The sequence below is a fragment of the Siniperca chuatsi genome, linkage group LG9 (genome assembly GCF_020085105.1).
Source record: "Siniperca chuatsi isolate FFG_IHB_CAS linkage group LG9, ASM2008510v1, whole genome shotgun sequence".
In the NCBI taxonomy this organism is placed as follows: domain Eukaryota; kingdom Metazoa; phylum Chordata; class Actinopteri; order Centrarchiformes; family Sinipercidae; genus Siniperca; species Siniperca chuatsi.
The window spans coordinates 31,361,822-31,433,910 of record NC_058050.1 but is presented as its reverse complement, the minus strand read 5'-3'; the positions used below and the strand labels follow the sequence as shown (position 1 = coordinate 31,433,910).

At 41.9% G+C, this 72,089-nt stretch overlaps 1 protein-coding gene and 2 long non-coding RNA genes across 5 annotated transcripts; 1 reads left to right on the top strand and 2 right to left on the bottom strand.

Annotated features, from left to right (window-relative positions):
• Positions 1 to 22,196: 22,196 nt before the first annotated feature.
• Positions 22,197 to 25,196, bottom strand: LOC122881652. Of its 3 annotated transcripts, XR_006379200.1 has the most exons (3): positions 24,843 to 25,196; positions 22,513 to 24,666; positions 22,197 to 22,391 (listed from the first exon to the last, which is right to left on the bottom strand). It is a non-coding gene; the product is annotated as an uncharacterized LOC122881652 (long non-coding RNA). The 3 variants fall into 3 exon arrangements; XR_006379199.1 differs by having other exon boundaries at positions 22,197 to 22,394; positions 22,513 to 25,196; XR_006379198.1 differs by having other exon boundaries at positions 22,513 to 25,196.
• Positions 25,197 to 27,397: 2,201 nt separating this feature from the next.
• LOC122881651 lies at positions 27,398 to 33,129 on the top strand. Its single transcript, XR_006379197.1, has 2 exons — positions 27,398 to 27,905; positions 28,214 to 33,129. It is a non-coding gene; the product is annotated as an uncharacterized LOC122881651 (long non-coding RNA).
• Positions 33,130 to 34,111: 982 nt separating this feature from the next.
• On the bottom strand, positions 34,112 to 50,673 carry LOC122881650 (alpha-N-acetylgalactosaminidase-like). Its single transcript, XM_044208111.1, has 9 exons — positions 50,518 to 50,673; positions 44,984 to 45,140; positions 40,996 to 41,136; positions 39,752 to 39,963; positions 39,531 to 39,625; positions 38,199 to 38,360; positions 37,016 to 37,213; positions 36,723 to 36,863; positions 34,112 to 34,397 (listed from the first exon to the last, which is right to left on the bottom strand). Exons 2-9 carry the CDS (start codon positions 45,136 to 45,138, stop codon positions 34,191 to 34,193), a joined length of 1,311 nt encoding a protein of 436 aa, XP_044064046.1. The 5' UTR covers positions 45,139 to 45,140; positions 50,518 to 50,673; the 3' UTR covers positions 34,112 to 34,190.
• Between the last annotated feature and the right edge of the window lie 21,416 nt (positions 50,674 to 72,089).

Genomic DNA, 72,089 nt, shown 5'->3' with positions numbered 1-72,089 from the left:
GCCTTGTCTGTCTTCCCCAGGCTGGCAGCAGCTGATCCACCTGCATTGCTGGGTGAGACAGGTGTTACAGTGTGGTGGGCAGTGATGACATGCAGGTGATGCAGGTCCGAGCTGGATGCTTGTGACCTCCTCAAGTCATTCAACTGCAGTGGATGAGGAGGATATCTGGTACTCTTACTGGTAGGGACTGGTCAGAGAAGGTTCTTCACCTCAGAACAACCCAGATATCATCCACACAAAGGTTGGTCCTCATGGTCTCCACGGCTCTCTAAGCCCCTGCTGGCCTGCTGATCCAGAGTTAGGCTGTGGATGGAAAATACATTGCAATAGTGACTGATGTATCCTGATGTAGGGTTTTGACAAAAAGTAAAAGATGGAAAACCCTGACTAGTTTGCTAGCTATGTTAATATGACTACAGTAATCTCATGTTTCAGAAATACTGAATAGAATTATATTGCCTACAGGCAACCAACAGGCTGCTATAGTGCCTTCTGATAATCAGAGAAAAGAAAATAGCACACACTTGTATGGTATTGTGTGGGTGTAGCATGGTCCCAGCTGTCAGAAGAATACATTTCTCTGACAGGAGGGTGGTGAAAACGTGCCAGATTTAGATGAAATTAAGGCTCACATTAATTTCCATCTGCTGTTCCTGGAATGAACATGTTAATATAATACACTAACACAATAGTAGTAGCTTTTTATTATGGTAAATGAAACCCAATTTTGTATTCCACTGTCACTGTTAATGTTTAATGCACCAAGTTAATATTAAGTTAGCTAACGTGAATAGTGTGAATTCACAACACCAAATTTCACTGTATCAACACCAGTCCAAACTGAAGACCTGCTTTGATGAGAGGACTGACCTATTGCATTTCCATTTTAATTTTGACAACAAAAGAGCATGGGGACAAGTAAATGTAAATGCAATAGACTGAGGACGCTGTTTCACTGACACATCGAATTGCCATTTGCAAAATTCCTTGCCATTTGAATAAAGAGACAAAAAATCACCCATGGCAATATAAAATGCAATTAACTTTCATTCTAATTTTTAATCAAAATAATTCCAATTGAAATGAAGATTGCATTGCCACTTTGCATATTAAATTGCCGATTACAAAATGCATGATCAAATCAGTTCAATCCCGGCTTCCCCCAGCCCAAATGTCGAAGTGTCCTTGGGCAAGACACTGAACAGAGGGCTGTGCCTTCGGTGTGTGAGTGCGTGTGAATGATTAGTTACTTTGGACTGATGAGCAGTTAGCATGTCATGAATGATTAGTTACTTTGGACTGATGAGCAGTTAGCATGCCATCAGTGTATGAATGGGGTGAATGTGATATGTAGTGTGTGAAGTGCTTTGAGTGGTTGGAAGACTAAAAAGGCGCTATACAAGTACAGTCCATTTACCATTTGAGATCCTGCCATTCTCAGCAATAACAGACACAGGACCATTGGTGTTTTACATATCATCCAGTAGCGAAGAACACATTTTTATATTTACATGTTAAAATCACCAATCCGGATGGAACCAGTTTGGGTAGGTCTGATCAGCTAGCCTGGTTGCACACTTTTTTCACAAGTTGATATAACCTTGGGAGACAGACTGATCTCCCAATCTTCAAACACTACCCATACAGGGGAGTGATAGAATGCCTACTAAACTATGGAAAGGACACACTAGACTCACAGTTTGCTTGTGGACTATTTATCAAGGATATAACTGGTTATATGGATAGACATATGCCTTGATGACAACCAAGGAGTGACACAGAGGGCACAATATGATAATAATAATCCAACAATCTCAAAGTCGAATTGTGGAATTGATCGCTCCTGTTCACGAAGATCTATTTTTTTTAACTACAAATTAATTATGTAGAGCTTAAAATTAAATTAATCCAAGCAAAAGATTAATTTTTTCTTATGGCTCTAGAAAATCTGTATTATCGTGTCAACATACTATCTGCCAGTATTTATGTTAAAAAGGTTTGTGTTGCCCCCTGGTATCAATCGCTTTGACCAATGCTAATGTAAAATACCCAATTGATTGTGTGTGTCTAAAAAAAATTTCCATTCCTACTGGTACCAGAATCTGTAATCAAGACAATTTAGTTTTGGGGCAGATTCCAAAGTTTATTGTCATGAGTTTTGTTGATAATGAGGCTTTTACTGGTTACTATGCCCGTAATCCATTTAGATTCCGTCACTATGACACTGGGTTTTAAGTTATATATGGGTATACATATCCCAGCCAGATTTTCAAAATGGAATGAATACTTCCATTTGATTCAAGCAACAGGGTGGCAGTTAACAGATCGTGGTCTGGCAATTAACCAAAATGATTTTGGAGATGGGTATACTTTATTATATTTCTCCTTGTTATATATTATCTTGAGGCGGACAAGGGGTGTGGACAGCACGTCTTGCAAATTAGTTATCAAGATATCCAACCATTGCCAGGTGCTTCTCAATCACTATTAAGCTAAATGAATACCATATAGTTAATTTCAGTTATTAACATCATGTCCAAAGAAGCTTTTTTTCTGGGTTTATTTGCGTGTGATCAGCTCCCCAAACATGTTCAGGAATTACCCTCTATGATTGTAGTCAACACGGCTCCTTCTCATTTGGGAGTCTTCCACTGGTTGGCGATGTATATTACAAAACACAAAGATGTATTTTTTTTACTCTTTTGCAAATGACCCATGGCACACTGATTTCCCTGATAGCATATCTACTTTTCTTGAGCTTAACTGTGAAATGTGTTTTATTCTGCAAGGCAAATTTACAACCACTTGTGACCAACACTGTCTTTTTTATTTAATATCCAAAAGGGCTGTCTTACCACTGTGTATCAAAGAAGTATATTAATAATCGTGTTTGTAATGATTTAATGGTCTGCAAGTTTGTCAATCAAATTAAACCTGATTTATATCATTGTTTTGATATTACCTGTGTGGATTAATGACTACCAGTGTGTCTTAATGCATCCAACTGATGCTGTGGAACCAAATACATTTTCTGTCTAACAAACAATCAAAATCAAGCAAACAAATTAAAACATTTAGCCTAATTAGAATAAGAATAAAAGTATGGCAACTCCTAGTAGTGGAAGAAAATTGTAAAAAAAACCCAAAACAATATACAATATACAAACAATCACAAAATCAAAGAAATAAACTAAACCATTTAACTTTGTGAGAAAAGACTGTTAATAAAAGGTATGGCAGCTCCTTTATGGCAACATCTGTTGACCTAATTCAGATGGTTCTGCTGGCCTTACCCTGAATGAGGTTTCTATGGTGGACATATTTGGTAAAAACATTCTGAACTTCTAAATTGCAATTCGCATCATTCATCAGATCACCAGTGACAAGTAGGTTGACTTTATGTGGGGGGAGAAGAGTCTTAGAGACAAGATGTTAGTTCTTCCACAAAATTGATATGCCTTAATTTTAACAAGTCATTGTATAAAGGCTGCTAACATGAGTAAATATATACAATGTTATCAATTTTTTCAGAAATCAGTTTCTCTGCATTTTCAATCATGGTCTTCACAAAACATGTTTTACCATTATTTGACGGACCTGCCACTAAATGGGTGTTGGAGCCTGGTGTCAAAAAGCTTAATATGCACAAGGTATTGTTTTGATATCAGGAAAAAATTTAATAAAATCCCTCTGCTCTGTCCCACACAGTTCTCCATCATTGAGCTCATACAGCATGAGTCTGGCATATGTAGTTGTCATGGCACCCACGTAAACATTCACGTCTCTAGCCCTACAAGCCTGTACATTCTTGTGACGCCACTGTAGCAACATCATCAGAGATTAAGCAAAACCGTTGTTTGGATTTACAATGGTTAAAGGGGCACCAAAGGGGCAAATTCAAAATGGTGGCAAGGCCATGCATGTTCAAGAGTGTGGCTCTGTTAAAGGGACAAATTGAAGTCTACGTGTAAACTGTGTAAACGGTGTCAGGTTAGAAAAGAGGATAGTTGGATGCAAGACCCTGTGTCTGTTTGAAAAATCACTAACATCAACTTAGCATGTGGCTACCAAAATAACCTAACAGTGAAAACACATCACAACAATAAACTCCATGAACCAAATCAAGACATATTCATTCACAAAAGTAACACAGTCCTGTGCTTAGTTGTGTACTCTGCTATGCTATGTTATGCCCAGTTATATGTTCAGTGGTTACGTTACCAGTCTGTAAAGGAAGAAAGGTTGCTTTGAAGTCCTGCTGTTAGCTGGCCATGTGGATGAGCCAGGCAGGGAAGAATTTTGGTTCTGATTGGAGAAAAGTCCTTGCTGTGCAGTCCGTTTGTGCAGATGGAGGAACCGGTTGCTCCATCTGTTGTTCTCCTCAAAGTTAGTTCTTAAAGCTGGCAGACTTTGTGTAGTAGCTGTTGGCACTAACTAAGTGTCTTTGCAGAAATCTTATGCAACTGTAGGCAACTGTGGCTTAGTGGTAGAGGGGGTCGTCCACCAATCGGAATCGGCTGTTCGATCCCGGCTTCCCCCAGTCCACGTGACGAAGTGTCCAAGAACCCCAAATTGCTCCCGAGGGCTGTGCCTTCGGTGTGTGAATGTGTGTGAATGATTAGTTACTTTGATGATACACATTGGTATGTGAATGTGTTATGTTGTGATAAGTTGCAGGGCTTTGAGTAGTCAGAAAGACTAAAAATGCGCTATATAAGTACAGTCCATTTACCATTTATGCAGGCCCTTGCGTCGCTGCTGTAAGAGAGAGTTTGGTTCTGCTGTGTGATGCTGTAAATGAAGCCAGGAGGAAAAAAGAGAGAACAATGGCCAAGCTGGGGTTTTGTTGACGGGTCACAGGTCAGACCCCCTCAGGGTCCATGAGGGTAGTTCACACCTACATGTGAATACCTGGAGGATTGTGGGAGACTGAGTTAAATGGCTCTCCTTTGTTTACAGAACAACAGAGCATGCGGTCCTCTAATAAAAGTTCAGTTAAATTACTACAAATTAATTAATTAATTTAAATGGTCACGTCATAATCATCACTAAACATCAGATTTGTGAATTTCTCAGGGTAAGATACCAGGGCTGCTTTGTTGACACATATGTTTTAGGGGTTCAATCTTATACCTTCTCTAGCATAATAATTCTTAATGTATTCATGCTGTGCATCCTCACCAGTCACATGGCTTGGGTAGCCTGATGCCTCCTGCTTACACTTCAAAAAGGTTTTGACATAGTCCTGAAATAGTGTGTCTGACTGCTCAGGGAAATGCCAAGCTTCATCTATTTGGGCTATCTGGTATCCTTTTGCAAGTGCATTTTGTAGCTCAAACGAAACCAAAACACCCGATAGCGCTCTTTCTTCACTACTGTGTTGACAACCACTAGTCCGATTTAAACTCTCTGCACAAGTCCTGCACAGTCGAAACATGCATTTACCATTACATCTATATGGTAGAACAGGGTGATACAAACCCTTAGGAGGTAGAACTACGAACTTGACAAATCCAACGTAGTTGTCAATCGAATTGAAATCTTCAAATATGAGGTGGGGTGACATACAGGGTATGCATTGCAAGACTGTACAGTTTGGTAGAGAGATATAAAATCTTAGTATTTTCATTGTGGTGGAGAGGAATTAGCAGTGAGACACAAATTCTTCAATAACAGACTTTTATTAAAAAAAGAAGAAACAAAAGCCGAGTCTGTCATAGTCTCACTTCACCAATGTCCAGCTGCCATTGTTCACTGTCTATCTACCTGACACAAGTCTTGCCAACATGACATTAATTTGCTATAGAAAGCTCAATCAAGAGGCAATTGGCAATGAACCTGAGCATTGGTCCTAACCAATAACCCTTCAACCTGTTCCTGCTAAGTGGACTCCCATAGTATTCTGATCTGTCTGCCAGTCAATGAAGAAATTACACAAGTTAAGCCTCCAGTTTGTGGCCCAATGTTGGCGGTATCTGCCACAACAGGAACCCCAGTACCAACACCCCCAGCCACACTGTCACAGCCTGTCATGGCCTCACCAGCCTGTACATAAGCACACCACTCACATTCAGTGTCCGACCTCAGTCATAACTATATGCAATATGTTGGGGTTTTCAGTTTTATCTAATTTTGTCATGGTACAGCTGTAACATTCCTAGTGTCTCTGTCTGTTTGTCCCCTGTTGGTTCCCCTTCCGTGTTTGTCTGCATTTGTGTGTGCTGTGGGGCGCAGCCTCCGATGAACTTCCAATCAGAGACTAACACACCTGCTACTCATCTGCTGCTGCTCACTTGCTCTCCATCAACCAATCAACACCTGGCAGTATATCTACCCGGCTCTTCTCACCAGTCTTCGCCAGATCATTCGTTTACACAAGTGGTATTTGCCTCAGCCTCTGGCTTACCTCTCTGAAACAATTTCCTTCATGTTATCTGAAACCCTGACTGACTCTCTGTGTTCAAGTTTGTTCCTCTCACCTGCTTCCAAGTTATTCACTGGCTTTCCAGGAAGACCTCACCTCGGATCTTCGGCTGCTCCACCTCAGCCCGCTGTCCCAGATCTTTTCACTTTTGAGCAGCATTCTTCATACATTGGTGCTACATTTCATTAAACTTTTCGTGCTTCGAATCTTGTAGCATGGATCACGGGTCTTAACAAAATTTATAAAACCCTCATCTTCAACCAGAGAGAGGTTGAAGGTCCTTTATAGTATTATTATTATTATTATTATTATTAATAATAATAATAATAATAATAATAATAATACATTTATTTATTTATAATTCCTGCAAGGCTTCTTGTACTATCCAGAGCTCTTGTTATACTAAATATAACACTATAAATACTAAAATAATTAGGTCTATAGCCTGATAAACTACATATAGCCTAAAATATAAGAATCCTATACCTTTTCATAGTTACACAAAAAGGTTATTATAGTGTTAAAAAGTGTTGTGATTTATCCACCCAACCAACCGCCTCCACCTCCTCCCTATGTCTTCTGTGCTGTTTAAGGATTCACATCATCTGGGTTGGAAAAAAACATTGCCAGTGAGGATTATCCACGCATTATTTTTTCGTCTAAAATGCATTCAGCAAAGCAAATTCGTAGTATGTAAAAGGTATTTTTTAGGTGACGGGCTTGCTCTTTAGGCTGTCACACATGCATAATAATAATAATAATAATAATAATAATAATAAACTTTATTTATAGCGCACTTAGAAAAAAAAAACAGTTCAGGTAAAATCAGGATATGCTTTCAGATTAAAAAGGTGTTTTGAGACGAGACTTGAACAAAGACACTGACTCAGACAACCTAATTTCTTCAGGCAAGTTGTTCCAGAGCCTCGGGGCCCTGATAGCAAAAGCTCTGTTCCCCTTAGTTTTCATCCTGGACTCAGGAACAGACAGGAGACCCTTGCCCGAAGATCTCAAACTACGTGAAGGTTCATAAGGGATTACAAGGTCTAAAATATTATCTGGGGCCAGGCCATGAAGATCCTTAAAAGTAATCAACAAGATCTTAAAATCAATCCTAAAACCAACAGGGAGCCAATGTAAAGAGGCTAAAACAGGTGTTATGTGGTCGTACTTCTTGCTCCTGGTTAACAGCATCCAGGATGTCAAACCTGTTGGTCAGCGGGAGGTCCCGATGTGAATGTGGAGGAGTCAGGCGCTTTGCACCATGTCTGTCCTTACAGGCTACGGTCCAGTGCTCCGGTTGGCGTGGAGTCGAACTCACCGGGGCCTTCTCACCACCCCGCCGGCGAGTGACTGTGCATCCACTGGGGCTCGGCACGGAGTAGAAACGGCCATGGCTTTGGGCTTTGCACCCATGAGGAGCCACGGATCGTCAGGCTTAGCTGAAACGGCTTCATGCTCCGGGGCACCAGTGATGATCGAGCCGAGCCACGGAAGAGTGGGATTATTGTCCAGTGCTGGAGTGGAGCAGTCTGGGGAGTGAGATGGGATGGTCGCATTCCGGCTTGCGCAGCCAGAGGAGCTGAGGACTGCAAGGTGTTTTGCCTGGGCCGAGGCGACAGTGGAGAACTCCAGGATGAGCTTGTCTTTTTCTCTGAGCTCGGCTTCCAGACAGGCGATACTTGTCCTCAGCTTTGAGACGGTAAGGTGACAAGATCCACACTCAGCCATCAGGCTATCATTTAGTCCGTGAAAGTGATTCGAAGCTTAAAATCCACAGTTAAATCCATAAAAGTGCTACAAGCTTAAAATCCTTGGTAAAAGCAACCGGCTAGCCTAGCTGCCGGGCTAAAAACAAACTTAGCTAAGCTAGCAGCAGTGGAGGCAGTCCGGTAAACCATGTTGAGTTGCAGCCAGCTTAAAATCACTTAAGATCCACACGTCCAATGACTGAAAACTTTTTCCAAGTTAAAACATATAGGTAAAGCAGTGGCCAGGAAAGCAGTGTAGCGTAGAAAACTTGGCTTAAAAACTCAATAAAATATCAATTTATGATGGTTTAAGACGAAGTTTCTAGCAACGCTTCTGCTGGGTACACAAAAACGCCTACCCATATATGCACATGTTCTAAAAATTATCCTTACATAGAGCAGCACCACTATCTACTGAGTCCAGGTAAACTGAAAGTTTACCCAGAAACAGCTAGAGCCTATTTGTGTAACAGTCTCCTGGTTTATTTAAACAGATGATTTTCCTTCAGGGGCTCTAAATCAACACAGTGCAGTACAGAGTACTGAGGTACCACATCTGTGGGCAGCTCGTACATTCTACTGTATGTCTTCTGACAGCAGTTGGAAGGCTGCCGATTCTTCTACACTGGTATTAGGTAAGCATGGACAAAGGGCAGGTTTTTTAAAGTCACATTGAAATCAAAACTAATTCATGCTGAGAAATCAAAATTTCCCTGGTGTTTCTTTTGACTTGCATATTTATTTGATCAAAATTGTAATAAGCCAAATAGAAGAAATTAGAATTTCCTACAGTGAGTGCGTCCTATATTGGTGTTCTCTTATGGAGGTCCATTTTTGGTACTGGTTGACAATGTTGATACTGTGAATTGATTGGTGCAATATCTGTGTAGGTGGCCACTAAAAATAGCCTGTTTAGAGCACACTACTGTAGGTCTGAACCTGCTGGGGGGCCGACGTTATCTGTTGCTTATCCCCATCAGTAACCTCAGCACTCCAGATGAAACGTACATGGTAAGTTTACAGACAGTAGTCAAGTTTCCATCCGAATTTTCCAGAAAATGGTCAAAAGAAAATGTGAATTTATTTTATTGTATTTCCATCCACTCCTTTTATGTGAATATTAGTAGTAGTATATCATTGGCTGATGGAGGTAAACAGCTGGTGGAGCTGATTCTCCAGCCGCTGCCATTAAAGCATCGCAGAGAAGAGGACACAGCGAGACAACGTCATTAAAAGAGCTCCAGTGGAAGCGCAGACTGCGGGAAACCATGTGGGAAACATGACCTTTGTTAGTTTCATGTGTTCATGTGAGGAAGGTTACAGCCTCCTCATTGCTCCACACACATCTGATGCTTTCGTCTCCTCGGGGGAAGCTTGAGTAACGCCTTAAGTCACATGCTTCATGTACCTCATAATTTATTCACCAAGTCTGTTTCCATTGCACATTTTGTTTTTAAACGATACACCAGCTTTTCCACCTCAGCCAAGTGTAAAAACTTTTTTAGGGATATTTCAACTTTTTTTTTCTCTCTGGAGTTTCTACTAGTTTTGTGCACAAGATACAGGTGGATGGAGAAACACTTAGTGTTGCCAGATAATGTCATGATAATTCAGCCCTTCAAATATAAAAAAAAATAAACTCTTAATGTTTGGTAATTTCAATATATTATAGTTTAGTTTTTTCATAATAGCTGAGCTGATTTGGAATCAGCCTATAATGCCAAAGAGAGGCTCAAGGATTAGACACACATATTCCAAAAACAGTTTTATCCTCTTTCGAAAAGGAAAAATATCCACAACAGCTGTAGTATCGGTTACTTTTATTTACTTGCACAAAAATGATGAGAATTCAATTTCAACCAATAGGGTCGAGTGACAGAGGCAGAAGCTCACTGAGAGAGATTCACTGCTCTCCCAGTAAATACGCGATAAGTCATGAATGCATTACTCCATCCCCCTATGTGGCTGCCTCACGTTTCTCCTGTAAGTCTCTCCTTGTCATATGTAGTGCTACAAGGGCCAAGTGGTAGACCTCGGGTGGGCTGGACAGGTGTAGAGCTGAGGACCTTGGGCGGATGGCCCAGGGCTGGACAGGTGCTGAGCTGATCTCATGAGATCTGTGACGAAGATCAACACCATCTGGAGGCCTGGCCGATGGCACAGGAGGAAGGTCACAGGAGGCCGGCGGCGAAGACAGAGTGGCAGATCAGGGCCCGGCAACAGGACAGCAGGACAGGGAGCCGGTGACGGGACAACAGGACAGGAAGCCGGCGATGGAGAGACTGGTAGAGGAGATGGCAGAACCAGTGATGTCCGGGAACCCAGAGCCTGCCACTCCTGCAGAGAAGAAGGGTACTGCTGTGATCCAGCAGAGAATTCAGTGGCGTGCTGCGACCCAGAAGACGGTTCTGTGGTGTACTGTGATCCAACAGGGGCAGGAGACGGCTGCGATCCAGCGGCGCCGAGGGATTGGTGCTGCTGCGATCCAGCCGGGAAAGGAGGTGACTGCGATCCAGCAGGGAGTGCTGGCCGTGGCGCTGGGACTGGAGGCTGAGGCGGCGGCGCTGGGACTGGAGGCGGCAGCAACTGTGGGAGCCACGCTTCCTCCTGGAGCGTTTCCCGGAAGGCACCAAGAAAGCAACAGACTGAGGTGCCCCCTGGCTTGCAGGCTGAGATGCTGACTGGAGACTAGCACGTAGGAGGTAAGTATGTAGGGATATGAACTGGGGGCCAGCAGGCCGGGGTGCAGTCAGATGGCTGCGATGACAACCGAGAGCCAGGCGGGTGCCTAGGTATGGGTTCAGGACTGGGACCGGTAGAGGAGTTGCAGGCTGGGGTGTCTGGGTGTGAAGGAAGTCCGTGAGCCACCCAGGAATGGCCTCCCTCAGCCCAGGCGATGTCAAGAGTCTGGTTTCAACCCGACCTTTGCCTCTCTGTGGGACTCGTCACGATTTTCCCCCCAGATGTCCCTTAGGCATACCAGATCTCAGACCATCTGGTCCGCTTCCTTGGACAACTCTGCTGGGTCCATGATTGGTTGGGTTATTCTGTCGTATGTAGTGCTGTGTAGTGGTATGTGGACCCAAAAGCAGATGACCAGGAAGCGGTATCAGGGTGAAGTAGCCGGATGGTTACAGTGTTTATTGAGGGTGAAGTGGTATGCAGGCAGGTACAGGTAGACAGACCAGTAGGAGACAGTTCAACAAACAGGCAAAAGGCAGATAGGTTACCGGCTGGCAGTGGTGGAAGCAGGGAAGTGAGTCCAAGGTGGCAAAGTAGTTTGATAGGGAGCAGGCAAATTGCAAAATCCAGAATCCAACCAAGGTCCCAAAACTGAAGAAAGACAGAGACACGGACTAAATACCCTAGGGGAGGTGAGACAACGAGACACCGGTGCCAACAATCAAAACTGGAGGGAAAACAAAGCCAGGAAGTAAAACCACAAGACACACAAGGGAAGGAGAATACTAAAAAATAAAACAGGAAATGAAAAACCTTAAACTACCACACTCCTCTCCTAACAGAACAATTAATTATACATTGGATGTTGTTACAGTGATGAAGTGTAGTCTTTTAGTAAAATGTATTGAGTGCCATGTGATCACTACTAAAACAGCACATGTGATGAAATCCACCAGTGTCAATATGAGTTGACAATGAGTGTGTGCAGTCACCATTCATTTCTGCTTCAAAGCCTCTTTGTAGCATTAACCCACAATAGGAGACTCTACATATTAAAGTATGTACATCTACATGTATGTGTACATTCATATACACACACAGAAACACAGTTCAGTGTCTTGCCAAAGGAGCATGTGGGCTGGGAAAAGCCAGGATCGAACCGCAACCCTTACAATTGGTGGACAACCCGCTCTACCACTAAACCACAGATGCCCCAACTATTGATGTTGTAGACATTATTGTGGACACCAAGGTCATGTCATCAGTTTTGAATAAGCGAATTTGAGGATTTTAACAACCTAAGGAGTAGTTAACAATGTTGGGTAAGTTACTGTCAAATATATTACATCTTACTGTAGAAAAGGTTTCAGTTGTAGTCATCTGGACACTGTTTTCAGAATCAAGACGTTTCGGCTCCCATCCGGAAGTCATTCTCTTCACAATTCGAATGGGAGCCGAAACGTCCTGATTCTGAAAACAGTGTCCAGATGACTACGACTGAAATCTTTTCTACAATAGAACACTCCTGGACGAATGAGGGATTACACCGTATTACATATTACTTTCAAATTAAAATAACTAGTAATAAGTAATCAAAGCACAGAAGCTCAAGTTTAGTGCAGTTCATTACAAATCCAGTGGTGGGCGATATTGTATAAAAACTTCCTTTTAAGAGGCAGAAACCTCGAACAGAACCACTGCACAACAGCTTGCAATACTCAGACAGGATTTTACAACTCTGGAAAGTAAACACGGCCGCAACTATATCTGTGGCATCTACCTAATCAAACAAGTAGATTACTGTATAATTTATGTAATGGTTTACTTCTACTGCCTACCTTGTAACTGTATTGTGAAGTTCAGTTTGTTCTTTCTGGATAAATAATGGTAAAGAAAATCAATTACAGCCTTTATTTTTCAGTCGGTTCCCACCTTGTCACGCTTTGGCCTGTTCACTTTGTCCTCCACTAGGGTTTGTCCTCTCCTGCAGCGCCCTCTCAAGAACACCTTTGTGACTTCCTCTGTGCAACATGACACCTGGGAACTGCTCCTGTTTTACTGCGCAATAAAGAACTGCCTGAGCGCTCTGGGGTCTGCGGTGCATGCTGTTTTGTCATATGCTACACAGTGGCCCTGCAGCCCTGTGAGACCCAGGCCTGCTGGGAGGCATCTGCTGCCTAACCGGCCATTGTCACTTCCTGCCAAATTCAGGGGGAGGAGGTGAGGGCAATCCAGGCCGACCTGAAGGTGAAGATCAGGGACGCCAAGGAGAAGTACAGGAGTGGAAACTCCAGCAGAACAACATGAGAGAGGTCTGGAGCGGCATGAAGAGAGCATCACTGGCTTCAGACCGACTGGCAGCAGAGGAGTTGAAGGCAGCTTGGCAGGGCCAACGAAATTAATCTGTTCTTTAACAGATTCGACACACTGGCTCCTGCTCATCCCCCCTCTAATTCAGCTGCTGTCAGCCCTCAAACTCCTCTGAGTACTCTGTTCTGTGGAAGACATCTTGCCTCGTTCCTGTGCCGAAGACGCCGCGTCACAGTGGCTCCAAGGACTACAGACCGGTGGCACTGACCTCCCACATAATGAAGACCCTGGAGAGACTGGTGCTGGAACAGCTGCGGCCCATGGTCAGACCCCTCCTGGACCCCCTTCAATTCGCCTACTAGCCCCGGCTGGGAGTCGAGGACGCCATCATCTTCCTGCTGAACCACATCCACACCCACCTGGACAAGCCGGCAAGCATCAAGGAGCAAGGATCATGTTTTTTGACTTCTCCAGTGCTTTCAACACCATCCGGCCAGCCCTGCTGGGTGAGAAGCTGGCAGCGATGCAGGTGGATTCCCCCTTAGTGTCCTGGATTGTGGACTACCTGACTGGCAGACCACAGCATGTGCGCCTGCAGCACTGTGTGTCGGACAGCGTGGTCAGCAACACTGGGGCAACTCAGGGGACTGTCCTCTCTCCCTTCCTCTTCAGAGCCCTGTACTCAGTCTCATCACCACCGCTGATACATCCCACCACAGCAGAGTCATCTGAAGGTGGCAGGACTCTGTGTGGTGACTGAAATCTGTGGTGTAGATGGTGGTGGGTAACTTTGTCTCATGGTGTGAGAAGAACCATCTGCAGCTCAATGCGACAAAGTCTAAGGAACTGGTTGTAGATCTACGAAGGGCCAAGGCACCAGTGACCCCGGTTTCCATCCAGGGGGTCAGTGTGGACATTGTAGAGGATTACAAGTACCTGGGAGTACACATGGACAATAAACTGGACTGGGCTAAGAACACTCAAGCTGTCTACAGGAAGGCCAGAACCGCCTCTATTTTCTGAGGAGGCTGAGGTCCTCCAACATCTGCCGGACAATGCTGAAGATGTTTTATGAGTCTGTGGTGGCCAGTGCTATCCTGTATGCTGTTGCATGCTGGGGCAGTAGGTTGGGGGTAGCGGACGCTAACAGACTCAACAAACTGATCCGTAAGGCCAGTGACATTGTGGGGGTGGAGTTGGACTCTCTGACGGTGGTGTCAGAGAGGAGGATGCTGGCCAAGCTACATGTCATCTTGGATAGTGTCTCCCACCCACTCCATGACGTGCTGGTCAAACAAAGGAGTACCTTCAGCGGAAGACTTATCCCCCCAAAAAGCACCACAGAGTGCCACAGGAAGTCATTCCTGCCTATGGCCATGAAACTCTTCAACTCCTCCCTCTAAGTGTAGTCTGTATGTCCCTAAGTCATTAAACTGGACATTTATCATTACATCTCTGTAATACTTGAGATAATTGTGCAATATCCTGTGTTAAGACTCCTGTGCAATATACCCTTTTCAGTTTAAAATTCCCTATTTATTGATATTGATATTTATTCATACCTCTATTACTGCTGTGCAATATCCTACGTCTCATAAATAAGCTACACTTAACTTGACAGTTCATGCACTATTACTTTATACCATGTTATTATCATCAACCGGTAAACCCACTTTGTACTTCACACTTATTTTATTTTATACTTATACCCACTTGGTACTTAATTTATTTTCTGACCTGTATTATAGTGTATTTTATTTTATTTGCTTAGTGCTTCTATTCCTGTGTGCACTGATGTGATAGTGAGCTGCTGTAGCAAAGAGTTCCCCCCTGGGGTATCAATAAAGTGTTTCTGATTCTAATCTCTGTGATAATGTATGGAGGAGTGTCTGAAGGTCTCCTTTCAGATCCAGGCAGTGTCATCCTACAGGTTGCTCATAAGCCTTCACATCTCATTACTGAGAATATCAGGGAAGAACCTGAAATGTCATGGATCAGACTCACCTTAATCTGAGACATCTTTGTATGCCTCACACAAACTGCTTTTCGAATCAGTGTATGAAACCTTCTCCCCCCACACCATCTGTAGCGTAATCGTGCTACCGAGAGTTCCTCTTGGCCCTGAGATACCACGCTGACACCAGGGTTTCAGTGTATGTTCTTTATTTTTGTTGTTCTTGCTGTCTTTTCTGTCCATACGCTCTCTCTTCTTCCGTCCGCTCTCCAACCGCCTCTCTTCTTCCCCCTTGTCCAGCATGCTACTGTATTTAAGGAGAGAATAATTAGTTAACTGGGTTCAGCTGTGCCAATTATCTCTCCTTGATGCTGCTCACCTGAGCAACTCCCCCACCTCTCCCTCTGCAGCTTAAAGCTACCCATACCCACCTCCACACCATCTTAATGTCAGAATTGGGGGCCGGGCTGCATCTGGCAATTTTGGTACATTTGTGAAACAGATAATCTGACAATCACACCCACTTTACAAAGGCCAGGTGTGTGGAAGTGTCAACGTAGGCAGGGTTTGAATACCTCTCTCAATCTCTTTTTTTCACTATGAATGCCTCCTCATTTGTACAATTCAATGTGTCTCACCCCTGTCTATGAGGGGTGGACTTTTCAAATGCTGCAGGTAATGGGCCTCATAACAGTGTTTTGGAAAAATAACGATAATGAACTTAAGAATATTTTGATGGCGTGTAAGTTAATAAGAATAAATTCAGCTCACCTACAAATGGATTCAGTCCATTAACAACAACTTTCACTTCTGCGAATGCAGTTTGCAGCGCTGATGAACTTGAAATATCTCAGCTGTCTGTGAGAATCATTCTTTGCTCTTCAGATCCACATTTGTTTGACAGTTCATTAAGTGTCCATTAAATAATCAACAAATTAAATAAATGAATAAAGCTGATTTCATGGTCACGACGGATTACCTGTAGAATATCAAATTGACTTGTGTGTGTATATACAGTACCTAAAGTAAATTTCTATTTTTGATTTAAATCAATTAAAATTAATTCATAAAATAATCGAATCGATTTGAATTTATTTTTTAGAATTTAATTTATAATTAGTTTTATTTAGAATTTATTTTTTATTTGAATTAATTATTAATGATTTGATTAAATTATTTATATCCAAATAAAAATCGATGTTAAACTCAATCAAAACAAAAATGTATTTGATCTTATCCAGTCTAGTTCCTTTTTACATGATCAACTGTCAACCAATCACTGTGGACATATAAATTAATTTAGAGACATGATGTCATCCATAGCAACGTGGTCAACTCTCCCCGTTCTCTAAGCTCAGGAGTTCTCTCAGTGACAGTGTCTCTCAGCAGCTTTGTGAATAACTCTTAAGAGGAAACTAGGAATTTTTAGTACCATTTAGGACTCCTAATGGTAACACAGGACACTTTGGGAATACTCAGTTAATTCAAGACTAGATTTAAAATTCAAGACTTTATAGGTGATAATAGGTTCTATCTGACCTGCAAGGGGAACCGAGATCCAAAATCATCTCAGTTACAGAGTCAAAAGAAAAAAACAGAAAGATACAAAAGGGCATCAAATGCAGTCTATTAGCATGTCTGCTTACTTTCCATACCACAAAGGTTAAAAAAATGTCAATGACTGCTTATATATTGAAAGTGTTGAAATTGGAGGAGTGAACCAACAACCTATGCAGCCCTAAAACAGTACCTCTGCCCAAAGCTAATGAACTAAATTGTTTGACTGTCTCAGAATTCTAGTTTAAATACTCTGGAAAACATGTGAAAATACTGAGTAAGATTATTTTGTCAAACCATAAGTCTTCAGTTTATGTCTCCTCCTGAGGTCAGCAAATGATACAATCTTCCCTGTATAAAAAGCAAATTGCACCATGCTAGTTTTCACATGACCTTTTTTGTGCCTTTCATTTATGCTTGGGCATCATTTTAATCTACTTTAATAACCCCATCTCCATTTCACTCTCTATTCTGTCAGTCATATCTCTGTATGATGCACTTGCGCATGCAACAGTCCTCCAATATGGAACAGGTTGACAAGTTTAGAGAAGATGCTCTTGTGTATGTGTTTAACACTGTAAACAAAATTATGTTTTGGTATAGTAAATTAAATTCAATGAAAAAAGTAATTTTAATAATTGCCTCTCCAATTTACTGATCTAAAACTGCTTCAAAAATACATGCGAGCAATCCAGATGATGAAACAATCCATATATTCGACTTGGAGGATGCTTGAGTGCCCCTTTACTGCAGCACATATTATTGCGCAGGCTAAAATGCCAAAGTGGCTCTGGGCCTCTGTTGTAAATATTTTAGCGTGTGTGAGGACACGTGTATGACTCTCAGCATGTTGTCTTGCATGATGTCTTCCTTTGTGGACTCCTCCATGAGTCATGGCAGCTGGCAGAAGGGTGCTGACCCACACAGACCAAAAAGGGGGTGTGTGGGAAAGACGTGGGTGGACATGGACCACGTCCTCGGGCTCAGCAGATCCTAGGGCTGGAGGAAGCCCCCAGAGCTACAGAGCAGCACACATAGCTAGGTAGAGAGGGTGCAAATGATATAAAACTATTTGAAAACTTTTAAACATTAAAATAACACAGTGTGTGATAAATGTCAGTCTGCATTTTCATGCCTAAATCCACCTGTCTCCATGACACTGGCTTTTCAATTTGGATTAATCCATTTTTTGCCTCAAGGGAGCAGAATAACACATTGACAGACACATAACCCAGATATTAGTGCTGTATATAGTATAGTGTTGTTACCAGTTATCCAGCAGACACGGAGCAACATTAGCATTCATTTGGAGTGATGTTTGTGTCTATCTGATAAATTCAGTTCAATTTTATTTTATTTAGGAGGAGTCCATGTCAGTCCAATATTCTCTCTTTTTTTAGCTCTGTTTTGGGTCTCTACCAACTCCTGAGAAAAATATCTGGCTCTTTAAGCAAACAGGTAGCAGGCAGGCAGATACAAGTCAAAATGGCAGGAAACAAAAGCAAGAGCCAACATAGCAACTGGGACAAACTGACAAAGAACAAAGGAATTACACAGACTATATACACACACAAGTGGGGAAAGGATAACTAGACACAGGTGAAACTAATCAGGACGGGGCAGACAATCAAAACTGGAGAGAAAAGACACAAATGCAGGAAGTAAAGCATAAAACAAGATGAGAGGTGAGTGTTACAAAATAAAACAGGAAATTACTAAACTCAAGACCCGAAACCATGACAGGTGGTTGTTTTCAGCAAACCAATAAACCCTGCCTGCCTGTCTACCGGTCTGCCTACCTGTACCTGCCAGAGAGTCTGGATCTGTGTGATACACATTTCACATGAGGATGTTCCTATTCGTCCCTTGAGTGTGTTCTGTTTCCTTGGCCTGGAGGGATCAGGTTACTGCAGGACTGGACTCTGGATCACAATTCAGAAGGCTGGTGATGACAGTACAGTAGCTGTCTATCGCTCAACAAGTGACTTAATGGTGGCATGGATGGTGTTATATCACCATTGTTGCTCATTTCTGTGGTAGCCACTGTGGCCGAGGAGCAGCCCGTTCATTCAGCCAGCATCGAAGTCCTGGTATAAAACACTCTCCTGGAGAATGCGTGCATTGTGGGTAGAAACGGCCTAGATTTTGACTTTACGCCTGCTCCTGGCTAGGCATAAGATTTAAGAAGGCTTTAGCCTAGGTGGTGCAACCAGCGTAACTATGAGGTCGGACTTAGAACGCCAAGTTATAACCGACTTAGCTTAAGACCAGGCGTAAGCCCTGTTGGTGCAACCGGCCCCAGGTGTGTTGCATCAGTGGCTACAGACCTGTACCCCCAATATTTGACATCACTTCCAATCCTCCACCCTCCTCCAACCACACACCCTGATCTACCAAACTAGAGGACTTAGAATAACACTACCGATGAGAAGCTAGCAGTGGTGGAAACTATGGTTCAATTGTCTACATCAAAAAGAAAGTTGAGAAGAAGAGAGGAGAAATATATTCAGAGCATCAAGGCTAGCTATTTCTACAGAGAAATGTATCAGTAACCTGTAATTCATAGAAATGTCTGTTATTATTTGGGGGTATGTTGAGCTGAGCGTAAACTCAGGTCCCCCACTTTATCATTCAATTTAAAATTATTTCAAGAATGTAACTAAGTACATTTACTCAAGTACTGTACTTTAGTGCAATTTTGACATACTTGTACTTTACTTGGGTATTTCAATTTTATGCTACTTTTTACTACATTTTGGAGGCAAATATTGTACTTTTTACTCCACTACATTTAATTGATATATTTAGTTACTTTGCAGATTTAGATTATTAATACAAAATAGAAATCAACAAATCAATTATGATATAGTATTATAGGTCAAGCTACCCAGCAGTATGTGATTAAAATGAGCTCCTACCAGCTGCAACATTAAAGCGATGTACACATTAATGCATCACTAATTATAATAAAGTAATATAATATAATATGATTCTAAAATGGACCATTCTGTATAATGAATACTTTTACTTTTGGTTCTTTAAGTATATTCTGATGCTCATACTTTTGTCCATTTACTAAAAGTCCTACATTCAGACTGTTACTTAACAGAGTGTTTTTACACTATTGCTACTTTTACTTAAGTAAAAGATCTAAATACTTCTTCCACCACTGTCAGAAACACAGTTCACAACCAATAACTCTCTTTTACACTGCCAGAGCCACCTGTGACTCCATCTTTACAAACGCATCTATCTGCAGCAAAGTTTTGTTCAAGACCTATCATCAATTATTACAGAGCTCTAAAAGTTAAGGTTTTAAACATGTCACTCTGAATTGTGTGTAAACTATGATAATATCTAGAATTCTGGGAAAAAATAATGCTGAATGCTGAATGATGCAGACATAGACATGGCATATTGGGCTTGAATGTTGTAAGTCAGTATAAATATAGCTACTGTTAGGAGTTGAACAAACTGACACAACTGATAACTGGTACTGCTATACAGTGTGAAGAGCAATGAGGAAAATCATAATTCAAGACATTCATATTTGATTTGAGGTAAGGTGGAGCCTACATGTTTAGCCCAGTATAGATTAAGAAGGCTCAGCTCACACTTCATCTGACAAAAAGCTTAAACAAGTTTACCCTTCACAGTCCAAACACAGTCCAATACCATGATTCTTGCATCGTCTGCACTGCCCTTCAGTGGTGGGTGTCTGTAACATTACACAGTCTGAACTGTCACCAAGGTTCAATTGACATGGAGTTCTGAGGGCTGAAACACATACTGAAAGTTCTTAATAAAAACCACGAACGCTTCTTTTTTCTGGCCATTTTCATCACCAAAGATGTTTTAATGAGGACTTGAGATTTCAATAATCATGAATACATAAAACTGCATGACAGATATTATATAGGAAGTGCATAAAACACCATTTTGCGTGCACCATTTTATTAAAAGTCCAAAACTAATTATTGGCCTGGGGCCTCATTTATAAAACTCAGCGTAGATTCCATCCTAAAACATTGCATACTCACAAACCTTGGAATCTACGTATGCAAGAAAATATTCAAATCTATAAAACTGTGCGGCGCACACCTGTGGGCAATCTTCTCGTTATAAATACCCAATAGCTCATGATTATGCTGACGTACCTAAGGAGCCTTTGTTGGACTATCAATGAGGAAAAGATGGAGAAGCCAACTACACAAAAGAAGATGAAATTTGCAGAGTGCAAGATCAAGGTGCTCATCACAGAGGTTGAGGGGAGGTTGGGGACTGATGCCACAGAAACCGGTAAGGCCAACACTAGGCTCTATTTGATCCAGAATGCTGCGGCACGTGTACTGACAAGAACTATGATCATATGCTGTGGCACGTGTACTTACGAGAACTAAGAAAAGAGATCATATTTCTCCAATATTAGCTTCTCTGCACTGGCTCCCTGTAAAATCCAGAATAGAATTTAAAATCCTTCTCCTCACATACAAAGCTCCGAATGGTCAGGCACCATCATATCTTAAAGAGCTCATAATACCTTATTACCCGACTAGAACATTGCACTCCCAGCATGCAGGGTTACCTGTGGTTCCTAGAGTCTCCAAAAGTAGAATGGGAGCCAGAGCCTTCGGTTATCAAGCTCCTCTCCTGTGGAATCAGATCCCAATTTGGGTTCAGGAGGCAGACACCATCTCCACATTTAAGAGTAGGCTTAAGACTTTCCTCTTTGATAAAGCTTATAGTTAGGGCTGGCTTGAGTGAGTCCTGAACTATCTTTTAGGTATGGTGCTATAGGCCTAGACTGCCGGGAGACTTCCCATGATGCACCTCTTTCCTCTCTATTTCTCTCCCTCTCCATCTGTATGCATTTTTATCCCATTACTGCATGTTACTAACTCAACATCTTCTCTCTCCTGTAGTTTTGTGCTTTCTCGTTTCTCTCCTCTCTCCTTCTATCGCTTTTAGCAGGTATTTCTGCCTCCGGAACTGCAGAGACTGGATCTGTGGTTGTAGGCCACTTGCTGCGCCCGTGTTCCTGCTCGACAACTACTACTACAGTTGTTATTGGCTCTGTTACTAATACTGACATTATTTTTCCTATAGCTGTCATTCCTATTATTATTAAAAAAAAATTCTAGGTGGTATTTGCATTGTGCCTCCCTCTCCCCCACGCCCCTCACCCAAAACCTCTCTCTCTCTCTCTCTCTCTCTCTCTCTCTCTCTCTTCCTCTCTCAAAACCTAACACGGCAGCGGCGGATGGCCACCCACCATTGAGTCTGGTTTTGTCCAAGGTTTCTGCCTCTTAAAGGAAGTTTTTCCTTGCCACTGTCGCCAAATGCTTGCTCATGGTGGGATTTGTTGGGTCTCTGTAAATAATATTATAAAGAGTATGGTCTAGACCTACTCTGTTATGAATAAATAAAATTGAATTGAATTGAACTTCTGTAAACTAAACTTTCTTCATTGTAGGCAAATTCAGACAGTATTTAAATAACTCGAGCCAAATGCATTAAGTATTTTGTTTCATTTTATTTAGAAACAATCTCAAGTGTGGCAGTGGCTGGTGGTGGGGCGTCGTGGAGGGGGGGCATCACAGAGTGTGTGCCAGGCCCCAGCGGCATCTCCAGTATGCACAGCTCGGCCACAGTGTCCAGTCAGCCAGGCCGAAGTGAAGCACGGTCAGGTGGCCATGTCCTCACTGATGCTGTACTGCTGTCATAGAGGGACATTATTACTGCAGTAGAGAATTTGACAAGAGACGCTCACCAAATAAGAAATGTACTTTCTGAAATGTGTACTGTATTAAAAAAAAACTTGTAAAAAAGTATACCATTTGTCTGGTCTGTTCAGGAGCTTGGTCTTCATGTATAAGGTGATGCTGGACCATGCTGTCTGGCACAATGTCAGCAGGTGCAGGAACACCATTGCACTGTGCCACAGTGTGGAGAACCGCACAAGTCCTAATGATCCGGCACACCTTAATAATAATGATAATAATCTTTAGTTACACAGCACTGCAAAACAGTTACAAAGTGCTTTATGAGACAAAATAAAAATGGTAGACAACTATGATAAAAACTATTTTAAGTTATACAAGTTATACAACATTGAGGAAAATTGGCTACATTTTAGATAGTAAAATAATTAAAATAATTGATAAATAAGAGTTAAGAGCCTTTGTATAAAATTAGGTTTTAAGTAGCGAATCAGATAAAAGAGAATTCAGACCACAAACCCTGTGATAGAACACTTATAAAAATGTTTTTAAGAGGGATTTAAAAGAGGATAAGGAGCACACTCACCTTTTCAGGCCTATATAACAGAATGTCACCAGATTTGTCTAGGCATCAACAGTGAGATTTCAGGAACCTCGATGGTGCGCTCAACGACTGAACAGACTCGACAGTGCACTTCATTGTACCTTCTCTGCTCTGCATTCTGTGCGTTTGCGAAGGGGGTGAGGAGCTAAGTCAATAGAGGGTACCCACTATCACCTGCATGATGATTGCATATTTATAAAATATTATCCAGTAACCACTCAAGAAGCCAACCATAAAGCTCAGCGCAAGCCTGCAGTCTTCTTCCTACATTACTGTGCCACAAAATAAATGAGTAGTGGGTTGAGCCAGGCCACCGAGCCACTACATATGTCAGAATCATGTCAGCACTGCAAATGAGTTGAACATTTATGGTATGGTAATGTTTTCGATTAACAAAAGCAAACTCGATATCATTTGGTGCTTTTATCGCAACATGCATGCAATCAATTACTCCAATTACATTTCAAAAACCAGACATTGCTGCAAAGTACATTGTGATGTTGGCCTGCTCACCCACAGTATAAGGAAACCTTATATAACAAGGGGTCATTTCAATAAGGCAATCCAAGACGGCTGGCATAATTGTGCTTAGTGATGGCTGCGATATTCCAGACCTGCCCAGAGTGGTCAGCAACCGGACCTGCACAGGGATGGACCTCTCCACCGGGCGGGTCGTTCCAAAACTGGGCCCAATTCATCACAGATTTCCAAGAGAATGGCTCTTGGTAATCTGAATTGGCTTATTAGCCATTCATTATCATGGGCTAGAAAGTCCAATAAAAGATTCATTGAGATTAAAAATCTCTTTTCAAGAGTGTCTTGGCCAAGACAGGCAGCAGCACAGAAAACACGGTTGCAGACATAAGACAAGATACAGCCAGATGTATTTGCTTCCCAGGCATTTAAAATCACTTTAAATGCATCTAATGAGACCAGTTCCCGAAGATTCAAGTGATTTTGCAACTGATTCCAAGCCAAGAGATCAGCATACTTAAACACCCTTTTTCCTAGTTCAGTATGGACTTTGGGGACAGTCAATAGAAATAAATCCTGGGAGCGAAGACAATAACTTCCCATAATTTCTTTTAGGAAGTAGATCTGTAGGTAAGAGGGAAGCAGTCCAAGCAATTAAGAGCTTTGAGGTTTGTGATCTCAGTGCTCCATGGTAGACTGTATCCAGCATGTGTAGGCATGCATGTATAAAACATCGCCATAGTCCAGCACAGACATAAAGGTGGCTGCAACAAGTCTCCTTTTGGCTTCTTGTGCACCCTCATGCCAATAAGCGAGATTGGCACAGGTGATTTCAACAAACAGTTTTGTTTAAGTATACTTGTTTAGCCAATACTTGTGGTGATAATAATAAATATATATCCAATATATAGTAATGGGGGGTGGGGTGTAGAGGCCAGGTGTGTCATGTGTGATGCTGGTGAGATAGGTCAGGTGAAGGAGTGTTATTATAAAACGATGGGCATGTTGTTAACTTCTTTCTTTCTGGTATATAAGTTGGGGAAACACTCTAGTCAGGTTATCAATTCCTTACGATTGCGTACCTTGTTCGCTATCACGTCTCAACCATGGATGCTGCTGCTACATCGGATCGTCAACCATTTGCTGTCAAGTATGGGCCATCAGGTACGATTGTATTAAATTTTGCTCCACTATAAAAGACAGTACAGGCATAGCACCACAGAGGGAAGAAGTAAAAGATTGGTTAATTAAACAAGATGCATATACACTTCATGCAAATGCTTGTTGTTTATGGTATAGATAAACAATTTATAGCAGATTTAGTGGACATGACTGAATATCCAAAGAAAAAGACGTTGTTCTGTACCTGTTGACGTGTATTGATGTTTTCCAAATATTGCTGGGTCCACTGTCTGACGTCTAAGAGTGATGATGCTGTCACTAAAAGTTGTGTTGATATTTTAAGGGAGAAACGTTTGCCAGAATTATGCTGGAAAGGAATTTTACAATAAACAATTCCAATCTCTACTGGATTCAAACAAAATTAATTTTTTTTTACATCTAATGAGACAAAGGCTAGCATAGTAGAGCTTTTTAACAAGACCCTAAAAATCAGAATCAGAAATACTTTATTGATCCCCGAGGGAAAATTCTTTTGCTACAGCAGTTCACTATCACATCAGTGCACACAGGAATAGAAGTACTAAGCAAAAAATATAATACACTATAATACAGGTCAGAAAATAAATTAATTACCAAGTGGGTATAAGTATAAAATAAAATAAGTGTGAAGTACAGAGTAGGTTTACCAGTTGATGATAATGATAATACAACATAAGGTAATAGTGCATGAACTGTCAAGTTAAATGTAGCTTATTAGGATTATAATGAGACAGTGGATATTGCACAGGGAATTTAAAACTGAAAAGAGTATATTGCACAGGGGTATTAACACAGAATATTACACAATTATTTCAAGTATTGCAGTGATGTTAATGATCCAATGTCCACTTTAGTGACCTAGGGTCATATAGACACTTAGAGGGAGGAGTTAAAGAGTTTGATGGCCACAGGCAGGAATGACTTCCTGTGGCGCTCTGTGGTGCTTTTTAGGGGGATGAGTCTTCCGCTGAAGTTACTCCTTTGTTTGACCAGCATGTCATGGAGTGGGTGGGAGTGTTCTTAGCCCAGTCCAGTTTATTGTCCATGTGTACTCCCAGGTACTTGTAATCCTCTACAATGTCCACACTGACCCCCTGGATGGAAACCGGGGTCACTGGTGCCTTGGCCCTTCGTAGATCTACAACCAGTTCCTTAGACTTTGTTGCATTGAGCTGCAGATGGTTCTGCTCACACCATGAGACAAAGTTACCCACCAGAGCCCTGTACTCAGTCTCATCACCACCGCTGATACATCCCACCACAGCAGAGTCATCAGAAAACTTCTGAATATGGCAGGTCTCTGTGTGCTGGCTGAAATCTGTGGTGTAGATGGTGAAGAGGAAGGGAGAGAGGACAGTCCCCTGAGGGGCCCCAGTGTTGCTGACCACGCTGTCCGACACACAATGCTGCAAGCGCACATGCTGTGGTCTGCCAGTCAGGTAGTCCACAATCCAGGACATTAGGGGGGAATCCACCTGCATTGCTGCCAGCTTCTCACCCAGCAGGGCTGGCTGGATGGTGTTGAAAGCACTGCAGAAGTGAAAAAACATGATCCTCATCGTGCTTGCCGGCTTGTCCAAGTGGGTGTGGATGTGGTTCAGCAGGAAGATGATGGCGTCCTCAACTCCCAGCCGGTGCTGGTAGGCGAACTGAAGGGGGTCCAGGAGGGGTATGACCATTGTATGATCATTAGTAGTGTGAAGAGGGCCGTTAGCCTGATAGCCAGTTGAGGGGGGAGTAGGACTCTCCCAGGAAGATGGAGGAGGGGGAGCAGAGTACTCAGAGGAGCTTGAGGGCCGACAGCAGCTGAGTTAGAGGGGGGATGAGCAGGAGCCAGTGTGTCGAATCTGTTAAAGAACAGATTAATTTCGTTGGCCCTGTCCAAGCTGCCTTCAACTCCTCTGCTGCCAGTCGGTCTGAAGCCAGTGATGCTCTTCATGCCGCTCCAGACCTCTCTCATGTTGTTCTGCTGGAGTTTCCGCTCCAGCTTCCTCCTGTATTTCTCCTTGGCCTCCCTGATCTTAACCATCAGTAAAGGCCCTCCTCTTGGCATTCAGGATGTCTTTGATGTCCTTTGTTACCCACGGTTTGTTATTTGGATAACAATGGACCATCTTAGTTGGGACATTGCAGTCCACACAGAAGTTAATGTAGCCAGTAATGCACTCAGTGAGCCCATCAATGTCCTCTCCATGAGGCTCACAGAGTGCATCCCAGTATGTCACTTCAAAACATTCCTGCAGTGTCTCATAGGCCTCCTCCAACCATCTCCTCACTGTCCTTGTGGTCGCAGGCTGCCTTTTGACCAGCGGCACATAGCAGGGTTTGAGGTGAATCAAGTTGTGGTCTGACCTACCCTGGGGGGGAGGGGGGAAGAGCTGTATGCGTCCTTAACGTTAGCATACAGCAGGTCCAGTGTCCTCTCCTCTCTATTAGGACAACTCACATACTGGGTGAAATTAGTCAGTGTTGTTGAAACACTGACATGGCTGAAGTCACCCGAGATTATGTGAGTGCACTCGGGTGTTGAGTCTGTAGTTGCGCTGTGGCGGTGTGAATGGTGTTGCACGCCGATGCCGGGTTAGCAGAGGGGGGGATGTCAACAGCCACAACAATGGCATGTGAGAATTCACGTGGCAGATAATATGGCCGGAGTCCCACAGGTAACAGTTCAATGTCCGGGGTACAGATACTCTGCTTGATAGTAAGGTGACCAGGGTTACACCATCTGTTGTTAACTAGAACAGCAAGCCGCCCGCCTTTCCGCTTACTGCTCCCGGTGTGATCCCTGTCGGCCCGAACAGTCTGAAAGCGGTCGATAGAAACATTATGGTCCGGGATATCCTGTTGTAGCCATGTGTAGCCCAGGGTAAAAATCCATCCATCCAAAAATAATCCAATCCAGTTTCCAGTCCAGGTTTTCCATTCCCTCCCTTCCAACCCTCTGTATTTAATGTAGTGCCATTCCATGTAGTTGCCAGTCCATGTTTTCCACCCTTTCTTTCCCTTGCCATAAGACACACCCCCTTTGTTTCAATTAGCCAATCACAGCCCTCTGCCTCAGTATAAAAGCTGTCCTGACTTCTCTCACCTCAGTTGTGTGGGAGAGAAGACAGAGGACAAGAGCTGTAGGGCAGTACCTCCATTCAAGCAAATATTGGTTTTCATTTATTCTCTGTTAAGCATCTAAACATTTCTGTAGAAACCAGAATCATCCAGTGATTGGGCGTTGTCGTGTGTGCTGGGCAAAACGTTTCTTACTGAACTGGTGAGTTTGAACTTTTACTGTTAGCATTAGCAACATGCTAGCTTAGGCTACATGCTAACATGTGCTCATGATTGATGCTACTTCCGGTTGATTTCAAAAATGTATTTTATATGTTGGAGACAATATGCTAACTAGCATGCTAATGTTAGCATGCTACATGCTACATGCTAACATGTGCTCCCATGGGTTTCTTTTGTTTTTTATGTGATTTTATTTTGTAATGTTACAACTAAGCTAATGTTAGCTTAATGTTAGCCCACAGATATCAGTGTACACCCATTTAAGTGGCCTTTTGTGTTTGTATACAGGCCAGGTGCCCATTCAGGGTATATTCGATGGCGAGCTAGGCTCTGGAGCACACAACGTTCCTGTTATCCATCCAACACTCTTCGGTCTGGTAGGAGGCTGTACAGCCTGCCCTTTTACTCTCCCACCTCCTCGAGCTACGCAACCGCTGCAATATTCAACCCCCCCCGGACAATCGCGCTAACTGACATTTCAAATCACTCAATAACAAACATATGGACTCAAACGCGGTGCGCAGCCTCGGTGTTCTTCATCCTTAGTTGGGAGAACAGACATTGAGTTTTGTTGTTTCCTTCCTGCCTCAAAGAACAATATCTTGGACATTTGATTTAATTTAAAATTGATTTGAAGTTGATTTTTGATATATTTCTGCTGCAGTGGTTTATGTATATATTGGGTTCTGTTTATATTCACTTTTTGTACAATACACTTTTCCTTAATTCAACTATTCTGTCAATTATTATTTACTGACCCCTTCTCTGAGAAACACATCAAACTACACTCAAGGAACTCCGTCTGACTCCGGGCTAACGCCGTTAGCTCATCCATTTTATTCGCCAGCGATCTCCAGATCTCAGTGGGGACATCGGTTGTCCTGGGCGCCATGTCGCTCGGCTTCAGTGCGATCAGCTGTTCCCTGGTGTAAACAATGCAGCCAAACCGCTGCTCTGCAGCGGTGCCCTGACTGAGTAGCAGAAGTTCCACGGCAAAAAATAGTACTAAAACACTTTCTACTCTGATATTCGTAAAGAGCGTAGTTTAAATTATACTTACACACAAGCTACCCAAATTTGGAAGAAAAAGGAACGCTAAAAGTTGGAAAAAATAAGACTACGAACAGGCAGCATGAACGTTGGAGCATGCGCACTCATTTGCGTATGGGTAGTGACGGCTATTTTTATACTGCCTAGCAATGCATCTTTATCTGTGTACCCTCAAAACATGGAATTACAGAACAAAGCTTGCTAAGCCTATCAACCTCAAGGAACCATAGGAGGTGGGATTGATTGAGATACAGTACCCACACAGTTGGTATACTATTGCAAAATCTAATGTGTGTGTGTGTGTGTATATCTGATTTAAAAACAAAGGATGGAAGTTATTTCTTTATCACAGGGTACCAAAAATTCTGTCTGAATTTCAGTTTGAATTAATTTTATTTATAACACCAATTCATAACAGAAGTTATTGCACTTTTCCTAACAAGACAAGAAGAAAAATTAAAGGATCCTTGTTGGCATTTTTTTTTTTTTTTGCCAGTGTTTGTATGCTAGAAAAGCCTAGAAAAGTAAACATTACAGTAGACATCAGGGATTCTACACACCCTTTGCACCCGACTTCTGGTCAGCTAAGACACAACTCAGTACTACTATAGCTATCATTATGTTTCTCAAGTGAGAAGGTGTTCTAAGTACAATGACAATATTAGTGAAAATAGTACAGGCCTCCATGTAATCCATGTCAAATTATTATTCAGTAATGTAAATGTATAGATAGTTGTAGGTATATTTATATTTGTCTCACTATACAGGTTAATTTTGATTGTTTTAATGTGTTAATTTCATATAAGCTGCTGGAATATTCATGGTCTCCACTTCTCAACCTTTGAACTGAAGAGTGAAAACCCTGAATTCATTAAATCTATCAAAGATGTTGATGTAATTGTGTTAACAGAAACATGGTGTCAAAATGATCTGCTCACTCACTGTCACTGTAATGGTGCCCTCTATAAAATTAAACATATGCAAGGGCAGAACATCGGGGGGATCTTGGTGTGGTATAAATGAGATCTTTGCCGTCAGATCTCACCAGTTAAACGGTAAATTACAAATTTGGTTAAAATTAGATCAAAGCCTGGGTATAATTGATAGATCTATATCTCTGTGCTATTTATATACCCCCAGTATATTCTCCTTATTTTGAAGAAGGCATTTTTGAAACTCTCCTCTCAGAAATCACCCATTTCCAGGCCCAGGGAAATGTGTTTCTAACTGGAAATGTGAATGGACGAACAGGAATCGAACCTGATGTCATCAACCCACAGGGCAACAACCATATGTTTGGTCAGTCTCCCCTGTTTATCATACCAACCATCACCCCTTGGAACAACATTGACTCTGGGGGAAAAAAAAAAAACAAAGTGGCAGGGAGGTAGTGCCTTTAGGGAGCTTCACATACACTTCAGCTCTTTGGTCTAGTGTAGTAGACTATACAATCACTGACATGGACCCCTCCACTATCAGTGCATTCACTGTCAGACAGCAAGCCCCCCTTTCAGACCACAACCAAATAAATGTGTTCTTTAAACTCTATGTATGTAAGTACATGCCACAACCCGAGGGACAGTGAATGACCTACACACACACACACACACACACACACACACACACACACACACACACAAAATGTTGAAGTGTTTATGTAGTTTTCACTTTATTTGTATTTTTAACTGCAAGTCTACAATTTTACTATCATTATTAGTAATATTATCTCATCTTACTTATCTGTTTATATTAATAGCACTTTTTTTTTGTTTATGTATGTTATTTTATTTCACAGATGCTTTGGCAGTGTTAGTATCAAATAACCCCGCATTCTGGGAGCGCAGTGTTCTAGTGGGGTAATAGTGTACTATGAGCTCTTTAAAATATGATGACCATTAAGAGCTTTGTAGGTAAGGAGAAGGATTTTAAATTCTATTCTGGATCCAGTGCAGAGAAGCTAATATTAGATAATAGAGAAATATTTCTTTTCCTAATTCTTGTCAGCACACGTGCCGCAGCATTCTGGATCAAATAGAGTCTTAAGGGACTTATTCGGGCAGCCTGATAATAAGGAATTGCAATAATCCAGCCTAGAATAACAAATTCATGGACTCATTTTTCGGCATAATTTTTAGACAGGATATGCCTGATTTTTGCAATGTTACATAGGTGGGAAAAGGCAGTCTTTTCGGAGGTGTTTGGGGCAATAAGTACAATAACTTTTTAAGTTTTGTCAGTTTAACATCAGAAAATTCCAGGTTTTTATGTTCTTAAAGCATGCTTGAAGTTTAGCTGACTAATTATTTTCATCTGGCTTGATCGATAGATATAATTGGGTATCATCCCCATAACAATGATAGTTTATGGAGTGTTTCCTAATTGTATTGCCTAAAAGAAGCATACATAAGGTGAATGGAATTGGTCCAAACACAGAACCTTGCAGAACTCCGTGACTAACTTTGGTGTGCTTGGAGGATTCATCGTTAACATGTACAAACTGAGATTGATCTGATAAATAGGATTTAAACCAGCTTAGTGCGGTTCCTTTAATGCCAATTACATGTTCCAGTCTCTGTAATAGGATGTGATGGTCAATGGTGTCAAATGCAGGACTAAGATCTAACAAGGCAAGTACAGAGAGAAGTCCATTGTCTGATGCAATTAAAAGGTAATTTGTAACTTTCACCAGTGCTGTCTGTGTGCTATGATGCACTCTAAATCCAGAATGAAAATCCTCAAATGAACTATTGCTATGTAGAAAGTCACGCAACTGATTGGCGACTGCTCAAGGATCTTAGAGAGAAAGGGATGGTAACTGTAGGTCTATAGTTGGCTAAAACCCTGGATCAAGAGTGAGCTTTAAGAAGAGTTTTAATTACAGGCATTTTAAAACACTGTGGTACATAGCCTGTTAATAAAGACAGATTGATCATATCTAGTAAAGAAGTACTAACTAAGGGTAAAACTTCTTTAAGCAGCCTAGTTGGGTTAGTCTAATGCTGCAAAATGGATGATTCTTAAGAGAAAATTATAATCTAAATTAATTATAATATAACAACACCACAGATTTTAAGTGTTATTTTTTTAGTAAAGTGGCACCAGCAATGTTGTCATTGGATATAGGAGGTAATGGGAGTCATCAGTTTGTCTGAAATACAAGGGATAAGTCAGCTAGAGGAAAGATTAACCTCACAAAGCCCACTGTTTAAACTACTGCAAAACAAATTTGCAAACAATATAAAGTGTTTGCACTAAGGACCACATATTCGCCAAGTTGCTTATTAGCATGCATATTAGTAGCATATTGGCTCTTTATTAGGCACACTTAATTGATAACAGCATTGATTAAAAACATTGCCTGTAGGCAAGTTCCTTCAAACTCTGCTACATTTTTGTTTTTATCTGTTATCTGGCTTTATTGCTGAGACACGTATTACCTATTCATCAGAAAAGGAAACCGGGGTTCGGACCTTGAGATTATCCACCTAGCCAGATCAACTGGACCAGACACCATGGCGGGTGATGTGATCGCCCCAGGTGGAGAGGAAAGACAGCCAGGATAGGAGCCATGCTGGCCCAGTTTGGACTAATGGTTGCTCCTGGCTAATGTCCGGCCTGGACAAAATGTGACTCAGGCTGTTCAAGCAACAGGAAATCTGAGAGTGTTGTGCCCACATCTTTGCAGAGACCTGCTCCACCAACATCCCAGATCAAGCACTCAATGGGCAGCCTATTTTCCAAGCTGAAGGAGCACAGGACTCCAGCAGGATGAGGGGAGGTGGACTCTGTGTTTACATCGATGGTGCTTGGTGCTCAAGCACAGTCAAAGTAGATGGACACTGTTTCCAAATGCCGAACATTTTATGTGGAGTTTTGTTTGGACACTATTGTAGTTTTGTGTTTTGTTAAGTGATATTAAGGAAGAATGAGTATATCAGGACTATTTTTGTAATATTTCTATCACAGAGAAATGTTTAAATATTGATAACATTAAAGTTAAATTATCCATTGAAAGAAACAAAAGAAAATCTTTGCGGTAAACAAACCCTCATTAGGTGAAAGAATGGGTACAGATAGTTCCGTTGCAGTATATGGCGGTCCCCTCTTTGATAGGTAGACATTTTTCAAGGATGCAAGTCCCCTCTTGGCAATTTCTTTAAAAAAAAAAAAATAAAAAGCAGTTTTGCAGTAATGTTTTTTCAAAATGATCAGAAACAGAGGTCCACACTTGATCAATGTAGAATGATAGTCCACTGTTGGTAATATAGGAATGTATGTGTGTGTGTCCAAAATGGCTGTTGGGTACAAGATGGCGTCAAACAAAAGAAATCTAACTCAAAATAGTGACTGGGCTGAGAAGCTGACAAAGAAAGGAAATTCAAAATGGTGGCCAGGCCATTTATGCTGTTCTCCTCAAGGTTAGTTCTTTAAGTTAGCTGGCAGACTTTGTGTAGTAGCCATTGACGTTAACTAAGTATTGTTGCAGAAATCTTATCCAGGCCCTCACATCACTGCTATAAGAGAGAGTTTGGTTCTGCTGTGTGTGTGTGTGTGTGTGTGTGTGCTCCAAGCAGATTACACGGTGGTGGTGGTGGCAGCTGCTGCTGAGCAGCAGTGCTGTAGACGAAGCCAGGAAGAAAAGAGAGAGAAAGAACAATGGCTGCTGACCATTTTATTGATCTGGTGACATCACGGGTCACAGGTCAGACAGACCAATGGCAGCTGGAAGCTGGGTCCATGGGGGGAGATCACACCTACATGTGGATACTTGGAGGATTGTGGGAGACTGAGTTTGATGGCTCTCCTTTGTTTACAGAGCAAAAGAGCATGCGGTCTCCTAATAAAAGTTGAGTTAAAGTCCCACAAATGAATGAATTCAAATGGTGGAGTGCCAGTGGTCCCAACATTGTGTACTAATTGAATTGACAATATTTACAATATTTTAACAAAATTACTTGAAGTTACGTCCTGGGACAAACATCACAAACAAGGACAACAATTAGTAAATGTTCATTGTAAGGAAAAGGCACCTTTTAAACAATTTTAAAAAAGAACACAAAATGCAAGTATGTTAAGTTTGGTGTCATGAAAACATACATCAGTGCAAAAGAACATCTGTTCAACGATAAGTCAAGATCAAGTTGACATGGCTTTTATTGAGCCTGTTAGCATTTTAAATGATTCCATAAAATCCCAGCTTAGCATTTTTGTTCTTTTATAACACAGTATGATGTCCAGGTTTAGCTTTATGGAATGTGAATTGTGAGGCTCTCCTGTGCTGATAGTGGAGTGTCTCAGTCTGTTTGGACTGTTGTTCTGGGTAGACGTACCACATGACAACACCTGAGGGATTGATGGAGAGTGTAAACTCTGTGGTGGCGTTCAACCCGGTCACTGTCGAGCCAGTAAACACATCGCAGGCCTAAAAACAAGAGAAGAGCATATTTAAGGCTGATAAAGACAAGGTAATTCACATTTGATGATTTGAGCCATATTTCACCAAATCGTTTAAGGGCCCATAAATTCTTAACTGTTATGCCTAACAACTAAGGGTGAAATCATAAGTCAGACTACTCTTATATCTAGAAATTTTCGCAGAGTTCTTTAGTAGATTTAAACTATGACAACCTAGAGTTGAGACCAGGAGGCAGAGTTGCAGTCCTACACGCTTCTCTGCGCTTCCAGAGCAGTTACCCACCCAAAACTCCTTAGTGATGGTGTCTGCGCCTGACCACTTAAATTAATTAAATAAAAAGTAAACAGAAGTGGTTATACAAAAAATTCTGATAAAAATTAACAAAATAGGAGAATTAAATGTGGACTCTGATCTGATGTTTAATCAGATCTTTGTCATCTAAAACTGTACTAGTGAATGATTTAATATAAACTATATTAAATTAGAACTCATTTAAAAGCCTTGTTCTTACTCTTTTACACCCAACCTGGAAAACATGACAGCCAATTCTATTTGTTATAGTGTACCGTGCTCCTGGTTGTATTTTTAATCACGCTCAACCTTGTTCTGGCATATGGCATTAAAATTAAACAATTAAGTCTTTCCACAGAATACTTTTTTATCTGACCATTATTTTTTTTTTTTTATACCTTTTGAACTCCTGGCTATTACTAGACTGCACACCATTAGGTGTACTAAAACTCCTACACTAGATGTCTATCTGATAGTGCCGTAGATACATTTAAGGAAGTGATTCCATCAGCATTTAATTCAATGCCATGTCTCAATATAACAGGACTACTAAGCTAATTTAAGTCCCTCCCAAATTGATCATCTTGTTGATAGTGCTGCAGGTTCACTGTGAACGACACTAGACTCTATTGCCTCTTTAAAAAAGAAGATAATAAAACAAAGGTGGTTAACTCCATGGTATAACCCGTAAACCCTCAAATTAAAGCAAACATCATGAAAACTTGAAAGGAAATGGCGTTCCACCAATATGGAAGAATCTCGTTTATTTTGGAAAGATAGTCTTAAAACATATAGTAAGGACTTCATGAGCTTCTTAAATAATACATTTCTAATTATTAGATAAAAAGTCTAATTATTACAGACAAAATTCATCACGTCCTACCCTCAACCGGTACCGATTTATCTTCAAACACAGGAACCTCAGAAATATAACAAAACAGATGTTGACAAGGTTCATAAATGGATATTTAACATATTTTCTACTGTATATTGTATATAACTGTTGGATTGGAATTGGTTCAAGTTAAGGTCTTTCCACAGTTGTGTTCTTTTTGTATTTATTATTATTGACTGCTGTCTGTGAGTCACATTGCCCCTAGGACATTACAGCTTCACTCTATTCAGACAACCACTATTGACTTGATGCATTTCAGCAACAAGTGCTCTGACACATTGTTTTGTCTTTTAACTTCCTGTCTACATCGGAAGTGGAAATGTGTCTCATTGTGTAGACTAGCTGCTTTTGATCACCTCACGTCTGCATTTTATCAAATATCTGACCAGTTTTATAATCTAACGTACAACATGAAGGACTGCCAAAGCTAGATGAAAATGAGAGACTTTCTTCTACAGCAGTCTGACAAACATCCACCGCTGCTTCCAAAGATCAGTTCTCCTGCGCAGCTCAGGGACCAGCTGGTCATCTTACTGTCGTGTCAGTCATGGGGACTGTCAGAATGTGTAGGCATTTGTGTTTTTCTAATTGTAATAAATTGTTATATAACACATGTATAAATGTCATTTTTCACATTGTGTGATTATTGTCACTTTGATCTGGATTATCAGGAAACTGCAGTACTGGTTTGACACATACATTACATACAAACATACACTGGTTTAGGGTAACGTACTAAGTTTGATTTATTTGTTATCTGTATATATTTTTTCAACTTATCTGTATGCTGTTCCTGTTCCTTCCTACCTCTCTGGTCTGTTTCTTGTGCTGCTTTTAAGCTAAAATTGATGAATGAATCAATTTGTGTGGTCTATACGTCTAGTGTATATATACAGTATGTCCATCAGGATATCCAAGAAATCAAGGTCACAGCTTAAAATTGTTGTTTTGCCTGACCAATAGTCCAGCATCCAAAGATATTCAGCAGCAAATCTCTACAATGGAGAAGCTGGAACCAGAGAATATTTAACATTTTTTCCTTGATAAATGAACTGAAACAATCAAAATTTTAATTGTTGGTTAGTTTTGTGGACAGACTAATCCATTAATCTGAATATACAGGGTAAGACAGAGGGTGTACAAACTTCATAGTTGCCAGCATCATAGTTGAGTTTAGCTAGAGAAGTGTGGTGGAGGTAGGGCATGTCTGTCCGTCGACTCAGGAACACAAGGGCACTGGCTGAATGAGACAAAGGCCTCCAGTAAACCTCAATATGACTCTTCTCCTGTGCAACAACACACAAAATAAACAAAGCAAAATATGAGCCTGTTAGTGCCAAACTGTGACTCACATTAGTTGTGAACTAAGTGTATACTTTTATTTTGTAGCCTTGTTTGTTCACTGTAATTAAACTGATGTCTCAATAATGATGATGACCTGCAACAGGAGTCTTCCCTGGATACCCATGGGGTCCTGGTTGATGGCAATGGCCACTTTGTTTTGCAGGATGGCCCTCGCGCTGTTGTCCAGGTTTCGAAGATCATTAGACATGATGAGAGGTGCAGCCATTATAGCCCACAGAGCCATCTGAGAGCGAGCCTGGTCCACACTGAGACCAAAGTTTCCAATGATGAGCTGAGGAGATATATCAGAGGTATTTGAGGCGTGAAGAGACAACAAAGAAATTGGTCAAATAATATACAGTAAGGCATAGAACAGCTAAGAAAGAAGAGAGTGGGAGGCTCTTTAACGTTACTGCTACACTGCACCCAATCATCTGTGAAAGCAGGGTTAGATGAGGGTTAGACACAACAGTTTAGTGTGGATGGAAGGCCTAAACATATTACATGTCCAAAATGGCACTGCGGACGGCTGCCTTGGTGCGCATTGTTTTGTCTTGTTTTGTCTTTTAATTCAGTGTTTTGTTGCAGTACCCTGGAGCTATTTCACCAGAGAAGAGCTCATGAACATCAGGAAAACAGCTGATTTATTTCCTACTTTTTTCACCGCATCCATGGAATTATTGAACATGCTCATCAAATGCTGCCCTCACCTTTGTCCATGCAGTGAAACACCGGAGGAGAGGGACTGGACTAAAAAAGCCAATGCAAAAGTGTCAAACTGCAGTTCCTCGAATGGCCACTTGAGGCTGGCTCCAAAAGCGATTCAAAGGACAGATACTTTTCTTCATCTTCTGTTTTATGCTTCACAGAGACATGACTGTGTGCATTGATACTGGACTCTGCGCTGCAGCTAGCAGGCTTCCGTCTCTTCAGAGCGGATCGCGACACAGAACTTAGAGGCAAAACGAAAGGTGGAGGTATCTGGTTTTACACTAACAGTGGCTGGTGTAATGATATGACAGTGATACTACAGCGCTGTTCTCCTGATCTGGAATCAGTTTTTATCAACTGTAAACCCTTCTACTCTAGTTTGTTTCATTCATTGTGGTCAGTGTTTACATTCCACTGCAGATGCTTTGTGTGGAGCGGACAAACACAGACTCCTTAGTCATTGTCCTCTGTGACTTTAACAAATGTAATCTAAGCCTTGTGTCCAGCCACATAGTTATGTAATGTTTTAAGGTATGAGATCAATAATGAAGACAAATCCATCACACCATGTCAGGGTCATTCCATCGTCCAGGTCCCGCAGCCGGCTGCAGATCATCCTGGTTGTTAGAGAACCACTCAATGATGCCTTGCACACTGTCCCATGAGTCCTGAATATCATAGTAATTCCTCCACAGGTGACAAACATCCCCCAGCAGAGAGTAGTTCACCTGGTAGGAGCAGGGAAACCGGCATTAAGGTTGTGAGCAAAAATATTAAGTGCCTTCACCTACAGAATTATGTAAGCAGGACACCAATGTTAATCATTCGGTCACTAACAGTGAATACATTTTAACAAGACTAAGAGTCTACAGGCATGCTAACGACTCTGCGAGGCTGTACTTAGGAGCAGTGTTCCTTTGAGCTAAATGCTAACTTCAACGTGTGAACATGCTCACAATGACAATGCTAACATGCTGATATTTAGCAGTTATAATTTTTACCATGTTCACCATCTTAGTTTAGCATGTTAGCATGCTAACATTTGCTAATCAGCACTAAACAAAGTTCAGCTGAGGCTGATCAACAGTGCGCATGCGCCAACGTGCATGCTGCCTGTTGCTGTAGCTCCATCTCGTCTCAGTTTAAAATTCCCTATTTATTGATATTGATATTTATTCATACCTCTATTACTGCTGTGCAATATCCTCCGTCTCATTATAATCTTAATAGCTACACTTAACTTGACAGTTCATGCACTATTACTTTATACTGTATTATTATCATCAACTAGTAAACCCACTTGTACTTCACACTTATTTTAATTTTATACTTGTACCCACTTGGTACTTAATTTATCTATCCTGTATTATAGTCTATTATATTTTTTGCTTAGTACTTCTATCCTGTGTGAACTGATGTGATAGTGAGCGGCTGGAACAACAGAGTTTCCCCTCGGGGATCAATAAAGTACTTCTGATTCTGATGAAAGTGTTGACCTGATGACGGTGCTAGATGAAAAGTCAGAGGATCACCAAAGTTATTAGGGGAACCAAGAATGCCTGAACAAAATTTCATGGCAATCCAGACGTCATTGAGATATTTCAGTCTGGACCAAAGTGGTCAGACTAACCGACAAACCAACAGACCTATCGAGCCATACATGGCTAAAAATCTTCATCTTAACAAGTCATTTTGTCTGTTAATGAGTTCTAAAATTCTCTTTGTGTAAAACAAGGGGAAACAAGTTTTCAATACAAATAAACTTGTTTCAAGAATTTTCTAGTTTCAATGCAGCAATTGCCTTTATCCGATCTTTTTTTCAGAATATTGGCACAGTTCTATCCAAGTCCCAATGACCCAACAACTTGGTTTGACAGTGAAGTAGTAATGAAACTCACATTAGGTGGAAGTCCTCCCAGGTAGGCAGGCCAACTACAGGAGTAGGCCATAGGTCTGCCTGTAGCATTCAAAGCCTTGGACATCAGAGGGTAACCTGTGTGACACGAGAAAACACTTGCTATGGCTAATCCACGATCTCTTGTGGCTTCTTGTACTAAATAATTTTAGGTTTTCAATGATTCCATTCCATGAAATTCAATAGGTTAGTAGATATTCTTACCCAGTCTTTGTTCTACAGGATTTGAGTTACAACCGTCAAACTTCAGATAGTCTACCCCCCAGCTAGCAAAGGTCTGGGCATCAATCTCGATTTTATCCAGTGTGGTGCCAGGGAATCCCATACATGTGTGAGTGCCCATGTCTGCATAGATGCCCATCTTCAGTCCACGGTCATGGATATACCTCGCCAGTTTTGCAATGCCCCCTGGGAACCTGGAGGAAAGCAAGCACACACTGTTACTTTACTAGGAACTAACTGAAGCATGACCCCAGAGTAAAGAGATGTTTCAGTTACACAGGTCCTATTTACATTTATGAAACCCAACTGCATCCATTTTGGTTTTACCATGCTAGGTGCATGTCAGGGTAGGCCCCAACAGACAATAGTCCAGAAGGTAGAAGTAATCCCCCCACAGGTGTTTGCTAATCACCAAAAACACCACAAAAAGAAAAAGAAAAGGTAGATAGCTAAAAATTAACCAGTAACACAGCTGTTCCCAAACTAGGGGTTGAGACCAATAAATCTGAGGTTTCGCTAGCTGATTTAAAGGCTGGATATACTCCAAGCTGGACATGGACAGCAAACAAGCAACTGATTCTGTTTATACTACATTGGGTGTCTGCATACAGTAAAGTGTTCACAAAAGTTTGTCGGCACGTATAGTCGACTCAGACCCTTGTGGAAAAGGGCATGGGCAGATGAACAAATGTATGTCATGCTAACCATCTCAGCAATGCAAACATGGAAAGTACATTGTGCTTGATAGGATAGAAAAGAAAAACGTTTATTCTACACAAAATTAGATTTCTTCCTTCAGACAGTTCTCTAATCTTTGCATGTTTTATTTTCTTTTGCAAATTACTATATAATCTTACTTCTTCAGATGTCAATATTATTTGAATAAAACAGGAGAAAAACATTGGTTGACCTGGTCTTAATGCATAAACAAACAACTGATGAGGATAGATCAGAAGTACATATGTTGTTTTTTGAAAACCGACAGCTATCAGATCTACCCATAAAATTAGATAAAAACTGGCTATTGAATATGGACTTGTTAACTAAATCCACAGTGCAAACTAAGAATGGCACATTCTTGTACAAAATTGTACTTCAGGAGGTCATCAGAATAATTCAAATGAATAAAACTGAAAGTCTCTACCGTGGTGCTTTCAAGATAAATTATTACATAGTAATGAATGTTGACGGAACACAGACATGCTGAATCAGGAAAGTAGACCAACCTGGAGGGTTCAGGCTGCAACCTCCCTTGTTCATCTCTCAGCATGGACATCCAGCAGTCGTCTATGATTACATACTCATAGCCCAGCTCCTTCCAGCCATCCTCAGCCAGCCGGTCAGCCATGTCTCTGAACAGATCCTCACTGTGGACAGGTTGGATAGAGGAAAGGAAGACAGAGTTCTATTTTGCATATGCTTCACCCTCTAAGGGTATCACTAGTGGATTTATCCCTCGCGTGCACGCGCAGCACTGCAAAAACTACTACGCCCACCTGTTGTGTGGGCCCCTTGGTCTCACCTTGTGTATAAATTGGACTGAGACTGGACAATCAGTTCCCATTTTTCTTCGACACTGCCACAAGCACTGAGTAATCTAAAGAGCGAATGTCATCCAAGGAAGTCGTCTGCGTGTGCCCGGCCGCCAGACAGTGGTTGCGGCTGTGGAGCCTCCCGTGGCGCGGAGACACTCTCTCTCAAGTGGGGGAAGCTGGGGGAGCGATCAGGAATTACCCAGTGATAGGCCTTTTCTGGGTGAAATAGGCCTGCATGATCGCTGGACAGCGACCAGCCCTGCCCTCCGCTAGCGATCAGCTGACGGCGCAGCTAGCAGACTGCACTCACCAGTGTGCCTTTCAGGCATCAGCGGCAGCTAACAATATCTCCCTGCTGACCTTCTCCTTGACTAAGCTAGCTGCTAAGTCAAACACCATGACACCGGAGGAGGTGTGTGAAATTAGCAAGGCCGCCAGCGCATCACTTACCTTATGCGCTTCCAACACTGTTTCCCAGTCCAGGATTGCGGCTTGGCAGACGCAAATCCACTGGCACCTCTGGCTGCAACAATACTCCGTCCCCGAGGTGTCGAGGAGAGACCCGCTGGAAGCCCCCATCAGTCCGAACACTGTCCACACTGAACGGGCCACACTTTGTTTGGACATCGGACATCATCAGGCGTCATGTCAGCTGGACACGACCCACTGTGCGGCCTCAGCATTCGTCCAGTCAGTGGCAGGACCACCACGATCATTGCCAGCAGCAGAAACACCCCTCGTCTGCCGCCGGGGCTACGCCTGTCTCCTGCGCCTCCTCCTCCTCTCCCACCCCCACCTCAGCCAGCCTTCCCAGATGTGGGGCAGGCTCCCTGGCGAACTCTCAAAACCAGCCGGGTGGCCTGCTATGGTCCATAGCAGCCGACAGTGACGGGTTGGGGGGGTTGTGTGTGTGTGGTTCCTTGAATGCTCTTTTTTTCCACAAAACTGTTTTGCCTATTAACCTTATGGTTAACAGGCAGCACGGACTCATGACATTTAAGCAGCACTCTTCCTCTGTCACACTCTCAGGGACGTCCCTCACACATTGTCTTTCTGATAGAATTAATGTAATTATGAGCCCACGAGTGCCATCGTTACGCCTCGTGAGGACAGCGCACACACAACATTGTCCGCGCTCAGTGTTTCATCTCCTTACCTTGCATTGTGAGAGAGTGTCGACTCACTTCAGGGTGTCACAAGCTTCCTCCTCCTAAACTGTGACATCTTGACACTGCTGCCACATGGCTTCCTCACAGCCCTTTTGGTCAGAGACCCCATGAGTTGCACGGGAAAACACACCTGGATCGGCTCGCCTCTGTGGCAACCGCAGTGCACCAAACGCATGTATGCCTGCTTTCAGAGCATTCCCCAGAGTGGCAGCGTGTATCCTCCATGGACAGCTGGATGAGCAGGCTGATCGGCAGAGGTTACAGACCATTTCACATATTAACAATCAAACAGGTACTGGAATGTGTTCAGCAGGGCGACTGGTTCACGTCCCTAGACTTAAAAGACACGTATTTCCAAGTTTCTATCATCCCACAACACATGAAATTCCTGTGCTTCTCATTCCAGGAAATTCAGTATCAATACAACCGTCTGCCATTCGGTTATTCCCTGGCTCCACACACTTTTACCAGATGTGTGGAGACAGCTCTGGAGCATTACATTGGAGAGGGATGAGAGTATTGTTTTATCTGGAGACCTGCTTTTGCTGGCTCGTTCCAGGGAGGAAGCTGCGTTACAGACGACACTGGTGACACATCTGTCAAGCTTGGGCTTCACAATAAACAGGAAAAAGAGCTCTCCCCTCCCAGCGTGTCATTTACCTGGGAGTGGAATTGAATTCAGCCAGCATGCAACAGAGAGTGGAGGCTTTTACAGCTCTCCTCCGTCATGTCACGCCTCACAATGTTGTGACAGCTCTCTCTGTCATGCAGCTGCTCGACATAATGTCAGTTAGTCACGTGGTGATTCCCCTGGGCCTCCTCCACATGAGATGCCTACAGAGATGGTTCATGCACCTGTGCATCGATCCCGTGCGTCAGCGGAGATGCATGGTGTCCATTCCTCCCTCAGTAGGTTCCGATTCAGCCTACTGGAGAAATCCTCACACCCTGGCAGCAGGAGTCCCTCTGGGCAGAGTTATGTCACACATCTCAGTGTTCTCAGACACATCTCTCTCAGGGTGGGGATGAGGGACATGTCTGACACGGGTGGTGGGAGGACAGTGGCCAGCTCACATGCCTCTCCACATAAACACGCTGGGACTCCGTTGCTGCAGAATCACCATGTGCTGATTTGCACAGACAACAAAGTAACAGCAGCCTACATAAATCGCCAGGGAGGCGTGCGTTCAACGCAGCTCCTAAACATTGCCAGACTGTTGCTTTGCTGGGTGCACACACATTTACTACTGTAGCCACCAGTCCCACTGACCCCTCGGTTCCTAGACCGAGTGCAGGAGGAGCAGCTATCAGCGATCCTGATAGTGCCGGAGCGCAAGGGAGCATGACACATGCACATATTATCTCTGCAGAAGATGAGAGCAGCCATAGGTTAGTGATTTGTTTTGTGGAGATGACAAAATAATGAACAGCAATCATAAGAAAACAACTTTGTTATCCTGTTATAATGAGAAAATTAACTCATGATATTGAGATAACAGGATAAAAACACTGAAACCAGCCGGGGGCATGACGGGGTTTAGGAATTCTCAAAACTCAAGGACTGCTAATCAACATGTAAATCTAGACACAACTTAAATATTTTTTATTGATAAAATGACATATTTGGGGGATTGTGTATTGGCTGTTAGCCTATTATTGTCTTACTAAACCCAATATCTCTGTGTAAATATTGAACTTCCCCTCAGTGTTATGGAAGGAACTATCAAATACTTGCTCAGCAGTCATAGCGAGAACTTTGTCTCACAATATCACATTAAACAGCAACATTTTCAAAACTGTCTACACATATAGTATATTTCAAAACTTTGGTCCTCAATCATTGCAATGTAGCCTGGCATGGGTGTCATGTGCACTTTAGCATGCATTTTGCGTTTGACAGAACGCAAAATTCATTGTTCCAGCCCCTCTCTGCAGCAAAACATCAACATCACAACTCAGATTTTTACCACAGAAGCAGAACTACCTAATTGTGTGGTTTTCTACTCTGACAAGGTCTCCTCTTTTCCTCTCCTCCAGCAACTCTGACTGTATTCTCTTTGTCACGGCTCTTAATGGTTGGTGGACATTGATTGGTTTCTACCTCAGTGCCTTATCTTGTTAGTGATTAAGCTTTCAGTATCTTTGCTCATAATGTGCAGGGTAAGTGTTGAGTTGTACTACACTATTGTTGCAGCTAGCGTTGCATTCAGAGGAAAAGAGTGGACGAGAGATGTACCATCTTTAGCCGTTCTTGGCATATTTATTTTTTATAGATGCCGACACATCAGTCTCACGGTCAGACAGTCTTCAGTAAGAGTCAACCGTAAATCAACCGGGACAAAGATAATAACGCAAATGCGTCTCATGCTGCTCACACTCTAGTGCCCCCTTGTGGCATACGTATATGCATAATACAGAACAGTACAGAATTACATCAATACACAACTGAGGACATAATGAACATATTTTAACAGTAAGCTAAATCTGAGAAATTCCCCAATTGATCATACCTGATGCAGTTCTCTGGGTCATTTTTACAGTCAATATCACAGCGAAAGTGTTCCCAGGCCATCCATCCCATAGGTGGAGTCTTCAGCAATCCGTTGTCTAGGGCTACAGTTAGTGAGATCAGGGCAAGGAGTGGAGTTATTGCTAAGGGCCCCATTTCTAAAAGAAGAAATGTACAAATTATTTAACAAATTTACTTAACATGTATTCACATACACAAGCATACAGAATCGTAGAAAGGGTTTCAGTCGTAGTCATCTGAACACTGTTTTCAGAATCAAGACGTTTCGGCTCCCATCCGGAAGTCATTCTCAATTGTGAAGAAATGGGACGGGAACTAGAAATTTAAGCTACTCTGTGTTACATAAACCCTGCCCTCATGAAGGAATATACCTGAGTATCTGTTGATTAGCTAGTTTCACCTGAAACTGACCTAATTGTTTCATGATGGCCCAGTAATCAGTAATCAGGCCTATTGTTTTCTGGCTGCACCTACCTCATCACTGTTAAGTACCTGATTAGCATATGATTGGCGTGACCAAGGTGCTAATACACTGTGATAGACTTTGAGGAGATTGAATCTCAGACCACCATTTCTGTTCAAAGAGGGGTTTTCTTTTTTCACAAAATGGCTTCCTTGACGCCCCGTTCAAACCAACTCTTCTCTCTACTTAGAATCTTCACCTCGCTGTCTTCAAATGTGTGGTTTGTAGCTTTTAGATGCAAATGCACGGCGCTCTGTAATCCTGAGTTAGCGTGTCGTCTGTGCTGATAAAGTCTTTTGTGAAGTGGCTGTTTGGTCTCACCTATGTACCGTTCTTTGCAGTTTTCCTCACTGCATTGAATGGAGTAAACTACATTGCTCTGTTTTTGTGTGGGCATCTTGTCCTTAGGGTGAACGAGTTTCTTTCTTAAAGTGTTGCCTGGTTTAAAGAAAACAGGAACATCGTGCTGTCTAAAGATCCTTTGTAGTTTTTCAGACAGTCCAGATACATAAGGAATGGAGACACCGTTCCTTCTTGGTTCAGTTACACTTTTGTCCTGTTTTTTGGCTCTTTTAACTTTGTTGATAGCCCAAGTAGGATAACCACAGGCTGAGAGCATTCTGGACATGCCTTTCCTCTTTCTTCTTACCCTCTGAGCCAGTGGGCACTTCTTGGGCTCTGTGTTGTAATGTCCGGATTACACCCAGCTTGTGCTGTAGTGGATGGTGTGAGTCAAAGAGCAAGTATTGATCCGTATGTGTTGGTTTCCTGTACACTTCTATCTGGAGCTTTCCATCCTCTCCTGAGTGTAGAACAATCAAGAAAGGCCAGTCGGTTCTCTTTGGCGTCCTCTCGTGTTAACTTGATGTTGGGGTCCACAGTATTGATATGCTCTGAGAACGCTTCCAAGTCTTGTTTCTTGATTTTCACAAAGCATACAGAATGTTAATGTTATAAATAAATTGAAATTAAAATAAATTGAATTGACGTGGTGCAATTAGAACATCCTGCAGCTCAACACTCTAAAGACAGTGGAGATGGTTGTGTATTACAGGAAGAACCCAGCCCCATCCTCCCCCATCACCCTGTGTGACTCCCCAGTCCTTCCGCTTCCTGGGCACCATCATCACCCAGGACCTCAAGTTAGAGCTGTACATCAGGTCCCTCACCAAGAAAGCCCAGCAGAGGATGTACTTCCTGCAGCAACTGAGTAATTCAACCTGCCAAAGACAATGATGGTGCACTTCTATACAACCATCATTGAGTCCATCCTCACCTCCTCCATCATCATCTGGTACGCTGCTGCCACTGCCAAGGACAAGGGCAGACTGCAGCGTATCATTCGCTCCGCTGAGAAAGTGATTGGCTGCAATCTATCATCACTCCAGGACCTGTACGTCTCCAGGACCCTGAGGTGTGCAGGGACGATTGTGGTTGACCCCTCCCGTTCTGGACACAAACTGTTTCAGACACGCCACAAAAACAGTTTCTTTCTGACTGAATCCCCCGAATTACACTGACTATTTTTATAATATTTTTCATATCTTATTTTATATTTATAACTTTTAACTCATTGCTTGCTATCTTTCTTCTTATTTTTCTTCTTTTTACTTATTGTGTTTATTGGATTATTGGATTGCAGAGCACCGTGCATTTGCATCTAAAAGCTACAAACCACACATTTGAAGACAAGTAAGGTGAAGATTCTAAGTAGAGAGAAGAGTTGGTTTGAAAGAGTCAAAGAAGCCATTTTTGTGAAAAAAGAAAACCCCTCTATAAACAGAAATGGTGGGCTGAGATTCAACTTGCCAACCGTTTACCACAGTGTATTAACACCATGGTCAAGCCAATCATATGCTAATCATTTACTTAATGTGATGAGGGCGGTGCAGCCAGAGAACAATAGGCCTGATTACTGGGCCATCTTGGAAACAAAAGGTCAGTTTCAGGTGAAACTAGGCAGGGTAAACAGCAAACACTCAGGAAGACTCCTCCCTGAGGGCAGGGCCTAAGCAACATGTAGCTTAAATTTCTGAGTTCTCAGACCATTTTCACAATTGAGAATGACTTCCGGATGGGAGATCCAGCAGATCTTTCAATGTTTCTATTAGCAATCTTCTTCCTCAGCTCCCATCTCCTGTGGTGTCCCGTGAGGAGCCATACTTGGTACAGTCCTCCTGTCAATCTATTTGCTTCCACTAGGACACAATATTCAGAAAAATAACACATCATCACTGATGACACTCAGATCTACCTCCCCCTAGAGCCTAATGACCACAGCAAACTCACTGACCTCAGTAACTGTCTTCAAGACATCAAATCCTGGATGGCAGCAAAGACCACAGGACTTGACCAACATCATTTCTCCTCATCTTGGCCCATTGGCCCCATATGTTAAATCACAGGCAAAAAACTACATGCCATCTTGGACAGTGTCATGCCATCTTGGACGTGCTGGTCAAACAAAGGAGTACCTTCAGCGAAAGACTCATCCCACCAAAAAGCACCACAGAGCGCCACAGGAAGCTATTCCTGCCTGTGGCCATCAAACTCTTTAACTCCTCCCACTAAGTGTTAGTCTATATGACCCTAAGTCATTAAACTGGACAGTGGATCATTAACATCACTGCAATACTTGATGTAATTGTGCAATATTCTGTGTTAATACTGCTGTGCAATATACTCTTTTCAGTTTAACTTATTGATATTTATTCATACTTCTATTACTGCTGTGCAATATGCACCATCTCATGATAATCTTAATAAGCTACACTTAACTTGACAGTTCATGCATTACTGTTTATTACTTATATTATTACATTGTATTATTATACCATACATACTTATCATCAACCGGTAAATCCACTTCTGAAATTGTGGGAGTCATATTCGATTCAGAAATGAAGTTTGACAAACAAATCCAAGCCTGAAGACATCTACAGGCCAATATTCAGTCATAATCATAGCGCCACCTACTGGCAACAGGAAATTACATGTTTTATATTTGGCTGTACTCCTCTTAGCAAGTTGTCCAGATCCATCTCAAATTTAGTTAGAAAAGCCTCAAGACCTTGATGATGCTATATATTGAAGCTTCTGAGTTTTTGTTGAAAGGCGTGTCTCCTGGCGTTGACTTGCCATGTTTCGCCTTGACACAGGACATTGTTGTAACTCGAGTGTACATGCTCAAATCTGCCCCAAACTTCACATATTTGATAAGAGTCCCACCCTGAAGACATTTACAGACCAATACTGAATCATACTCATAGTGCCACCTACTGGCACCAGGAAGTCACCCTTCAACGAAGCAGGTCCTGTGCTACGTTTCACCTACATGCACGGAATTTGGGAGCAGTTTCATGTGGGAACTATTTTCTTTCTACCAATAGTTTCGGCTTTCTACTAAGCTGAATACCATATAGTTCCATTATATTCCAAAAATGCAGACATCTCTACAGCCGATATCTCCAAAACTCGGCAACTCACACCAAAACAATCTAGATGGATAAACAGCACTACAGGTAAGAGGGAAAATATGTATTTTTGATTTTGGAGCTTAAAGGGCTTGAAAGAGTCTGTCACAGAGCCCTTTCTGATTTCAGTGGGACTGCCCTGAGCCCTCAAAGACTTTGGCGCTCGCTCCCACTAAGTCTGTGTAAGGAGGGACATGGGAACTGGACCTGTGTATCTCATCAGCCGCATGCATGTGCGTGTGCATGTGTGTCTTCATGTACGAGACAAACAAAAACAGGGACCCGCTCGTGAAAAAACTGCTCCATGGTGCTCCTAGAGGCCATGCCTTTTTTTCAAACTTGAATCAACAACTGCTCAGTCACACTGTCAAACATTAGTCAGATTTGCTTTCCATTTACATTTTCTCACTTTGAAGAGGCTTTTTTGTCGACACAAACATTGCAACGTTGTTTAACCATTGTCTAAATGTCCCCCCAAGACGTCCCATTCAAAAGTAGTTCCAAAATGAAAGCTGTACCGACGGCTGAGATGTTTCCTGACAGTCACCTGGACGTCCTCCCTGGGGATTCCAGTGACGTTAAAATATGTTGTTACCATCATCAACAGGCCTCCAATGATCTAGTTAAACTATGAGTGTAAGGGGCTACAGACTGAATTTGATTCACCAAGGTTCAGTTTTTACTATCATGAAAAGAAACAACCATGACTTATCTTAACATCTATTAAAGACACACAGCAAGTTTCATGTCTGTTTTGTTCAAGCCACAAACAAAGGGTCCTCTGGAGAGTTTTAACTCTCAAACAATGCATTTCGGGAAGCAGCTAATATGCTAATCATGTTCATTTAAAACTTAATTTAATGAGGTAAGTGAACTCTCAGCAGTACATTCATTCAACTCATTTTAACTCAAAGGACTTCAAGCTAGAACAACTCATGTGTATATGTTCTGAAGTCAAAATTTTTAGGGGATTTATCTTGAAATTAATAAAAGTTGTATATTTATGTTAAGGTAATGACAAAAGATTGGTTGATTCCACTAAATTCCTGTGTGATGTTTTACAGTGTGATAGAAAGAGGCTTTCAGCAGAATTTTAACCCAGATACAATGCATGCTGGGACATAAGGTAACAATTTGATTTGATGAGTTATGTGAACAATCAGTTGGACATTTAGTCAACTCATTTTAACTTACAAAATATGAACTTGTGTAAACTCATCTCATTTGGAACCACTTCAGAATTCACAGCATAATTCTGAAATAGTTCCAAATTAGATCAAATGAGTATATAGCATTTAGATCACCATGGGAAATACAGCTCTGTAGATAGACCAAAACAAATGAAATTACTTTATCAGCAGCTTAATGACATGACATTAAGCTGCCACCACCACCACTCCCCCATCCCCCATATGTTTTGTTTCCTTATTACTTGAATTATGTATAATATCTTGGCCAGAGGAAAAATGTTATTGGGGCAGCTCTGTAAGACAAAGAACACTCGAGCAGCTGAGATCCCAGCTAAACACACATTCTAAACAGTACTGAAAATCTGTTCTGAAAATGACCGTCTCCCACCTGTTTTCCTGACGCTTCAGCTTGCACACGGCTGATCTAAACAATGGGTGTCAGTATTGTTTTTGCAGGCACATGACTGCCTTCTCTTCTTCCTGGATTTTCCCCTGAGCTGCAACGTCTACTCTTCCTGATAAGGTAAGGTAAGGTAACTGAGTGCCATGTGACTGCTCTGTGTCACATGATAAAACAGGAAACAGAATTTTTTTTAAATCTTTATTTAGAACAATTCTGTTACAATTTCCAGCAGGAATCTTGATTTGCATTCTACAAACTAGAAGAAGCAAGGCAATGTCGACAATAAATAAAAATATACTGATCAATTAAAATATAAAATAATATATATATATATATATATATATATATATATATATATATATATATATATATATATATATATATATATATATATATATATATATTTATATATATTATATATATATATTTATATATATATATATATATATATATATATATATATATATATATATATATATATATATATATATATATATATATATATATATATATATATATATATATATATATATATATATATTTTTATATATATATATATATATATATTTATATATATATATATATATATATATATATATATATTTATATATATATTTATATATATATATATATATATTTTTTATATATATATATATATATATATATATTTTTATATATATATATATATATATATATATTTATATATATATATATATATATATATATATATATATATATTTATATATATATATATATATATATATATATATATATATATATATATATATATATATATATATATATATATATATATATATACACACACACACAAGGCAAGGCATCTTCAGAAGTACATCAGAGGCACATCAAAGCACCTCAGATCCATATTTTAAGACCCGTACACATATATTACATTTTGCAGCAGAGCCAATTAAATGGACAACAACCTTTTATTGTGGTCAAAACACCGGAAATTGTGCCATTTTCTGACACATCTCTTGTATTGACTGGTGTATATTAGCTAAATTTAGTAAATCATTTTTTAATTTGTTTTGAAAAAAACTTAATGAGGGCTTCTGATTTTTCCATTTACATGAATGGATGTGATATGTACCCATAATTATGATGATGTTGATCATATAAAATATTTCTTTAGAGAGATTATCTGTGTAAAATTTGGTGTGTGTCAAATGATGTGATGTTCTCCATTTTAATACCTAGCCAATTATTTAGGTTTTGCCAAAATTGTACCGTGAATGAACATGAATAGAAAATATGTTCTATGGTTTCAAGTTCTTCAAGACAAAAACAGCAGGGGTCAACCTCAAATCCAAATCGTTTCCTTAACATTTCTGCTGCTGGATAATATTTATTCAGAATTTTAAACTGGTGAAATTGACCATTTTAAATATTTTGAATATTTGTTCAGGATTGTTAAATTAGTGTCACTTATTCTAATGTTTGTGTCTCTTGTATAATCATGAAAAATATAGATTTGAGTGCTTTCCCTGTGGTTTCGTTGTTACACTTCCTATCATTGATAGGGATTTGGCCAATTTGTAAATCTGGCAAGATTATCTGTACATTTGTGTGAGAGAGCATGTTTTGTAAGTGCAACAGGGGTGTGGTATTGCTTTACAAATGTTGCTAATTCCCCGTAGGAACATTGCACATCAAAATTAAATTGGTATTAAACTGTAAGAAGAAACCAGGATCATCCAACCGGTCTGTAACAAAGATTATTTTCTTGTCATACTAATTTTGATTGAATAAGGTTTTCCTATTGACTGTAAATGTTCTGTTGTTCCACAAGGTGGAGCCATGTGGAGTAAAATTATGTGTAAATATCATCTTCCAGTATTACAGTATCTGTCTGTGAAATTCTGATATCCTCAAAGGCAATTTTGTAGTTTCATAATCACATTTTAACAAAAATTCCAACCCCCCAATTTAAATATATTTCTGGGGATATGAAACCATAGTGACTGAGTCTGAGACATAAAGGCTTTTATCCAATATATTTTGAACACTCCTACATTGATTCAAAGCCCAGTTTTGTTAGACCTCCCTCTTTATATTCTTTGACCAGTTGTGATTTTTTGATATGTTTTATTCCTCCATATAAAATTGTATATTACAGAGTTGGCCTTTTTGATGCTTTGCAGAGCAACATACAAAGAGACAAAATGGTTCAAATTGACTGGAACAGGAGATTTTGACAATGGCAACGGCCACACCTGCAGATGCTGCGATCTGCAGCTCCTTCAAACTCTGCTTGTTTTTTCCTTTATTATTTTTTTTTAATTTAAATTTGTCAGCTTTATTGCTGAAACACTTATTACCTATGGCAGTAATACATCATTGTTGTCATCGAAAAAGGAAGAGTTGGGATTAAAGAGCAGCAGACTTTGAGCCAGATCAACCAGACCAGGCAGGCACCACGGCTGCTGATCGCTCAGGAGGAGAGAGCCTGGATTTTAGGCTGCTCCTGGCTGATGTCCAGTCTGGACCAAATGGGACTCAGGCTGGCTAAGCAACGGGAATCAGAGACTGTTGTGCCCACATCTCTGCAGAGACCTGCTCCGTCTACATCCTGTTGTAAAATGATGAATAAATTACCTTGTACTTGCAGTAATTCACATTTTTTCCAGTCACTGGAAAATTTGTCTTTTAAGAAAAAAAAACAGTATCATCCTTATGACTTATGTGAAAATCATAGTCAAAAATATTAATTCCTTTGAATTCTGGGTGATTTACAATAAGGCAAGCCGGCAGCTGAGAACATAAAATGAAAAGCTTTGGAGATATACTGTAAGACAACCGTGTTTGATTCCATGAGTAACTTTTAATTTCTGAGTTGAGATAGATATAGCTGATTATGTCCTTACAAAACATATTAATAATTGTGCAAAGTTTTTCCAAAATTCTAATTTTTCTGGTGTTTGGATTAAAAGGTGTGTTCTATAGAATTGAATGCTTTAAAAAAAAGTAAATAGAAATAAATAGAATGAAACTTTCTGATTCTATAAGGGATTGATAATCTAACATACAGTATCCAGTATTAGTCTCACATTGTTGTGTATATATCATTCATATATTGATGAAAGCTGACTGATTGCCTAGAACATGTTTGAGCCAATTTGCATATAGAAGAGCTATTAGGTTTCATTACATCATTACAAAGAAGAGTTATTGGCCTCCAATTATCGAGTTTCATTAAATCCTTATTAGAATATCAGAATCAAATATACTTTATTGATCCCCGAACGGAAACTCTTTTGCTACAGTAGCTCACTATCACGTCAGTGCACATAGGAATAGAAGGACTAAGCAAAAAATATAATACACTATAATACAGGTCAGATCAATTAAGTACCAAGTGGGTATAAGTATAAAATAAGTGTAAAGTACAAAGTGGATTACCGGTATGTATGGTATAATAATACAAACTAAATATTTAATATTTAATCATACAAATGTAAGAAATAGAAAAACAAACTTTGTACCAATGAATTGATGATACTTTTTAGGTCTAAGTTTGCCTATCATATCCAAGCATTGTATTCTATCCTTTGTTCTTTTTATGTCTGCCTTGTAAAGCACTTTGTAATTGCTTGTTTTAATAACCTTTATTATTATTATCAACCGCACAAGATATGTTTGTTAACAGATTAAACCTTCATTGCACAACATGGGGCTAATATCCTACAGTCTAGCGTTAATTCTGACAATTACACAGAAAATTAGAATTTTCTACAAAACGTGCCATTTGTGGTCAAAACTAAGAGCTCTATCAGCTCTTTGATCAGGTGACAGCCAGGCGTTTCCCATCATGCCCTGAGGATTGCAGTCGGTGGACAGCAGGGTTGCAGTCAAATAGTTTTTTGCTCAGGAAGCTTCCTGACTGAGTGAAATGATCCAGAAGTATCTCAGTGGCAGCCACAATGAGAGCTGTTTCTCTAAATGCTAAGGAAAGGTGCTTCAATGCTTCCTTTGTTATCTCTTTTTGTATAGGATACACTGGACCACCCTTTACAATTCCTTGTGGCAGCAACAGACCATTGTAGTTTCAACACAGCAAACCCACATAAATGTAGAAACAACAGAGCACCTATTTTATACTTGTGATGTGATCCAAAACTTATGGAAATCCTTGCATGTTTGGCTGAGTTCCAACTCCATAAATATTTCTTCTCTTTCAAATCTATCCAGTCAGGAGTAATCTTGAAGAACAAGCATAGCATATAGCAATAGCATCATAATAACAAAATATTATATACATAGGCTAAACGTCATTTCACTAACATTCCCCCCATTGTGGAATGCACTAAAAATGAATTTTCTCCACTTATCAAATTTATAAAAAAGGTCAAAAGCACCCATTCCAGGAAAATGTATATATTTCTGTCTGAATGTAATTGTAATTTAGCCCCCTAATTCCTTATTTTGATTATTATTTTAATGGCTCAACTTTCTCTACCTGTATATTCCTTTTATGTTATTATATATATTTCAACATTTGAATCCTGTTTGTGTTTATTTTTTTTAACAATATCTAATTTGTTATTACTTCCTATGAGTAATTGATGGTTAAATGTATAAACTGAACATCCTTTCTTAGGAGGTTTGATTCTGTTTTAACCCCTAACCCTAACCCAATACATGTGTTTACTGATGCATCTGCTCCAATAAAACATACCAAACTGAGAAAGAGTTGTGTTGGGAACATTTTAAGAGAAATCTTTCAGTGACTCATGAATATTGAAGTAATTACGGAAAAATATATGTACATTTATGAAAATTTTATATATGCTATGTATGTACATATGATGTTAGCACATATGACATATATAAGAGTGTATATTGTTTTTATTCAAAATTGGTGCATTTTCATATATGGACATATATGGTATTACAATATATTTATCATGTCGAAGCGGGGGTGCTATATGGAGGTATGTGGACCCAAAAGCAGATGACGAGGAAGCGGTCTCAGGGTGAAGTAGCCGGATGACTACCGTGTTTATTGTGGGATGGAATGAAAGCAAGAAACAGGCAGAGGTGAGCAGACAGGTAATGAGCAGACAAAAGGCAGATAAGTACCGGCTAGCATAGGTGAAAGCAGGGGAGTGAATCCAAGGTGGGAACACAGTTCAGAATCCAGAATCCAAACAAGGTCCACAGGAGAACAAAGAATCCAATACGAACTCAGTAGATACGCTTGGCAAGAACAACACCATGTGTACAACAATGTCCAACACAGAACAAAGACCAAGACTAAATACCCAAGGGGAGGTGAGACAACGAGACACAGGTGCAAACAATCAAGGGAGGGCCAACAATCAAAACTGGAGGGAAAACACAGACAGGAAGTAAAAACACAAGACACACAAGGGAAGAAGAATACTACCAAAATAAAACAGGAAGTGATAACACCTAAACTACCACATATCATATATATTTAAAAATTAATTAACTATGTTAATTGACTACACTTAATATATTCATTAATTAGTGTCATATATGTCACTATTAACTGTTGTTAGTTAAATATACAGTGGTGTGAAAATGTGTTTCACTGAATGCACGTTTCAGTCACGGGAAATGGAGTCAGAGGAGGAATCGAAGCGCGAAATTGGAAACGAGGACCTGAGAGCATTTGAAAACAAAAAGAAAAGAAACTAGTAGTATCTTGTTGGGATGGTAGCTGTGACACAAACAGACAGCATTTTCAAGGCTCCACATGAGGTCGGAAAGTTTGTAGGAGGAAAGCTCGGAGATGTACGAGCGGTCAGGATAACAGGAAGTGGGATGGTTATCATTGACTGTGTATCAAAGCGTCAGAGAGAGAGAGCCCTGAAGATTCATGCATTTAGAGATTATAGCAGTGTGAACTGCTTCCCACTTGGAGCAGAAATAAAGAAGAAGGGAGTAATAAGCGGCAAGTCATTTCGGGAGGTTGAAGATGTGTGTGAGGCAAGAAGGCTGACAAGATTCAGAAAAGGGATGGAGGAGGACAGTAACTGTATGTAGATTATGTGTGTTATAGGGTGAGGCCATATGAGAGAGCTCCTCTCAGATGTTTCTGCTGTCAGGAATATGGACATGTTGCTGCAGTATGTAGAGGAGGCAGAAGATGTGGGAGATGTGGGAAGGACAACTGTAATGTAGAGGAGTACAAAGTGGAGAAAGAGCAAGCAAGTGCCTGCACTGCGAAGGAAACCACCATACGGGATCAGCACAGTGTCCAAAAAGAATTAAGGAAGTAAAAATGAATAAGATCAGAGCAGAAAAGGGATTGTCATATGCTGAAGCTGCTAATAGAATGGAGTGGAACGGTGAAATGGTGGCAGTGCAAAAGGCTAAGGAGAAGAAAGGAAATGGAGATGACCAGAACATCAGTATGGACAAGAATATAAATTGTGCAGCTGAAATAAAGGGGAAGTCGGAAAGGATTAAGATGGTGCTGGACTCTGCAAGAAGGTTCTTGAATGTTGTGGACACATCTGGAGAAGATCTAGATGAGGGAAGGAGTTGCACCAACTCAGACAACTGGGTCTGGGTTATAGAATGGGAGCACTTTGGGTGGACACTGTAAATAGTTTAAACTGTGAAGCTGTTAAAATCCAGTAGGTGGCGTATTTTTGCTGCTCTAGCTCATCACAGTTGATTTTGTTCGATTCTTCATTATAGTGATTAACTATCTGCTATACATTTAAAGTTCTGCTCAAGCACTCATAGCTCTCTTCTTTTTACGACTTTCTCGCTAATCCCACAGTTTACACGCTATTCATTTTTGCTAGCTACCGTTCTTTAGCTTAATAGCTAGCAAGGCTCCTCTCTCTCTCTCTCCCTCTCACTCTTCTGCTCTCCTGCTTGGTATGTCAGATGTTTAGCTATTCCTCTGCCTCCTTAAGTTATGTGATAATGGTACATGTAATAAATGTAGCTTATTTGTAGCATTGGAGGCAAGGCTTAGTGAATTGGAAATGCGGTTCCGCACCATGAGAACTCAATCATTAGCTACTTTAGTTAGCCAGCCCCCCGTAATCGGTGCGGACCGACCAGAGGTAGCTCCTGTTATCCGCTGGGAAACCTGGGAGGCTGGGTGACTGTCCGAAGGAAGCATAGCCCTAAGCAGAAGCCCAGGGTTCACCACCAACCTGTTCACGTATCTAACAAGTTCTCCCCACTCAGAGACACACCCGCTGAGAAACCAATTCTTTATTGGCAGCTCCATTTTGAGAAACGTGAAGTTAGCGACACCAGCGACCATAGTCAAATGTATTCCTGTGGCCAGAGCGGGCGATGTTAAATCCTATTTAAAACTGCTGGCTAAGGATAAACGTAAATACGGTAAGATTGTTATTCACGTCTGCAGTAACGACTCCCGATTACGCCAATCAGAGGTCACTAAAGTTAATTTTGAGTCGGTGTGTACATATGCAAAGACAATGTCATTCATCCCACTTTGGATGGAGCAGCTTTCATATCCAGAAATCTGGCCGAGTTTATTGGACCAAAACCATGACAACCCAGAGTTGAGACCAGGAGGCAGAGTTGCAGTCCTACACGCTTCTCTGTGCTTCCAGAGCAGTTACCCACCCAAAACTCCTTAGTGACGGTGTCTGCCCCCTGACCACTTAAATTAATAAAATCTAAAGTTAACAGAAGAGGAGTTATACATAAAAACCTATACAAAAATGCTGAAATAGCAAACAAAATAGGAGAATTAAATGTGGACTCTTAAACATCAGATCTTTGTCATCTAAAGCTGTACTAGTGAACAATTTAATATCAGAGTATCATATTGACTTATTCTGTCTTAATGAAACCTGGCTGGGTCATGAAGAATATGTTAGCCTAAATGAATCTACTCCGCTCAGTCATATTAATACTCACATTCCTCGAGGCACCGGCCAAGGAGGTGGAGTTGCAGCCATCTTCAGCTCAAGCCTATCAATCAACCTTAAACCTAAACTAAATTATAACTCATTCGAAAGCCTTGTTCTTAGTCTTTCACACCCAACCTGGAAAACACGACAGCCAATTCTATTTGTTATAGTGTACCGCGCTCCTGGTCCTTATTCTGAAATTTTATCTGAATTCTCAGAGTTTTAATCAAGTTTAGTCCTTAAAACAGATAAAGTGGTTATTGTAGGTGATTTCAATATTCATGTGGACGTTGAAAATGATAACGCCTTAGTACTGCGTTTATCTCATTATTAGATTAAATTGGCTTTTGTCAGACTGTACATGAAGCCACTAACTGTTTTAACCACACCCTCGACCTTGTTCTGGTATATGGCATTGAAATTTAACATTTAATAGTCTTTCCACAGAAAACTTCTTTATTGGACCATTATTTAATAACTTTTGAACTGCTATTACGGGACTACATGCCAATAGGCAAAAATTCTTACTCTAGATGTATATCTGATATTGCTGTGGCTAGATTCAAGGAAGCGATCCCATCTGCATTTAATTCAATGTTATGTCGCAATATAACAGAGGATTCCTATGCAAATCGCAGCCCCTCCCAAATTGACCATCTAGTTGATAGCCCTGCAGCTCCCTGCGAACAACACTTGATTCTATCGCTCCTCTAAAAAAGAAGATAATAAAACAAAGAAGGTTAGCTCCATGGTATAACCCCCAAACCTGCAAATAAAAGCAAACATCACGAAAACTTAAAAGGAAATGGCGTTCCAACAACCTGGAAGAATCTTGTTTAGTCTGGCAAGATAGTCTTAAAACATATAGGAAGGCCCTCCGTAATGCCAAAGCAGCTTACTACTCATCATTAATAGAGGAAAATTAAAACAACCCCAGGTTTCTTTTCAGCACTGTAGCCAGGCTGACAGAGAATCACAGCTTTATTGAACCATGTATTCCTATAGCTCTCAGTAGCAATAACTTCATGAGCTTCTTTAGTGATAAAATTTTAACTATTAGAGAAAAATTCATCAAGTCCTGCCTTTAACCAGTGCCACCTTGTCTTCAAACACAGGAACCTTGGAAACAGCTGTAGAGCCTGATGTGTGTTTTGGCTGCTTTGCTCCTGTCAACCTTCTTCAGCTGACTTCGACGATTAATTCATCTAAGCCATCAACCTGTCTCTTAGACCCCATTGCAACTAGGCTGCTTAAAAGACGTTTTATCATTAATTAGCAAATAATTACTGGATATGATCAATCTGTCCTTGAGAAAGCAGTCGCCAATCAGTTGTGTGACTTTCTAAATAACAATAGTTTATTTGAGGATTTTCAGTCAAGGTTTAGAGTGCATCATAGCACAGAGACAGCACTGGTGAAAATTACAAATGACCTTTTAATTGCATCAGACAATGGACTTGTCTCTGTACTCGTCTTGTTAGATCTTAGTGCTGCATTCGACACCATTGACCATCACATCCTATTACAGAAACTGGAACTTGTAATTGGCATTAAAGGAGCCGCACTAAGCTGGTTTAAATCCTATTTATCAGATCGATTTCAGTGTGTAAATGTTAACGGTGAGTCCTCCGTGCACGCCAGTTAGTCACGGACTACCACAAGGTTCTGTGCTTCGACCGATTCTATTCACCTTATATATGCTTCCTCTAGGCAGTATTATTAGGAAGCACTCCACAAACTTTCATTGGTATGCAGGTGATACCCAATTATATCTATCGATCAAGCCAGATGAAACTAACCAGTTAACTAAATTTCAGGCATGCCTTAAGGACATAAAGACCTGGATGATCTGCAACTTTCTGATGTTAAACTCTGACAAAACTGAAGTTATTGTACTTGGTCCCAAACACCTCCGAGACAAATTATCTAAAGATAAAGTTACTCTAGATGGCATTGCCCTGGCCTCCAGCAGCACTGTAAGGAACCTCGGAGTTATCTTTGATCAGGATTTATCCTTTAACTCCCACATGAAACATACTTCAAGGACTGCCTTTTTTCACCTATATAATATTGCAAAAATCAGGCACATCCTGTCTCAAAATGATGCCGAAAATTAGTGCATGCATTTGTTACTTCTAGGCTGGACTACTGCAATTCCTTATTATCCAGCTGCCCGAATAAGTCCCTTAAGACACTCCAGTTGATCCAGAATGCTGTGGCACGTGTACTGACAAGAACTAGGAAAAGAGATCATATTTCTCCAATATTAGCTTCTCTGCACTGACTCCCTGTAAAATCCAGAATAGAATTTAAAATCCTTTTCTTCTCCTACAAAGCTCTTAATGGTCAGGCACAATCGTATCTTAAAGATCTCATAATACCTTATTAGCCGACTTGAACACTATGCTTCCAGAATGCAGGGTTACTTGAGGTTCCTAGAGTCTCCAAAAGTAGAATGGGAGCCAGAGCCTTCAGTTATCAAGCTCCTCTCCTGTGGAATCAGATCCCAGTTTGGGTATTTCTGCCTTCAGGAGCTGCAAAGACTGGATCTCTGGTAGTGGGCCACCTGCTGCCCCCGTGTTCCTGCTCGACAACTGCTACTACAGTTACAGCTCTGTTACTAATACTGACATTTTTCCTATAGCTATCATTCCTATTATTACTAATTTATTAATATTAACACTACAATTACTATTCTACTATTTAAAAAAATAATATAAAATTCTAGGTGGTATTTGCATTGTGCCTCCCTCTCCCTCACCCCCTCTCTCAGCGCTGGGCCTGAAAGACAAGAAAATACAACACAAGATAAAGACAACGCCAAAGACACAGAAGGTCTCTTTGACCCACCGGGGCAGCGCTGGGTGTGTTTAGGAAAAGAGGAAGAGTGTGACGGAGCGCACCTGGGTCTCTTTGACCTGCCGCTCTGGGGCAGCGCTGGGCCTGAACCTCAAACATAACTCAGAGGTTCCTTACGGTGCTGCTGGAGGCCCGGATAATGCCATCTAGAATAACTATATCTTTAGATAATGTGTCTCGATAAAGTTGCAGATCATCCAGGTCTTTATGCCCTTAAGGCATGCTTGAAGTTTAGCTAACTGGTTAGTTTAATCTGGCTTGATCGTTAGATATAATTGGGTATCATCTGCATAGCAATGAAAGTTCCTTTCCTTTCCTGCGCTCTTCTGTCTTTGTCTTCTCATTCTCCTCTCTTTCTCTTTCTCGTTCTTATCTCTTCCTAACACCTCGACAAATGCCCCAGCGCTGCCCAGAGGGGCTAGAAGGAGACCCCTGCGGGCCGTTCTGGCCTTTGTTCCCTTTTAATTATAATATTATAATTACACAAGGTCCTCCGTGTGTCCCGACCGGTGTTGTTATTAGTTAATCATCGTCATCATCAAAACCGTCACCGTCGTCATCATCGGTAGCAGTACCACCACCAAAAATGAAATTAATACGTAATCCCGAAGTCCACAAAGACATGTATTACTAATAATACTAATAATAAGCTGCGCGTCTCATGCCCGGACAGGGAGTGGGACGGTGACAACCACGACCACCGTGACGACCACGACCACTACGACGGTGACAATGAGCACCAGACGGTCCTCGCCCACTTCTGCTGCTGCCACCGCCGCTGCTGCCACTGCTTCTAGGTGATCTTCTTGATCTTCTTCTTGTTTTGATGACCTTCCAGAAGACCCGGAAGACGAATACATGTCGGAAGAAGAAAAAGAAGAAGAAGGAGAAGGAGGAAGAGAAGAAGAAGGAGCCCAAGAAGAAGAAGGGGCCCAGAGGCGGCATGGGTTAATGTCCAAAGACGGCAAAGTCAAATGGTACCCCGTGGCACACCGCAAAGCTGTGGGACAGGTGGGTGGAGCAGCTGCCCTACCTCTACAACCCAGGCCCGATATAACGGTGGACGAGCAACTGGTACCGTTCATAGGTGCGGGGGGGGTACCCGGTGTTATTATTATTATTATTGTTATTGGTATTATGTCATTGGTCGTAACGATGATAGAGACCTGGCTGTGGATTCTGGTGTGTGTGTTGTATTCTGCTGTGGAGCACAGTGTGACATTTCTCTCTCTCTCTCTCTCTCTCTCTCTCTCTCTCTCTCTCTCTCCTCGAGGTCGCTGTCCCTTTAGGCAGTACATGCCCAGCAAGCCGGCCAAGTACTGAATCAAGTCCTGGTTGGCCTGCGACACAAAGTCCAGCTACGCCTGGAAGATGCAGATCTACACCGGGAAGCCCGCAGCCGGCGGAGCTCCGGCCGCCGCCCCCGAAAGGAACCAGGGGTTGCGCGTCGTGTTCGACCTGACCGAGGGCCTGAGGGGTCAGCACGGTCAGGAAGAACAAGCCTGTGCTCCCACCTGCGCTGCTCGCCGTCAAGGGCAGGGCGGTCCATTCCTCCCTGTTCGCCTTCACGGGCACCAGATATGCCCCCCAAAGAGGGACAGTAAAACGCACACCGTGTGCTGCGGGTGCAACAGGTACGTGTGGAGAAGCTGCGCGCTGCCGTACTGCCCCGCGTGCACTGACGGGGCGGCTCGTGGGTCAGTCTGACCCGAAGGACACAGGCGGAACCGCAAAACTCAGAGGCCGTGAGAGGGTTAAAACTCTTTAATAAAAACATTTAAAAGGTTTATCTGCTTTACCAAGCTTGCACTAAAAAAGCATCTTAAGTGAACAACATTTAACATTAAAATGTAACTTTTTCAACCTTACCTCTGTCTATGTGTTATTGACAATCTTATCCATGTCTCTGGAGTGCAGTTCTGTGTCTCTGGGGGCAGTTGTTATTCTTCTGCCACTACCGCAGTCATCTGATGTAAAATGAAAAGAACAGCTGTGCACCAGAGACACGGAGAAGAATAACTGCAGGCATTTTTCACACTATATTCCTAACTTGGATAGACAGAAGTAAGGTTAAAATTCGACAGATTTTCCCTTTAAGTCTTTGGCTAACTAGAAACTAAACAAGTCTGTGAAGAAGCTCTCAGCTGTCAATGCTGTCATCTTTTGGTTTATGACAATTCCCAGCTGCCCCCTGGTGGTTCCAGGAAACCTGGTAATCACACGATGTAATATGGGACAGAAAATACATTTAGCAAAAGCAGCATTTCAGCAAACAAGTAGCAGCTACAATATGCGGTGTGGCGGAGTGCATGTGCAAATCAGAGTGTAATGACTGCAAAACACTTCACTGCTGAAGTTGTAAACAAAACGTGTTGCCATAGTTGCTAAACTAGCTAACTTTAAGAGTCACCCAGAAATGAACAGTAAACTTTGCCATTTTATTTTTTTAATAGGTTATTTTTCCGGCTTTATTGCTGAAACACATATTACCTATGACGAAAACACAATCATGGGCATTGGAGAAGTGTGGGGTTTGGAAGAAGAGCAGCAGAACTTGAGACACAACTGCCCACAACATCTGAAAACAGCACTTCACTTCGTCTTCCATGGCAACGGCTGCACGTGCAAGATGGAGCTGCCTACATTGAAGAAGTAAGCGCAGGGTTTGGATGAAGTGCAGTGGATCTTTGGACAATCACTGCCCACGACATTCTTCTGACCACCCTGCTAGACCAGCCATTAGCTACCAGAAAGGGTTAGACATCTCATAGTATAGGCTCCTGCTCACACTTATTTTAGATGCTTTGCATTCATTGGCTGGACTGAATGAGGGGACTGTCATTGAGGGGACAAAGACAGTGTTGCACATCTCCTAATATCGGTTTGTTGTGTTTTCACCTACATTACAGAGAAGAATTTTTACTCATAAACGTTGAATACTGAACCGGAGTGGCGAGGCAGTTTCCCTGCTATTTGAAACAGTGACTGCTGCAGTGGGAGGCACCGGTGTCTTGCAGATCGTTGCCACCCCAGTAAGCCGACACACCCGCTCCTCTGTTTGGTCCAGCCTCAAACACACCCACACTGCTTTCCACCATACTCATCTGTGTAGGTCCAGTAACAAAAGTCCACAGTGGATGGTGCAACCGGCCCAGGAGGAGAGGGGAGATAGCTGGGATAAGAGCTAAGCTAACCCAGCTTGTACCTAAGAATGCTCCTGGCTAACTCCAGTAGGACGAGGGAAGGTGTTTTTTTGTCAATATGCTTAGTGCTCAAACGCAGTTAAAGCTGATTTAAAAAAGAAGATTCCCAGATGTTGAACTTTTAATGTGAAGATGAAGATTATAGTGTCGGAGTTTTTCGAGAGAGAAAGAGGGGGGATCGTCATACCATTTCGATATGCAAGAATGTTTGTTGCTTTGCATCTATGAAACACTGCATCCTTGTTCTGATTCATTTGCTTTATTTATAAAGATTAAACATGAAAATTAACTTTTGTTTTTGTTGTTATTTGATAATCGCTAACAAAATGCCCCTATACAAAAATTTGTATATGGGCAAGTAAAAATTTACTTTGGCCAAGTAGATTTCTGACCCACTGAAAAAAAAAAACCTTAACGTTGAACTCTGAGTTGGTCTTTCACAGTGTTAAATAACTTATTATTATTTTGTGCATAACAGATGCTGGTTGAGATAACTGGATTACAGTCATCTCAATATATGTTGAAATGTGTTTACAAAAGCTTATGTTAACAGAGTAGGAGCAATGTCATTACAGTCATCTTAAAATATGTTTAACTATGTTTACAACAGCTTGTTTTGAAGGATAACCTTGTAACTTGGGAAGTGGTCCAGTATATCACCTCAATCAGCCGAGAAACAGGTTGCTTCAAAGCCACCAGACTCCATTGACAAAAACATTAATTTTACTCTCAGAACACGGGAGTTGCTGGTTTCCCACCGCCTCAGTCAGTAGAGTTCTGCGAGGTAAAATTACTATTTTTATCAATGGAGTCTGGTGGCTTGAAGAGAGTGATAGCTTCTGTTTCTGGTTAAACAAAAATAGTCTTACTCTTTAACAAAAAGGTCCATCTCTGTAGGGATCCTTTCATTAATATTATCAGACACTTAAAATAACAATCTGAGCCTGTCTGTGGCAAAAACAAGCACTTTTATTGGACGTAATAGGGTAACATTAGGAGCGAGAAAAGGAGTGAGAAACTTCCTCTTTTCTATGATTTTATCTGTTGAATGCTAACACTTATTTAGAGCTTACTGTTCAATAATAATTTTATTATTATTTGTACTATTATTAATAATACTCTTTGTACATACAGCAAAGTCATAGATTCGCGTGGGGGAAGAGCCCGCCATAGTAACGTTAGTTACCTAAGCTTACGGCGAGATAGCTAAGACATTAGCTTGCACTAATGTTAGCTTGTTAAAACAGCTAACATTAGTATTAAACAAGATGAATGCCACATTGTCTTAATATTTGTGTGTGTGATATGAAAACAACTAAGAATATAATATCTGTATAAAAGAGAACAGACAAGGTAGCGTTACTCTGAGACTTTGTGAACTCTAGCTTGGAACACAGGCCAGCCATCTCTGGGAACTTTTTTCGTTCCTCTCCATTCCACAACGTAGCTGCGACCCTTATACCCATCTGTAGAACTTTCCAGCAGGTGTCACTATTTGTTTTGCATATGTATATGTGAAGTTAGTCAGTGCGCAAGCGCCACCTAGGTTAAAATTTCACTCTGTTGTTGATCAGGGCTGGTACGCTTGCCGGTGAGTGTCTGTAAACTGGCATTGCTAGTAATTCAGATTAAGAATCAATGTCTCATGATTGTGCAATTTCATTAGTTAATTCTGATGTTTGTTTTGTGTTTTCATTGCAGGTTTACAACCTAGCAACTTAATTGAGAAGTAAATTGACGAGCTAGTTACACCTAACTAGCTTGTGGATGCTTGTTGTGTATGTGTGCACAATAAAACTCAAAAAGTGGCTCGAGTTGTGTCCGCCGTGCTTGTCCTGAAACCCTTCCAGTGGGGAGTTTATTGAGCTATAGCAGGTAGCTCAGTAAATAACTGGACAGTTGTAAACCGTTGTCGGAGCCGTGCTGGTGAATGCACGGACACCGAGCGGAGGAGAGGCCACCTCTGATGACCGACGTCGAGATCAGAGACCCGTATTCTGAGAAGTAAGCGGCCGTTAACAACACCACTGCAACGGAGGAGCCGAAGCCAAGAGCTAACGGGGCCATTAAAGTGCTGAATAACTTCTACAACCGTGAGTAAGACTGTGTGGATAATAATAGTTGCGGGGCTAACAACGCAGCTACCAGACGTAACAGCTGAGTCGAATCTTTTGAACCGAATCTTTCTGAACAAATCTTTTGAACGATTCTTTTTGCTAAAAGTGATTTTAGTGATTCTGATCACCGGGAAGAGGAAAAAGAGACAGAAATGGCAGATGACAAACCAGATCTAGAGAGTTTAAAGCAGAAACGCTCAAATGCACAACAAGTCTTTACAGCAAGAATAAACCGCCTTGAAGTTAGTGCTGGCCGTTTACGTGAAGTTGAGTTGTCAGAAGAGTTAGCGCGATTGAAGGATGATTATGACAAACTCCTCGATGTCAGTAATGAGTATGTTGATGCATTGAGCCAGATAGACCCTACAGGTGACGACAGTGAGTCGCGGGACGCTCTGGCAAGGAGAGATGCCAGTGAGCAAAAATTCCTTGAAACAGAGAGCAAGATCATGGAAATGCTATGGTCTAAGTATGCAGAGCCGGACATAGACGCTCTTGTAACACAGTTCATGTCTGCTTTTGATCGAGCTGAAGCGCTCGGCACAAGTAAGGTGTCATGGACGCAGCAAAGGGTCGAAAGTGGTAAACTGGATAGGAAACTCCATGAACTCAGGGAGGCTGTGTACACTTGAAGAGATTATCGGCCACATGGAAGAGAAAAATGGATGATCTTTTTATCATTAAGAGAGGATAAAGAGCAACTGATGGATGGGTGGGCATACAGACGTGAGAATGAGGTTATGAAGAGGAACAGTACAGAACTAAAAGGCGATGGCGACGGTGGCAGAGGTGATGAGACAGAGGATGAAGATGAGAGAGGCGATGGCACGATCGGTGGGCATGCCATAACAGATATTGATAGCCATACAGCTGCAGACAGCATCACCTTTACCCAACCAATAACCCTTGCTATTGCTACTCCACCTGTTAACAGTCAGCTTGCAGTTCCCAATCCGCCCAGTGAGGGGCAAGGAACTGTATATGTTACAAGCTCTCCGTCATTCATGTCTACAGATAGAGCAAGCATCTCTACATGTGCTGCTCATGGTTCTACAGGCACTAGTCAACCTCAGAGCAGGAATGTCGCAGCTACCTCACACAATACCCCCCAACAAACGTTACAACCCATTTTGCAGTCAAGAAGGTCTGATAGTGGACTTGGTGTCAGTTTCGCCCTACCTCCAACTTTTGTCAGCACGCCACAACTGTTGGGAGATCGCACTACTCCGCCCGTCGATCTCAGCATGGGACAAAGTGGTAGCGTGCCATATAGTAGCCCTGGTTCGTACGCCGGTGGGGATAACAGTTTTCAGTGGGCTCGACCAAGAATAAGGCTCACACCCATGAGCTTACCTAGATTCTCCGGGGACAGGAGGGATTATTGGCGTTGGAAGGCTGAATGGGAAAGTATCCAGGCACAAGCGGAACCCACGGGGTCAAGGGAATGCAAGAAACTTCACTTACTAGACAGTATAAGTGAGTCTGTGAAAGGCGAACTCAGGCTGTTGCGCTGCAGAGATGCAAACGATATCTTCAGGGAATTGGAGAACCGTTATGGTGACCAAGCACAAACGGCCGAAAAGATCGTGTTGGAGCTTCAATCACGACCTGCTGTAAAGAACCATCAGCCACGAGAGACGTTTGAGTTAATTCTAGCAGTGGAAAGGGCAGTATTGGACCTCACAGACCTGGGGTGTGAAGACGCTGTACGGAATCAACTGGTGATTCGGTCTTTGGAGAGTAAACTCCCTGATGTTATGAAAAGAGAGTGGCTCATGTGTGTGAGAAATCCTGTGAACGACATCCATCCTGGGAACCGTTTCGACAGGCTCTTGATGTTCCTGGAAGACCAAAAATCGTTGCTTGTGAGGTTGGAGCAGTTGCTACCCAGCAAACCATGGCCTGCTAATGCTCCTGAGAGATCAAGCCACCGGGGGAAACCAGGTGATAGATGTAAAGAAGAGTGTAAGAAAAGCGGCACTCCAGCGGACCACCACTATTTCCTTTGCCCTAAAGCATCAACAAAGAAGGACGCTACGAAGAGGGAAGACAAAGCAGAGGAAAAGAGGGAAACTCGAGGTCCGACAGAGGAGCAGGAGGCTGTGTTCGCCGAGTTGGGACTGACTCCCCACCAATTGGAGGCTGTCCGCAGAGCCTGTACTAACAAGGCAACGTCGACAGCATGTTCTGGCAAGAGTCTGATAGAACAGAGTGGCTTGAAAGAACATCCAGTCCTCATGATGCTCGTACCTGTCACGGCAAAGAGAGGAGACACCCTTGGAGCTTTGGTCGATCTTGCTTCTGACACAAATTACATTACACACCAAGCTGCAGAAAGACTCGGACTGACCGGTGAACCAATCTCCCTTGTCGTGTATGGTGTCGGCACGATGAAGGTGAAAGTTGATACAAAAAGGTATCTTGTGAAAATAAAAGTGTGGACCCCCCGAGGAACCCTGAAACTCCACCAGATGATTTGCTATGGGATGGAAGACATCGCCAAAGTGGATCGAGTGGTGAAATCGGAGCGACTAGAGCAGTTTTTCCCTGAAGTGGAGCCGGGAGAACTGGCACTCGTGAAGGCCGATTAGCACCGCAAAGACTACAGAGGGTGGGCGATCTGGTGTTGTGGGATGGTCCTCTGGGCAAGACCGTGAGTGGTGTGCATCCAGACCTCTTCGAAGAAGTGGAGGTGGCTGCATGGCGGTCGAAGACGCACTTTGCTCATTCAATGAGAACGGTGGCCGTCAAAGTTGAGGAACACTTCATGGGAAGGCCAGGAGGCCATTAGGAGAAAGAAAAGAGTAGAAGTTCGAACGACAGCAGCGTGCAATAAGGAGGTCCTTGAGTGGCTAAAGTGGGACAGCATCAGTGCTGCCTGTGACCCTATCTGTGGAGGATGTCGCTGTGGAAAGTGCTCGCCGGGAGGAAAGGAGATGTCCCTGGCTGAAGAGAAAGAGCTGGAGATGATAAAGGCAGGTCTGACCTTCAGGGAGAGAGACGCTCACAGTGACCAGCCCCATTGGGATGCGAAGTACCCCTGGAAGGAAAACCCAGTCTCTCTTCCTAACAACCGAAAGGCTGTGGAAGCAACGTTCCTGAGGACTGAGAAGCGTCTCACGGGAGACCCTCTGTGGAAAGAGGCTTACACGAAGCAAGTCCACGAGATGGTAGAGAGGGGAGCTGCTGTTAAGCTCACCAAGGATGTTATGGACAGCTGGAAAGGTGCCGTGTGGTGGGTGAGTCACCTAACTGCCCCAAACCCCCATTCAGTGACTACACCAGTACGACTCGTCTGGAATAGCAGCCAGGAATTCTGAGGGGTTAGCATGAATGGCATTCTGCTCAAAGGCCCAGACGTCTTAAATCCCATTAGAGCGGTGCTCCTCAGGTTCCGGGAGGGAGAACATGCGGCCATCGGAGACATCACCAAGATGTATAATTCGGTCTGGCTGGAGGAACAAGAAGTCCATGTGCATCGTTTCCTATGGAGAGACGCACCGGAGGATGAGATTGAGGATTACACTGTCGTGAGGGTGAACATGGGGGACAAACCTGCGGGGTGTATTGCGCAGTTCTCTCATATGAAGGAGGAAAGAAGGGTCATCGAGGAAGACTCCTACGTCGATGATCTTCTAACGTCCCACAATGACCCGAACCATTTAAACAAGATTCAAGAGGGAGTGGCGAAGATACTGAGAGTAGGAGGCTTCTACCTCAAGCCTTGGATCCGGTCTGGTCAAAGTGGGAGGAGAGATGGGACAGAGTCCAAGCCAGTGACTCTGACGTTGCCCAGCCAGTTAAGGGAGGAAGAAAACAAAGCCCTGGGGGTTAGTTACCTCGTGCAAGAGGACGATCTCTTTGTGATGGTCTCTATCAACTTCTCCAGTAGGAAGAAGAAGATGAGGACTGAGATTGACCTCACTGAAGAAGAAGTGGAAGTAAAAACACCAAACCCACTTACTCGTTGTGTTCTACTGAGCCAAATCGCTGGACTGTATGACCCGATTGGTTTGGTAACTCCTGTAAAACAGAAAGGAGTAATCCTTGTGAGAAGAGCCTTCCAGGAAGCTGGCAAGCTTACCAGAGATACCTGGGATGAACCTCTGTCTGACGAGCTCAAAAGAAAGGCAATTGAGCTGTTCAAGGAGTACATTCGTCTGAGTAGTGTCAAGTTCTACAGGAACCTCACGCCTTCTGGCTGGAAGGGTAAACCCTGGGGAATCACGTTTTCTGACGGGAGCTGTGAGTCCTATGGCGCAGTCCCGTACTTGCGATGGGAGACGTCAGATGGTGTGGTCACTCGGCTGGTAGAGTCAAAGGCCAAGTTGACTCCTCTCAATCAGAAAGGTGACACAGTCAAGGCAGAGGTATGTGGAGCTGTCTTTGCCACATGTCTGAAGGGATTCGTATTGAAGCATGGACGAGTGGACGTAGAGAAATGGTATCATTTCATTGACAGTCAGACGGTGCTTGGAGCCATCCAGAGAGAGAGCTATGGATTCCAGACATTCTTCGCGAACCGAATCGGGGAGATTCAGAAGGCTGGAGCTGTAACTGACTGGTGGTGGATACCGGGCGAGGTCAACGTTGCTGATCTAGTCACGAGAGGGTGCTCTCCTAAACTGTTGGGTGAGAACTCTGTGTGGCAGGAAGGTCCTGAGTTTCTGTCGAGTCCAGTCGAGGATTGGCCCATGAAGTCTGCATCAGAAGTGGCAGCTGATGCTAGAGACGTAGTGAGTAGACTCCAGAAAAAGGCTTTTTCAGCAGTCCTCACCAGAGTTCAAGCCAAGAAATTGTTAAATCCTGGTAGTCCTGATGGTGAAGATCCAATAGTCACAGATGGTGTTAGTGGGGCTTCAGCATCCTCAGAAAATGCGATGAAATGGACCTTAACCGAGACTAAGGAGAAGGAGACTCTGTGGGGAGCCGCGCTCATAGACCAAGTGGATCCAACAAGGTGCAGTTCTCTTACTAGACTTTGTGGGGTAGTTGGTTATGTCCGCAGAGCTGTAAAGAAGTGGTTGGCCCGTGTAGGCAGGGCCTCCAAGCCAGCAAAGTGGGAGGCAGTTTTGACAGTAAAGGAATGCAAAGCTGCATTCCTAGATCTGTGCTTAGCCGCCCAGAATGGAATTACGTTTCCTGTGACGACGCTAAATAGACTCGTTGTCAACAGGGATGAGGCCTCAGGGCTCCTAAGATGTTATGGCAGAGTCCAGGCTATGAACCAGGGAGAGATTGGTGTACCCTTGGTTCCCTACAAGGCGTGGATCAGGACTCTTCTCACACGAGAGGCCCATGAAACTAACCACGAAGGGGTTGCTGGCACACACCTCCGTGTGAGATCTAAAGCATGGGTGGTCATGGGTTCAAAGCTTGCCAGACATGTCGTTGATTCTTGTATGCATTGTCGGAAGATCAAAGCAAGAACATGCAAACAGGTGATGAGTGATCTTCCCCTTGAACGAACTAATCCAGCCGCA

Coding starts and splice junctions, on each gene's coding strand:
- LOC122881650 (XM_044208111.1), bottom strand. CDS start 45,138: ATGGGGCCCTTAGCAATAACTCCACTCCTTGCCCTGATCTCACTAACT. Junction 41,137..44,983: donor GACCCAGAGAACTGCATCAG/GTATGATCAATT, acceptor ACCTGTCCACAG/TGAGGATCTGTTCAGAGACA. Junction 37,214..38,198: donor GATGGAATGACCCTGACATG/GTGTGATGGATT, acceptor ATATCTCCTCAG/CTCATCATTGGAAACTTTGG.